Below are 72,089 nucleotides of genomic sequence, written 5' to 3'. Positions count from 1 at the left end.
AATAATGTTTGTTGCATGGATGGATAGATGGATGGATGGATATTCTTAGTGTTACAAACAAAAAAGTTGGAACATGTCCAGAGGAAGGTAAGAAGGATAGCAAGAAATTTGGAAACCTTGCCAGAAGAGAAACAATTGATTCAATTGGTGTTGTTTCATCCAAAAAATATTTAAAAGGTAGGGATTCCAGTCGTCTTCAATATTTCCTGTCTGGTGAAAAAAAAAAACACTACAAGATATTCTGAATGGCAAAACTGGGACTAGTAGGTAAGATGTACATGGAAGCAGATTTTAGTTTAATAAAGAGAAGATTTTTCAACAATAATATATGTTTAATGATGGAATGGACTGCTTTCTGAGGTACTGAATTCTCTTTCACTAGACCTGTATAAAAAGCTGGATGACCACCTTCTTAGTGATATTCCTGAATAGAATTGGTTAGACTACATAGTTTCTATTTATGCTTTCAATTATAAAATTCTATGGTTTGACCAGAGTTTCAGCACATCTAGTTGAGAAAGAACCAACTGAATAGTCACAAGTATCTCAAATGAAGTCTCACTTCTGATAGATACTGGTGTATGACCCTGAGCAAATCTCTTGAACTCCCAGGAAACTTGACAAGACTAGAATCTGCAAAGTAGGTGCTGTTCTGCACTTGCAGTGGGAACTTTCTAATTAGGGCCTCCCTAGATTGATGAAATCACACGTCTAATATAATAATGGAATATATTTGGGGAAAGCATGCATTTTGTTGTTCTTATGGATCATAAAAGATTACTAGGACAATACATATAATTCAAATAAAAATGCAATTATACATAATTCTCTACTAGCAGACCCAAAACTAATTAGTGCCAATTCCTAAAAGCCAGACTTAAGATAATATGACTTCACTGAACCAATTCATACATTAACTGATGAAATAATTTAGTGATAAGCAAAGGAATAGGAAAATAAAGATAAGAGTAAATTAAAAATTAAAGGAGTGATTTTTAAGTGTCCCAATGGATATGATTCATTACTATGGTTTAAAAATCCATAGTCAATGCCTTCCAGAAATTGAGCTAAAGTGAATAATTATTCATAAAACAAAACATTAATCAAAAGTACAAGAAGAAAAATTATAATCAGTCATTCAATACTCCAAGATGACTAAAACTTACAGGGTTCTGTTCTCTGTGTCTGAGCTACTTCCTGGAAGTAAGTAGGGTTTTTAGAAGTGTAATGAACTTTCTGAAACAACCAGTAATGGGGAAGTTGTACAGGGCTCTTAATGATCCCAATCTGTTCCCTGGCACACACACACACAAAAAATTCATCTTTTTAACACAAATGTTCTCCCAGTGATGCTGTACGTTGTGCATCTTGGCACCGCTAAACTTCTGATAAATCAAATTTGCTAGTAATGCAAAGAACAATAGAGAGAAATGATAGGAACAAATAGTCTGAAGGATATTTCTTTCTACACTGCACACAGTGTAGGGAGGATCTAACCTCCAATTCCATTAGGCAATCCTTTATGCCACACCTCTGGGAATATGTTCATAGAGCTTCTTCTTGAATGATTCCAGTGAAAAGGAATTCACTGCCTGACAATGCATCCCATTCTCCAGTCACTGGGAAATTCTTGCTTTTCTTTAGCTAAAACTTACTCCCCTCCTAGAAGGGATTTTAGACATCATTTAGTTCAAGTCCTTCATTTTACAGATAAGAAAACTGAGAGTCAAAGAAGTTAAGGAACTTGCTCCCAGTCACACACGGAGTGACAGAGGCAGGATCTGAATCATTTAATCATTTAACTCCAGAGCCTGTGCTCTTTAAATGCTACAATCTTGCCTATTCCTAGGAAATGTATGATCAGAAAAGGAAGTGGGACAGTATGAGGAAAACAAGGAATAACAGATGGGTAAAGGTGCATTCTTCACTAGTGCCCCCTGAAATACTAAGAGACTTAGAGACAAGTTTCCAGTACACTGAGTGACTCTTTTGTGGAGGAACCATGGGAGAACAAGGACCAGAATCTTACAAGATAAGACAGCTGGGATGAATTGAAATTTGCACCAATGGAAGGATTCCCCATTGTGATGAGGTCACAAATTAATTGAAGAATTTAGGGCTTTGCACAAGCAAATGCATTCAGTGACCTTCCAGTGGCTTGAACAGGTAAAGCAGCTACTAAATGCCTGTGCTACCCTCAAAATGCCTGGTATACTACTTCCTTCCTTTCTTTTTCTTTCCCTTTGGTCCATGAATTCAGAATCAACAATGCTTTTAGAGATTTTTTTAACTCTAGAAACCAAATTGAGCTACATCTTAGACAGTAAATCCACAAGGATGTGATGACACACTATTCTGTCATACAAATAAACCTCATTAATTAAGGTTTGAAAAGTAATTAAGAAGGGAGGAACCACACTTCTCTGTCAAAAAATACAGTAGTTTTCCTGTATAATTTTTGCCAAAAAAACATAAGGTTGTAGATTGTTTTTAAATGTTTGTTTTAATGAGTTATGCATTTAGCCTCTGGGAATAATTTCACTGAGTAGCTGAGAAACTAATGGAGATATCTTCGTTACCACAGTGACAAGTGAAGGCTTTATTTATATATCTTTCCATTCATAAAGATAGTTTTGTTTAAGCCAAACTCCTTGCTGTGCTTAACATGTAAAGAACCCATGACCTTGAATGGAAAGGTGTGCCATAGCTCTTTTTCTAAAAGCACAACTTAGATGAATGTCTGTGAGTTCCATGGACCTTTATTTCTCATTCCATTTGAAATTGTTTCCCTACTATGGAATAGTAGGAGGTCAGTAATGAGATGGTTTCTCTTTCTGCTTATATCAAATCAAATATGTAGCTCACATAGTCCAACACATGTAAAATTTCTATTGGGGTTAAGTGTACTCTTCCACTGTTCACAGGAAATTCAGGGAGGGGTTCCAAAAGACTTTTAGCTGTCCGCAGAGAGGAAGAGAGAGGTCTAGAGGGTGTTGCTTTTTTTTTTTAAGGCTGCTGATTAGGTAGCTCTTTTTGTCTCAGGAGCCAATCTCTAAAACAGCCATCTCTCCACACTGTTGTCACAGGGACCAAGAAACTACCCAGTGTTGACTTTGTCATTCCAAAGAGCCAGCTTTTTCAGAGCCAAGTCAGTACAAGTGACCAGAATAAAGGTGTCACAGAAAAGACCCAGCTCCAAAAATGCTTCTTGGAGTATACTGTAGCCAGGAGATACTCCCCTGATTATTCCCACTGTGATAAGAAATCATAGACTCTAAGAGTTTGCTGGGAACTTAGAGACCATTTAATCCTATTTCCAAACTGATGTATGGATACTCTGTACAACACGCCTGATAAATGGTCATCTAGCCTTTTCTTGAACCTTTCAATGACGGGCAACTCAATAAATTGCATTGAAGCTTTTTTCCTTTATTAGGTAGTTCATGTTTGGAAAGTCTCCTTTATTTTGGACTTAAAATTACCTCTTACAACTTCTGCCCACTTGCCCTTGTTCTGATTTCTAGTTCTGGTAAGCCTTTCAAATATAAGGGCACACTCATGACCCTCCTCCTAGCCTTCCTTTCTGTCTTTTTTTAAATTTTTTGCTAATTTATTTTTAGTTTTCAACATTCACTTCCATAAGCTTTTGAGTTTTAAATTTTCTCCCCATTCATCTTCTTCTACCTCCCTAAGATGGCATGCAATCTGATATAAGTCCTACATATACATTCCTATTAAACATATTTTCACATTAGTCATGTTGTAAAGAAGAATTAGATCCAGTAGGAGGAACTACAAGAAAGAAGAAACAAAATAGAAGGAAAAAAAAAAGAATAAGTGGTATGCTTCGATCCGCATTCAAACTCCGTAGTACTTTCTCTGGATGTGGATAGTATTTTCCATCACAAGGCCTTTGGAGATGTCTTAGATCCTTGCATTGCTGAGAAGAGCTAAGTCTATCAAAGTTAGTCATCTCACAATGTGGCTGTTATTGTGTACAATGTTCTCTTGGTTCTGCTCATTTCACTCAGCATCAGACCATACAAGTCTTTCCAGGTTTTTCTGAAGTCTATCCACTCATCATTTCTTATAGCACAATAGTATTCCATTACATTCATATACCACAACTTGTTCAGCTATTCCCCAATTGATGGGCATCCCCTCAATTTCCAATTCTTTGCCACCACAGAAAGAGCTGTTATAAATATTTTTGGACACGTGGGTCCTTTTTCCCATTTTTATGATCTCTTTGGGATATAACCCTAGAAGGAGTCTTGCTGGGTCAAAGGGTATGCACATTTTTACAGGCCTTTGGGCATAGTTCCAAATTGCTCTCCAGGATGGTTAGATCAGTTCACAACTCCACCAACAATGTATTAATGTTCCAATTTTCCCACATCTTCTCCAACACTTATCATTTTCCTATTTTGTCATGTTAGCCAATCCTGATAGGTGTGATGTACCTCAAAGTTATTTTGATTTGCATTTCTCTAATACATAGCGATTTAGAGCATTTTTTCATATGACTTTTGATAGTTTTAATTTCTTCAACTACAAGAAAAGATAAATAGAGGTATGCATAGTATGGTTTTACATTTGAAAAGTAACAAATTATGCCTTTTTGTGGAAAATGCTGGGTGATGTATTTTGTATGTGCTGGCCACTGTTTTCGACTTATTTTAAGCTCCACATTCCCCTATCTGTTGTATTGATAGAGGACAGGGATTGGATTTAATTAGAATAGGGAACACTCAAGGGGCAACTAGGTGGCAATTAGGATAGAGCTCTGGGCTTGGAATCAGAAAGACTCATCTTCACGAGTTCAAATCTGACCTCAGACACTTACTTGCTATGTGACCCTGGGCAAGTCATTTAAACCTGTTTGCCTCAGTTTCTTCATCTATAAAATGAGCTGGAAAAGGAAATGGCAAACCATTCCTGTATCTCTGCCAAGAAAACCCCAAATGGGGTCACAAAGATGACTAAAAAGACTGAATAACAACAAGGGAACACCCAGTTTCTCATCAAATGTAGAAATTCCTTCTACAAATGCAGAACTAATCCTCCAAAATTTAGTCTTAGAGAATTCCTGAAGCACTGGGAGACTGACTTGGCCAGAGCCGATATGTTTCAGAGCCAGTACTTGAATATCTTTCAGGTTGGGTCTCTATCTACCAGGCCATGCTACCTCTCTTATTTGTTTTGATACTTACATGAATTCTCCTTAGTGTGATTACTTCCTCCACTAGAAGAGATCACAACTCAAAGGAGACTTTCAATCTCTTGTAATCCTTGTCCATGGCTATTCATAATGCCACCATAAAGAATTATCCAATGTACTGAAAACTTTTCTCAGGTTTTTTTTCAATATTTGTTGGATATCGATAATGCATTCAAAGTGTCCATTCTTTATTTCACATCAAGTCTCAAGCTATTTTCCTGGTCATATATTTCTTTGATCATATTTTTTATATCACTTCTCACATGAAAGTTACCTTTGAAAATGTGCTAAAATCAACTTGTATCTATCATGAATCTTTCCATTGCTCTCTAGGTCTGCTGAAATTTTGATTCTTCTATGGTCATACAGTGCCATGATTCACAATCATATAGTATCCCCAAAAGAATATGTTTTAAAATAGTTTCTCATCAAATATAGAATGGCTGAATAAATTATGGTATATGATACTGTTGCACCATAAGAAATGATGAATACATTAGATTTAGAGAAACAAAAGGAGGGCTTGTATGAACTTGTACAGAATGAAGTAGGCAGAACCAGAAGGACACTATGCAATGACTACAACAAAGTAAAGTAAAATGCTTTTGAAAGTCTTAAGAACACTTATCAGTGACATGATTAATCACAATTTGAAAAAACTGATGATGAAGCATGTTTTCTACCTCCTGGCAGAGAGGTGATGGAACAGAGATGCAGAATAAGACATATATGGTTTTTGTTTTTATTTTTTCCCATTTGTAAATTTCTAAACTCATAAAACATCAACTAAAATGAGCATTTCTATATTTATAAAGTACAATAGAAAGAAAGGATTATGAAACTGCAGCTCTCTACTATGTATAGCATACTTTTCTTATAGTAAATAACAAACTCAAAATGGAATTTTTAAAGCTATCTTGCTTGTCTGTGATTTCTTCTATTCTTTCCCGCGCATTTCAAAAATATGTTTCAATGAACCTCTTTACATTTGTTTCTTTTTTCTTTCTTTCTACTTTTTTGGTCAATCTTATCCCTAGCTTGCCTCTTTCCCTAATAAACCCTTTCCTCTTTTGAGAAAAAAAAAAGAAAAACAATACCTTTATAACAAATACTCATGTTCAAGCAAAAAACTTTACACATTGACTATGTTCAAAAATGGATAAGGCATATTTTCCAGGTATTGATTTGTTTTGCATGGCTATACTTATGTGTTTTATGAGAGGGCTTCTATTTGTACACTGGGGAGATAGTAGGTAGTAACAGTATGACATTCATGGATCCAGAATTGTGACTATAGATTAGTGGATTTGGGGTAATGGGTGAAGAATTTATACTGACAGTCAGTATCCCAAAAGTAGAAAGTACATAAAGTGCCCTATATATGTTACTACATGTGATTACATGAATTGCATGTGACTTCTGTGTCTGATCTACTATGTTTAACCCTGCTATAAGAATATATATTATATACTTGGATGAATCCTACATGCTTGCTCTATTATATGTAATTCTAATTTGTGCATTAATATTTCATACTTGGATATGTCTGGAATAATTATCTGGAACAATTCTATATGAAAATTAAAGGATGTTTTTGTTGTGTACCTACAGGTAACTGTACCTGTGTACTTGGTGTGATTTGCAGAGACTGAAAATTTTTAATTGAGGGGAAAGTGAATACAGCACTTTTTCATCCTCTGAAAAAAAAAGTTGCTCTATAAGCTACAATTGCCTTCTTTTTTAAAGTTTTTTATGAAAACTACAAAGTCAGCTAGGTGATACAATGGATAGAATGCTGGGCCTGGAGTCAGGAAGACTCATCTTCTTGAGTTCAAATGCGACCTCAGATACTTACTAGCTGTGTGACCCTGGACAAATCACTTCATCCGGTTTGCCTCAGTTTCCTCATCTATAAAATGAGTTGGAGAAGGAAATGGCAAACCACTCCAGAATCTGTACCAAGAAAACTCCAAACTGGGTCACAAAAAGTCAAACACAATTGAAATGACTGAACAACAAAATGAAAATAGTAACACGATATTACCAAGTGCATCATAAAATGCCTTTGGGCATTTTGCCTTTGGAGTGGGGGGTATAAAACTAAACTAACTTCACTAATTCTATAATCTACTTCTCTGAGGAGAATCTGTGTCTCATCCTTCTAATCAATTGTCATTTCTGTCATTTTTAGCAAGAATGTGGTTCACTTCCCCCTACAGAGTAGTTGAACAAAAATGTGACACTAAACGTGTCAACAGTTAAATAAACCTCAAAACTATGTGATCTTATCATCATCAGTCCCTTTTTCACTACCACTTTGTGGAAGTAAAAGGGGGCCACATGGAGCTGAGTTAGTATGTATTTTTTTCTGCTTTTATTATTGTTTTTCAATCATTTCAGTAGTGTTTGACTCTTTGTGACCCCATTTGGGGTTTTCTTGGCAAAGATACTGCAGTATTTATCATTTTCTTCTCCAGCTCATTTTACAGATAAGGAACTGAGGCAAAACACGGTTAAGTGACTTGTCCAGGGTTACTGGCCAGATTTGAACTCATGAAAATAAGTCTTTCTGATTCTAAGCCCAGTTCTCTATCCACTGTACCACCTAGCCCCCCCCCCCTTATCTGTTTTACCTTTTCCATAAACAAAAAATAATAATTAATAATTGATCAACTTCATTATTCCTCCTGGTAAGGAACTAGATTGGTTCCTGGACAACAGACAAAGAAAGCCTTGCACAACTTGGGAACTAATGACAAAATCTTCCACACCCTAGAGTCACCTCTAAGCCACAATGGAACATAGAAGTAGGCCACTTATACAGTCACTATTTGGTACTTTTTTGTTTTAAACTTAATGAGGAAATTAAAAAAAAACTTTCTATACATGTAAACCCATTCATCCGAGGTACCTTTGAAGTGGGCAGAAGGAAAGTAGTTTTTTTTTTTTCTTTTTCTTTTGAATTCCTTATACTATGATAAAAATCAAGGAGTCTTCATTATTTCCCTTACAAAATTCATGGCTTGACTGTCTATGAGCGCATTCACTTTTTGCTCTCTTGATTCGTCACCACACTTCTTACTTCTCATATTTCCTCTACCACATCAAAGACCTGTTCAAATACTTTACTTTCTACCTGACTGAGGCAAACTGTAGAATTTTTTAATGTTCAGTGCTTATCACCAACACCTTACTAAGTTATTTGTTTTGTTGCTATCTAACTACTCTGTGCTTATCTTCCTGTACACATTCAAAATGTACATTTTACATTAAGTGGATTACTGTTTGTTCTAGGATTCTGCCCATGATAAACCTTGCATACATGTCTATCTAACTGCTTCCTAAAATTACTAAAGGATTGTCACCTTTGTCATTCTTAATATTGTGTAAAAACATTTTTCAAAAATTTTCTAAATCACAAAGATGACAGTACATAGTTTTTGACCCACTTTATTGTCACAGATAATGAGATGACCAAGAAGGTATTTTCGAAGTTTTTTCACTGCAAATGTGGAATGTGTGGTTAACTTCTCATTGTTTAGATTTGCAAAAATCAGGATGGAAGCAACTAATGTTCTCATATGCTGAAATCCAACAATTCCCTAAAGATAAACTCTCCACTGGTCTGAGAAACCTAGTAATATAGTCTAATTTCTGAAATTTTGCCTTGATTATCAAGGGCCTAGTTCCTATGGCATCATGCCAAGGGAAAAGAAACTGAGGCCCCTGAAAAAATCAAAACAAAATAAGTATTTACTAACAACTAAAGGAGTGGATTGCTTTTTTGCTCACTGCCACAAGTCAAGGCTCCAGGATTGGGCAACTTAAGAGACACCCATCAAATATAACTATGCAGACAGAGAAATAAAAAGCAGCAGAATGGTGAGGGAAAAAATTAGAAATGTGAGAACTGAGTGGTATAGTGGATAGAGTTCTGGACTTGGAAACAGGAATTCAAGTCAAGTCAAGAAGCATTAACCAAAAAAGTGCAGGACTGAACATGTCACACATCACCTCCTACCACTCAATAAGCTGTACTAAGTGATCAAGCTATAAAGAAAAGCACATTCTCTGCTCTCAAGGAGTTTACAATCCATGAGGGAGAAAATATGCATACTATGTTTGTTATTGTAGTTTAGTCATTTCAGTCACATCTGAGTATTCATAACCCCACTTCAGGTTTTCTTGGCAAGAGACTGCAGTGGTGTGCCATTTCCTTCTCCAGCTCATTTTACAGATGAAGAAACTGAGGCAAACAGGATTAAGTGATTTGCCCAGGATCACACAGCTTGTAAGTGTCTGAGGCCAGGTTTGAACTCACGAAGAATGAGTTTGACCTGACTCTAGGCCCAGCACTCTATCCACTGCACCACCTAGCAGCCCAAACTATGTTAATCTCAGAAGGTAGACACTGGCATAAAGGAGAATCAAGAAAGACTTCTTGCAGAAGATGGAATTTTAGCTTTGATTTAAAGAAAGCCAGGGAGTCCAGGAAGCAGAAAGGAAAAAGGAGAGCATTCTAGGCATGGGAGACAAATGCAAAAATGCATGGAAATGAGGTGACTTATGCAAGTAACAACAAGGAAGCCAGTGTCCCTGGATTGCACAGTACATGGAGGAAACAAGATGTAAGAAGATTTAAAAAGTTAGGAAAGGACTAGATTATGAAGAACTCTAAAATTCACAGATGATCAATAGGGAGCTACTGGAGTTAATTAAAAAGGGAGAGTGATATGGAAAGACCTGAGCTTTAGCAAGATCAATTTGATGGCTGAGTGGAGTGTGAATTGGAATGTGTAGAGATGACACAGGGAGACCATCCAGAAGGCTATTGCAATAGTCCAGATGTGAAATGATGATGGCCTGTACCAAGATGGTGGTAGTGTCAGAGGAGAAAACAGGCTTATATAGAGATGTTAACAAGGTAGAACTAAAGGAAAATCCAAGTTCAAATCTTGCCTTGAACACTTATTAGGTCTGTAACCCTAGACAAGTCACTTAATTTTTCTAAGCCCTAGTTTTCTCTGTAAAATAGGCTTTATACCACCTACCTATGAAGACCCCTGGGTCAGCTGTTCCTCTGACTCACACCCCACAGAATACCAAATCACCAGGTGTAGGCTGAAAGGCCCTAAGCCAAGCAACCCCACCCCACCTGCTACCTCCTGTGTCATTTTCAGTCTCTCTCAGAAAAATTCTAAGATAAAACAAAATATATAGCAGGGGCCCTCAAGTCCATCAGTGCACCAGTCCAAATCTAGGATCTTTACCACAGAGTTCCTACAACTCTCCAAACTGTGAGTATTAGTAATAAACTCTGTGATTTCTTTAGCACCTGCTCCCCTTTCCAAGAGCCTTTCTTTCCCTCATGTTTCCCCAAGTATGCAAAACTGAAATCCTAACAATGTAACAGCAAACTTTGTCTTCAACCAGTGATTCTCAAACTTTTTGGTCTCAGGATCTCTTTAAACTCAAAAAAATTGAATACTACAAAGACCTTTTATTTATCTGAGCTATGTCTATGAATATTTGCCATATTAGAAATTTAAACTGATCATTTTGAAATATTCATCAGTTCATTTAAATAATAAACCCATTACATGTTAACATGGTTTATTAAACAGTTATATTTTTTAAAAAAATAGTGAGAAGAGTGGTATTGTTTTACATCTTTTTTTCAAATCTCTTTAATGCCTGGCTTAATAGAAGACAGCTGGATGCTTGTGTCTGCTTCTGCATTCATTCTGTTGCTTTGTTGTTTTGGTTGAAGAATCTGAAGAAAACCCTGCCTCCCACAGATATATAATTGGAAAAGGGAGAAGTATTTTCATAGCCTTTTCAGATAATTGTGGATATTCTTCTTTGATACTACACCAAGACTCAATAAGGGGGTAGTTTCTTTAAGTTTAACTGTAGTGGAATCTGAAACCATACCAAAAAAGTTTTCTTAATCTCTTGCATTAAAATCCATTGGTCTGTCTTGCACTTTGAGTGGATCCATGCATGATCTTACACTAGTGATTTAGACAATATAAGTTTACTGAGTTATGCAGATTTTGCAAACGTTGACATATTTCACTATGTAATAGCAAAAGATCCCATTCTTCAGGCACAGTCACACTTCCAATCTCATCAGAAAAGTCTTTCATTATTGGGAAGTTATCAAGTTCATAGTGGAGGAAAAAAAGTTTTCCAAAATTCTAATTTTTGCCTGAAGGCTCAAATGTTATCATTGGCAACAAATACCGTTGGTTCTTCTCAAAATGACAGACTCCCTACATTCATTTTTGAGAAAATATCTGCCAAACACACGTCTGAATAATCATTGTTTGTCTGTCAGTCGTTCTCTCCAGTAAAAATGGTGTTGCATGGAAAAAAGCAGCCAGTTCAGCTCACAAGTCAAACAATTGCACAGATGAGACAACCATTAACCTTTAGTGGGCAGCATAAGTGCTTCATGCCTGCTTCTCATTTCATCAGCAGAATACCAAAGTCAAATACTCAAGGGCCAGGATTTAATAAAATTAATAATTTTTATTGCTTAATCAAGGACATTATTAAATGAAACTGGCATTGATTGATTGATTGATTGATTAGCTTTGAATATGTAGCAGCAAAGAATACAATGGCTACCAGTATAGTTTGGTGCTGCCGTCTTGTTTCATGTTGTTGTTTAGTCATTTTTATGTCATGTCCAACTCTTTGTGACCCCTTTGGGTTTTCTTAGCAAAGATAAATAAGTGGTTTGCCATTTCCTTCTCTAGTTCATTTTATAGATGAGGAAACTGAGGTAAACAGGGTTAAATGACTTGCCCAGGTTCACACAGCTGATTAAGTATCTGAGTCTGGATTTGAACTCAGGAAGATGAGTCTTCCTAACTCCAGGCCCAACACTCTATCCACTGTGCCACCTACTGTCCCATGTTTCATTTTGATGTAGCAACAATTTTATTTACCACTGCTTTTGTATCATCACTGCAAATGCCAACCCAGTTATTCCAGGATAAATCATGAGATTTAAAAGTGCTATTCAACACTGAATATTTCAGCATCGCTTGTGTTGCCAAACATTGACGTAAAAGATTTTCTTCTATGATTATTTAGTGCTGATACCAGATGAACACATGTAAAACAGCAAGTCTGGCCACATCTGTAGATTCATCCATTTGTAAGGCAAAGATATAATTCTGCGGATGAGACATTAACTCAGTCTTCATGTTTCAGCTTAATCTTTCATTCACAGGTCATGTGACTTCTACAAAACTCTGCAATACTCATGAAAGAATGAGAGTGAAAAAGGCAAGCAAAATCTTAGAATTATTATGAATATAGTTTTGACCTCTCATACCCCCTAAAAGGGTCTTTGGGACTCCCAGGGTCCAGGGACTAAACTTTGAGAATTGTTGTCTCAGACTATAAACTATTGCCCAGAAACAGCTGATATTCCAAATCCTTTAACTGAGATAAGAAACCTATAAGGGGTGAAGAAACTTATAATACTCACTTAGTAACTGCAATTCCCAGATAACCTCCTTCTCTGTGTTTATTGATAAATCCCCAATCAGCTCTGACATGATTTCTCTTCATCAGTTTTGGCATGTAAACCTCCTTCCTCTCAATTAGCTCACTATAAACTTTCCAAGTACATTTTGAAGTATAAACTTCATAAGCCTATCATTGAAATATAAAACTAACAATTGTATTTGGGTAAAGTAAATCTTCCCTCTTGAGCAGTATTGGATTCTCATTTCCTTTTTTGTGGCCATAAATTCAAAAACTGTATTGTTTTTCTTTATCTCTGATGTAACTAAGAAAATCTCTGTTCTTTATTCAGAATTAACTGAGAAACTCTAAACCTATGCTGAATATTGTATTTTTTGTTTTTAAATATTTTATTTTTGTAATTACATGTAAAAACAAATTTTAACTTTTTTTTTAATTTTGAGTTCCAAATTCTCTTCTTTCCCTCCCCTTTCATGGAGAAGGCAAGCAATTTGATATATAACAAAGCAATTTGTTATACATGTGTAGTCCTGCAAAACTTATTTCCATATCAGTCAAGTTGTGAAAGAAAAACACAGACAAAAATGAAAAAAAAAAACGAAGAAAGTAAATAAAAGTAAAATATGCCTTGATTTGCATGCAAACTCCATCTTTCTCTGGAGGTAGTAAGCATTTTTCATCATAAGTCCTTCAGAATTGTTGGATCACTGTATTGCTGGAAGTAGTTAAGTTATTCACAGTACATCACCATACAATGTTGCTACTGCGTACGATGTTCTATTGGTTCTGTTCACTTCACTTTGCATCAGTTCATGTAAATCTTTCCATGTTTTTTTGAAATATGCTAAAGTGTTTTAATAAATGTGGGGTCTACCTCTTACATCTCTCTGGTTGGTTGGCAGCAGTACCTATCAAAGAATCCATGGATATGTCCATAATACACTCACTACCAGAGTTGGGACTTAGGGGGCTTGCCCCTCCAGGTTTCCTCCCCTCCTAACAACAAAAGAAGCAAAAAAAAATGTGCATAATGCTATCTCACAGAGTTGTGAGGACAGTAGTAGATCATATGTGTTACATACTTTATGAACTTTAAATCATCATGTAAAAGCTAGCTGTTACTAGTAAAGCCTAAGTAGACTTGTTGTCCTTTGTATTCAAAGTGTTTTGGACTTAATACACATTTATTATACATTTGTTGAATTAAATTTGATACAAAAAAAGATAACTGTGAGGGTGTAACTGAAAAGCCCAATGAATGTTCTAGTTGTCTCTTCCATCCTCTGCCCAAAGGAAAATGTCTACATGAAATAGGGATGTTTCCCCAGGATTTTCAAACTTCCTATTTTAGAAAGCTAAGAGTATAGCTAGGTGACTGAGGAACCAGACTTGTCCAGTATCAGTATTCCCTTTTTTTTAAGGGCAATTGGGTTTCAGTGACTTGCCCAGGGTCAAACAGCTAGTAAGTGTCAAGTGTTTGGTCTGAGGGCAGATTTGAACTCAGGTCCTCCTCACTTCAGGGCCAGTGCTCTATCCACTGTGCCATCTAGCTGCCCCAGTATCAGTATTCCTTGCTGTAAGTTACTAACAGGGAGAGTAGACTAGGATGGGACCTGTGGTTTTGGGGGTTTTTTGGGGGGACCTGTGGTTTCATTGAAAAGAAGAAAGCCCAAGTGAGGATGTCCTCTATCACTGAAGGTGGGCATCTTCTCTGCAAATTACAGATTTAGGAAGTTACCTGAAGCATGGAGAAATGAAATGAGTTGTCCAGGGTCACTCAGCCCATATGGGTCAGAGGCAGAATTTCAACCCAGTCCCCTTAGCTTCAAGGCTGTTGCCTCTCATATTAATATTAAGAGTTCACATTAATGTAGGAATTTATACTTTATAGAGCATTTTCTTCACAACAGCTCTGTGACGTATTTAGTACCATTAATCTCATTTTAAAGATGAGGCACAAAGTTGATCTAAATCACAAAGCTAGCATGTGGTAGAGCCACTCCTTGAAACCATTTTTTAAGCTGTCTGGTGCTTTTGCCCATACACTGCCACCAATTACTTTAGGGACTTAGATTAATCCTTTTAGCCCCCTTGGGTCCTACTTGGTATATTTTGGCAAACCTCTGACTCAGGTACTAAAACAAGTACAAATTTCTATATTTTATCTTCTTCCCTGACCATATTTTCTTCTATCTCTTTCCCCTAATCTTTTTCATCATTGGTATTTTCCATCCTGCCACTACCTTTTACAAATTTCTCTTCCTGAGTCCACTCTGCCTTTTCTCCTGTCTCAATTAATTTCCCTGTTTTTTCTTTGCCCCCAATGCCTTTCATCCAGATATTCCAGTTCTAGGTGCCTACTTCTAATCAATCAATTAAGAAGTATTGATTAAAGACATACTATATCCTAGGCATCATACCAGGCACTGGGGATGTAAATACAAAGAATGAAACAATCATTACTCTTAAGCTTATCTTGGTGGTGAAGGGAGACAATAAGGACAAATATGTGTGTGCATGTCCTTATAGTCATATATGTGTATACAATCAATATTGACTACACATATATTCACCTTCTACACAAATGCTCTGTTTTATCTACCCACACTTTCTTCCTCCCATGCTTTGCTATTTAGGCATCACCACGCTCCTTCTCCCCAGCTGTTACATCTATCCTATTAATTTATCTAAACTGAACCCTGATCCCTTCAGATTTCTCTCACTAAAATCTTTCTTCCCTTCCCAGTAATACTTCTTCTATCCTCATTTCTTCTCATTTGTCTGTCCCGTCTTCTGTCAAATGTTTGGTCCAAAGGAGAGCAAAGAGAAAATTAATATGGAAAGACAGGCAGGAGGAAGAGAAAGACAAGGGGATATGGGGGATAGAGGGAGGGAAAAAAGAAAGGATAAGAAAGACAACGAAAGATGGAAAGTGAAGTTGAGGAGAGGAAGCAGAAGAAAGGGAAAAAGTAGCTTGACTTAAAGATAAACTGGGGAAAAAATGATCTATGCAGGAGTATGAACATAAGAAGATTGTGGGCCAGGTGTACCCTGGGTGAATATTCCTTTTTGGTGTTTCCCCACCCCTGGTATGCTCTAGTCATAACTATAATCTGCAGTCAAAAAGCCAAACTCAGTCACTGTGTGGCCTAAGACAAATTACTGCACCTCTCAGCTCTCTGTTGTTTTGTTTGTTTGTTAATAAAATGAAGTTTTAGGCAAGAAAACCTCTCAGGTCCCTTCCAGCCAAAGTGTGATGGAAAATATTTAAAAATCAGCTCTTCAAAATTTAAGTAGCATCATTAATATTTTCTCCATCACTTTCTTAAACCTAGACAATTAACAAAACAATAAATAAAGTTCTAATTATTGGTGTTTACTGATTTCCAAACTATAAATGCTCACTGAAAATTTAACAATCAGCTCTCAGGCTGCATCTGGCTGTCTCACACCCTTGCTTCCAGTTCTAAACCCTATAATTCTATGATTAGATTATCTTTTAAGATAGGAGGCTTTAAACATTCATGAAAGGATGTGCTGCTGCACAGATCTCTTTTAGGTTCCTTGTATTTTTCTTAATTCTTTTTATAGCATTTTCCATATTACTCACAAAATCCTATCTGTACTTACTACCCTCACTAATGTTGAGTAAGTACAGAGAACTAAAATGCTAAACCTTTGTTAGCATTAACAATAAAGTTCAGAAACAGCTTTCCCTCTATAATAACTACTTTTACTGCACATTATAAGGTTTAGAATTACATACACATTTATCCAACTACAGTTTGGCCAACTTCAAGTCGAAGAAGTCGTATGCTTAACAATCCCACCCACATCCTGTTTTTTAATCAGTAGCAGTCTCTGTAATTCTGAAACTCAAGATCAGTGTCATAGACTATGGTCAGGAAATGACAACAGTGTCTTCAGAGCCAGTTATATCTAGCCAAAATTAGCTTATATATTCAGGCCTATTTTCAGAGCATTGAAGAAATCACCTCTTCTCTCATTTCTCCCTTTCTTCTTCATTCTTTTTCCCCTCCTTTCAATCTCTCTCTCTCTCTCTCTCTCTCTCTCTCTCTCTCTCTCTCTCTCTCTCTCTCTTTCTCTCTATTTCCCTATCTTTCTCCCTCTCCCTTACCCTCTCTCTCAGTGAAAGAAGCCATTCCATTAACAACACTAGCAATTAGTTACAAGTAGAACCGTACACCTATGGAGCAAAAATCATTAGCTTCCATATATAATTTCTCATCATAAAAAAGAAGCAAGGATGAAGCTTGAGTATTCCCACTCACTTGAATTAGGGTTCCTAAATAGGAGGCAAGGCAAGGCATTGGGTTACCTATTAAGAAACTTTCATCCCTTTACTGGCATGTCTTTCGGTCAGCTTCACATTCTGTCATTGCTAGGCTCTGGAGTTGGCTTGTAAGGAAAATTGACTAGGCATTCTTGGGTCATTTAGTGCCTTTAGTGCATTTATGACCAACTTTAATCTATTGTCATATATAATCAAAATGAGTTTAAGCCAGCAAATGGAAATAACTACCCATATTACCCAACCTAGTAGGGCAGTTATATAATCTGTATATTAACCTTAGTCACTAATAACCCATAATTAATATATCCAAACTTCATCTCTCCTGGACTCTAATTCCATATCACCAACTTCCTGCTGTAGATTTGTACCAGGATGTACAGAGATATCTCAAAATCAACCTATGCTATATGAAATTCATTATCTTTCCCCAAAATTTGACCCCTCTTCCTAAATGTACTAGCTCTGTCAAAAGTACCATCACCTTCCAGTCACTCAAGTTTGCAACCTCAGAATAATATTCAATTCTGTATTCTCCTCCATACCCCATATCCAATGAGTTGCCAAGTCTGGCCAATTTTACCTTTACAACATTTCTCACATCTGTCCCTTTCTACCACCACCCTAATTCATATCCTCATGATTTTTATCTGGACTTTTCCAATAGCATCCTATTTGGTCTCCTTGCTTCTGGTCTCATGATTCTCCATTCTCTCCTTCAAACAATGACAAATTGATATGACTGAAACACAAGTCTGATCTGGTCACTTCACTATTCAAGAAGGTTCTTGACCTTGAATGACTAGAATTACCTGTAGGAACAGACTAGATGGCTTTTGAGGTCCCTTCCAGCTTCATATCTGTGATCCTGTGGGAGGGCCCATAATATGATGTAAAAAAAGATGTTAGGCATAAATAAGTCGGCTACAGAATGTTACCCACAAAACCTTGTACTAGAAAAGTTGTATATAAGATATTATCCAGGACATACTTCCTCCCCTCTGACACCACCTCTCAATTCTGTACATGTCTGGTTTGTAACTATTTATATCTTGTCATCTCCATAGATGGTAAGGTTCATGAGGGCAGGGCCTGTTTTTGTCTTTCTTGTATCCCCAAAACTAAGCACAGTACCTGGTAAAAACTTATTGACTATTGACTGGTAGACCATATTTTGGAAAAAGAAAATGATCTAATGTGCCATTTCAGTTAGAAAAGCTAGATCATGAGTAATTTTCCCTCACTTCCCCAAAGCCTACAAATTTCATGATGGCCTTTGTATGCATCAAATACAATAGTGCCCTTGCTTCCTATGTTCTTACCGCCTGATGTTAGAGATTGGTCTTCTTAAATCTATTAACTTCTCTCCAATTTTTCTCCTACTTCAATATTGAAAGGATCTGTGATTTCATTGACATATATCACAACCCCTTCTACCTTTGTGACCTTGGACAACTTATTCTACCCTAAACATGACATTCCATCTCTTGACTGTAACTTTGTACATCAGGGACAGCTTTTCCCTTCCTGCCCCAAACTACTTTGTACGTATTTTTTATTGGCATAGCTATATATGTAATTTTCTATCCCCAACCCCCATGTAGAATGTCATTTCACTGGGGGCGGGGACTGTTCTGCTTTGTAGCATAGTGCCTTGAACATAGTAGGCATCTAATAAATGTTTTCTATATGAGTGAATGAATGGAACTCAACTTCTCTGGGCCACAGTTTCCTCATCTGTAAGATGAAAGGGTTGAACTTGAGGGCCTCCAAGGTCATTTCCAGCTCTAAACCCATGATCCTCAGTCACTTGACATGTAAGATGAGGCAACTGGAAGATGATTCTTAGGTTCCTTTATAATTCAAAATCTATGGCTCTGTGACCTCACAAATGGCCATAAAGATTGGTTATGGCTAGAAAAATGCATCACCCAGTTGCCATCCTCATCTTTGGCCTCTCTAACCTCAGTTAGTCGGTGCTTGGATAAAAAGGCCTACAGTCCATCAATCAGCCTGTGCATAAAGCTTTTTAATTTGGTAGGACTTGCTTATGATCTCTTTCCATATATCCCTCTATAACCCAAGGTTACCTCTGTACCACAGTGGGCCACTGGAGTCATAATAGCCTGAAATGATTATAGACTATAGTGAAACTAGTGTATGTCATGATTTTCATCCCCTTAGATATATTCTGGTAATTTAAAAGTATATTTGATATCCTAAGCAATAAGAGAATTCTTTCACTACTCTAGGGTGCTCTGAAACAGAAATTTTCTGAGTACTGACCCAGGGACCTCAAAAATGGAGTACATCATCAAAAGGGGAGTAAATTGAGACCTGAGAGAGATATTGGTTAAGTCATGCCCACAGTCTTCCTTTCCCATGTATTAGCCCAGGTTCTCATAATGTCTACTTACAACTTTTGGTTTCCTGTCTTGTGTAAAGTGACAAAATGTGTTTTTCGCTATGCCTTTAATTGCTGATATTCTGTATTTCCTAAAGGGTATGGTAAGGTCCACAGAAATGCTGATTATTTGGGGGCTGATTTTTAGATTTCCTGTGAGTTGTTCATGAAGCAGCTATCAAGATGCATGAGGTTTTAAATTCAGTTTTCCTGAAATAAATAAAGCTTATTTATTTCTACTGGCTCTTAGAGGGGTACGATTAACTTGAAATACTGCATTCATTTGCACCAGCAGTTAGTCTGATTGGTCTATCGCAAGCCTGGAGAGAAATAATTACATCTAGAGAAAAACAACAGACTCAGTTTGGACTTATTTGGCATCATCTCTCAAAATGTTGGTACTGAGCATAATTTATTGGTAAGAAATAAGGCTATCAATTGCCCTCAAAATGAACAAGTCAGAAAACTTGCTAGTGGATGTCCAGAATAACAGAAACAATCAGAACTTTCTTTCCACATAATTTTTTTTTCCCAAATAGAGAATAATAACTAAAGATGGTATGTCTATGCAATACCCCAAACCTGTATATTTAAATCCTTCCTTATGTGTAGCATAATAGTACAAGGGAGTGTCCTATGAAAACTTGGTATCACCAAAGCAGTATCAAATAATATTTATTGGAAGGCCAATTATACATTTCTTTCACATAAATTCTATATTACTATGAATTTGGAAAAGCTTTTTTAATACCACAGTAGGAAAAGATTTTAATTATAAATGTTATCAGTTTTTCTTAACTCTACCTGCTTGCTCTCCCTTTAGGAAAATTATAAATTTTCAATGTTTCCCCAAAATTATAAAACTTTTTAATTATCTTTGAAGTTTATTCATGTCTGGTAGTAGACCCACATGGACTCTGCAAACTCCTCTTTCCCTTTTCCCTCCCCCTCCCTCACAAAAATATGTAATATTTGAAAAACTGAAGGATTATTACTGGTAGCTCAGATGATTTACTCCAGGGTGAAAATAACAATCACCTTCATCCCAGGAGCTATGAAGCCTAAGTTATTGTGCACCCTGATGGATAGTAAACACAGAAGAGTGTTCAAAAAGGCACAGCTAGAATATGGGAGGTGACAGGGAGAAATGTCTTGGGATAAAATTCTTAGGCCTTTTGGACAATGGACAGAAAATCATCACAAAACCTAGGTATGTTGCCAAGGGATCCAATCCCTATTCCATCCTCAGGAAGGAGCACACTTGAACTAGCCTTGGGAGATAAGAATCTCTGATGTTTTTAAAGGTTTCGTGTGAAGGAAAACTAATAATTACCCTCAGCAACCCATTTCAAGTCTTGATAACCCCCTTTGTCAGGAAATGTGTATCCTGATTCCCAAGCTGAATTTGGCCTGACACATCTTTAATGATCTTCTCTTATTCTGTCCCTCAGCAGCATGGAGAATTACTGGTCTCTAACATCTGCTATAAATTTATACATTTAAATATATATTTTGACATTCCTTGATTTTAAAGCATTTCCAGACTGCACTTTGGTCTTAGGCAAACCCACTAAAAAGCCTGTGGAAAAAATATTCCAAGCAGTCATATTACTTGAGGCATCCATTTTTTTCTAATTTGAGTCAAAAAGTCTCAAACTTATTTTTCACATGGACAATCTAGATAATAAATATTCCTTTCCTTACATAGGCAACATCAGATGTGGCATACACTTTCTCATAACCAAGTCTATCCCCAACAATTTATTTAAGTGGGATAATCAAAGTCATCGAGTACAACCCCTTCATTTAATAGATCCTCATCTATAAAAGGCCCAGAGAGGTTAAGTGAGTTGCCCAAAGTCACCCAGGTAGTAAGGAGAAGATCTGGACTCACGTCCCTTCCAAATTTAGTTGGTTGAAGAACAATTTAAAACAACAACAACAGCAACAGCAACAAAATGTAGATGAATCATTTAAATAAGGGCCACTTCTGCCTTGAGGTCCCATGTCAGTTTCCGAAGCCATCTCCTCACTTGTACTGAGCTGGGTGGAGCTGAAGTTCGGATGGTCCAACACGTTTTCATCATTGCCACTCCTTGTGGGATGAGCGCATTGGAAAAGGGCTCCTCCCTTGTCAAAATCGGCTCTCTTCCTCTTCCACTGCTCGGTGCAGGCCAGGAATGAATTTCAAAAGCTGTTTCCGAACACTTCCCCTTCTGCTTTTTCGTGGCAGAGTCCCAAACACACTGACTAAATTGGTGCCACTACCTTCCCACAAGGGGGACATGGAGCCGCTGCTAGCAGTACTGATGTTCCTGTTCCTCCTGGTGGAAGGTTTCCTCAGCGCCATCTCGCCATCCTTGAGGAAAAAACACTCATCCTCCATGCTCGTCTGCCGGCTCAGGGCTTCCTGGCACGAATCCTCAGACATGCACGTTTGGTAACCATCCTCACTCTCCATAGTCATGGAGCTCAACCAGCTCTTACAGCTGCTTTCACTGGAAAGGCGGTTGTTGCGGTTCTGGTAAGTGGCAGCCAGTCCCGATGAGCTTTCGGCTAAAGATTCTTCTGATTGCAAACTTTCCAGTCCTGAGCTGTCAACTACATCGCCTAAGAATAAGAAAATAAGCCAGTCATCATATGGAATGGCTATGAAATCCCTCTGCGTACAGATTTGGTAAAAACCCAGCTTCCCTCCATAACAACTCAGATTTCTGTAGTGAACTGCAGCCCTGTGAAGTAGGGAGCGTCAGTGTAATCTGTAGGTGAAACTTAGGCTTAGAGAGATGAAGGGATTCGGTTAAGGTCATGGCTAGTAAGCATCAGAGACAGATCATCTTATTCCATATCCAAGACTTTCCTTTACGTCAGGTTATTATTGTATCCTAAAGACAATGACCATTCCTCAACCTGCCATTATTTCTCAAAAACAAGAAAGAAGAAAAATACAAAAAATCAACATTTTTCATTATAATGTGTCTTGGGTGAGTGGTCCTTTAAAAGTCTGCCCAGAGGAATGCAAATATTCAAATTAGGCTTTGAAGTTACCTCGTTCATTCATTCAAGTGTCCACAATGAGCACATAACCATCCAGGATGGTAAATAGGTAAATTTTAATTATTAGTTCCTAACTTTAGAAAGTTTGAATTCTCCGTTCTTGGAAAACCCATTAAGGAATATACAGAATATCATCCATCTGCACTGATGTCCTAATAATTATGAAGCTTTGCTAAAAAAAAAAAATGCAGATATAAACAGTGGTGATATAAATATCTTGAGCTTTATTTCCACCCAATCTTTGTTCAAGGTGGTCCTTTCTGAAATTCCACCCTCTCCCAACACACACACACACACACACACACACACACACACACACACACACACACAGAGGAAGTCATCTTATGTCATAGCACTTCAAATTCTTTTTATGTACTAATATTTTATTTTGTTTTATGTTGATCTTCAAACAACTACTAGCTATCTGACCATGATCAAGTCATTTAACCTGTCAAGTAGAGAAAATACTTCCCCCTAATAGGGCAGTTGTAAGGAAAGCATGTTATAAACTTTATACCACTATAAGGCAAACTATTATTACTATTTTTGTAACATATCATCTCATTAGACTATCGGTTCTCTAAGGATAGGGCCTATGTCTTCTTTTTTCCTGAATTTTCCTCTTTCTGCCTAGTACAGTAGTGCTACATATAATAGACAATGAACAAAGGTTTATTGAATGAATTGATGAATGAATGAATGAATGAACGGATTTGAAAGAGAAACAGTACTAGGGTCTCTCCCAGTATGCAAATCATACAGACACCCACAATTTATCTTTGGGCATATATACTTCATGTTTCAACATTATCACTTAATATTCACTGAGTACCCATAGCATACATGCCATTTGGCTAGGTACTTCAGAGTAAAGATATTTAACTAAGAAATTATTCCCATTCTAATAGAATTCATTTCATAAAAGGTGTAGCCAAGACAATAAGCTAGAATCAGTTCTCAACTGTTCCCATATAGATTATGCTCACATTTTTACTACCAAGATAGATTTTAGTTCATACCCAACATGTTTTTTGAGCCAAGTCTACCCATGGGAAAATAGAAACTAATTGTAATATCCACTTAAACAAAACATAATTGCTTAGGGAAATCTGCTGCACAAAAATAATATAGTATATTCTGAAGCTAAATATATATGCATGTATATATGTATGCATGTATATATACATATATGTATGTACATGTGTATATATAGATATATGCATGCATATATCTATATATGTGTGTGTGTGTGTGTATATATATATATATATACAGACATATGTGTATATGTATAAGTGAGGCAGCTAGATGGTTCATTGGATAGAGCTAGAGAAGACTCAAGCTCAAATCCAGCCTCAGACACTTAATAGCAGTGTGACCTTGGGCAAATCACTTAACCTCTGTTTGCCTTAATCCACTGGAAAAGGAAATGGCAAACCACACCACTATCTTTGCCAAGAAAACCCCCTCGACCGTGTAGTCCATGGGGACATTACTGAATGGCTGAAAAACAACAAATTTTACATATATATGGATATACACACATATGTATGTATAAATAAAGGTTTGCTATATGAATAATTGAATGATTGAATGAATTTAAAAGAGAAACATAGTTCTGGGCATCTACATCAAGCAAATCATGTACAAACAAAATAGATACAAAATAAACTGGGGAACACCAACAAAGGGAAGGCTCTTAGGAAAGTCTTCTTTAGAAAGTGGACTTTTAGCTGGGACTTGAAGGAAACTGAGGAAGCTACAAGGCCGAGGAGAGGAGGGAAAGAATTCCAGGCAAGGGAGACAGTCAATGAAGGAGATGGAATGTTGTGTGAAAGGACTATCAAGGAATGTCAAGGAAGCCAGCATCACTGGATCATAGAGTAGAAGAAGGGAATAAATGTGAGGAAACCAGAAAAGTCAGAAAGGACAAGGTAATAAAGTGCTTTAAAAGCCAAAAAGAAGTTTTTATATTTGATTCTGGAGGTAAGCAGGAACCACTGTAGTGAGGGGCATGACATGATTAGACATGCACTTGAGGAAGATCACTTTGGTAAGGCTGAGTGAAGGAAAGGGTAGAAACTTGACTAGACTATCAACAGACTCTAAACTAGACTATTGAATCTGGCCTTTATAGAATGTTACTTGAGGAAGACACTACCTGAAATTCACACACCCCCACAAGTAGTGGTTTGAGTCAACCAGCTCTCTGGACAAGCTTTTTCCTCAAACCTACACCAGCCCCAGGAAACATCAAATTCACAACTTGTTCTTAAACTGGCTCTTTCCTGTTCTGAAAGTACAAAATGGCAGGAAATGAAAGAGCTGTGTTCCAACATTGTCAGTTCTCTCCCTCTGTTTCTGTCTTGACAGCCACAGCAAGGTCTAATGAAGCAAACAACTGACTTAAGAGTAACCGAGACCAGAATCAGAAACCTTAAGTGTTGGAAGGGTCCTAAAAGGCCATCTGGTGCAACACATTTGAATAAGAATCCTCTTGACAATATAACTCACCAACCAAGTGTTCATTAGCTTGAAAACCCTCTGAAGACCTGGATTTACCTCCTAACTCTACTTCTCATGTGACTATGGGGAAGGTTAGAACTGGCCACAGCATTTAAAAATGGAAAGGACTTTCAGTCAAGAAACTTGCCCAAAGGAAAGGGAATAAGTATTTATATAGCTCCAGGCACTCTGCTAAGCACTTTACAAATATTACCTCACTTAATCCTCACAAAAAACTTTCAAAGTAGTTACTATTATTATCGATATTTTACAGTTCAGGAAAACTGAAGCAAACAGAGGTTAAGTGATTTGTCCAGGGTAACAAAGCTAATAAGTGTCTGTGGTTGGTCAGGTCTCCCTGCCTCCAGGCCCAGCTCACTATCCTCTGAGTCACCTAGCTTTAATATAGCAAAGGTAGTAAATAGCAAAACCATAATTTAGCCCAAGTTTTCTACTTCAAAATATGTTGCTCTTTCCAATGCAACATAATATTTCTAATGTCCTTTCCAAATCTAGCTTTCCATGAACTTAGGATTCTTCCATCTTTTCCCTGAATGGAAGCCATGAAAAACAAAAGATAAAAAAGGTAAATCCCTCAAGTCTAAGTGTCATGTATGACCTACAGAAACACTATCCACAAATTTTCCCAGGTGTACAACTGAGTAACTGAAGAGTCAGGAATGGAAGACAATTTTCCAAGTTGCTATCCATCTGCCTCTAATATAAAAATGTGCATGTTAGGGAAGGGATATCAGTGCTAATGTAAGGTTCCCTTAAATGACAATGACCTTAAAACACTTTAGCATCAATTCCTGCTGAAGGCCTTGTGCAAATAATGAGATGAGACTGTGGTTTCTGAGCAGGAAACCAGAATTTACCATGAAGCAGGCGCTGTTCCTGTAACTGCAAAGCTCGGAACTCCACCCATTTTTCTCTCAAGGTTTGCTGCAAGAAAACAGAAAAAAAAAGAAGTTACTAGCTAGTGAAGAGCTCTGAAGGATCACATGACATAGAGCTCAGAGGGGCATTATAGGTCATACCATCGACTTAATATTACAGATGAAGAAACTAAGACCAGAGAGATTAACTTGCCCTATGACTCACCCAGGATCACATAGCTATCAAGTGACAGAACTGGGTCTTAATCAACAAGCATTTAATAACACTGCTTTAAGACAGGCCTTGTGCTAGCCACTGAGGACTCAAGCACTAAAGTTCAACACATCCTGTCCTCAAGGAACTTCCATTCTACAGAGGCTTGCCACCACGCACATGTAGAAGTATATGCCAGACACATACAAAACAATTATAAGGTAACCTTTGGTAGAGGTGGGGGTAGGGGCTAGGACAAAGGCTTAAGTTGAGTATTGAAGGAAACCAAGCATTCCAAGTGGTGGAAGCAGATCCATTATAGGCAAAGGAAACAACCAGTACAAAGACAAAGGGAGTTTCACACGTGGGGAATACCACGAAGGATCAAGGATAAATTCCAGTAGACAAGAGGGAGTAATGTGTAATAAGGAAGAAAAGTTAGGATAGAACCAGGTTCTGAAGACCTTTAAATGCCATTGGGGGAATTTATTTGATCCTCAGAATTAGGGAGTAGGTGGGTAACATGATCACACCCAAACTTTAGAAGGATCACTTTGGTGACCTCAACTGATATTCTTTCATTCTAAGGCCAATGCTTTTTTCCTCTGCAACATTACCCTGCAGTAGTTTACTTCAAGGAAGTAGGATTTTGGAATTAGCTTCTCCCCTCTCCTCCTTTTTTGGTGTGTATACGTATACGTGTAACTGTCAATATTACCAGCTAGATCTTTATTTTAGATAAGTAACTTTCTTTCAGTAAAACCACCCCATGCATGTGCAAAGATTGTTAAATAAATTATGAGATATGGGTTTTGGGATGTCATATTTTGGCCCATGAAAACATGTGACAATGATATGAAGGTCATGTTGGTACCAAAGACTCATTTTTATGCAAAATATGTATGAGGGGAGGTATAGACTAAAAAGCAGAAAGCAAAAAGGAGGGGCAAAGGATGAATTCACACAAAGAAGTTGATAAAATCTGCCAAAGGCAACTAAGCTTATTTCCAAATTTCTATAGATTCTGCACACTAATCAACTTTAATTTCTCAATGTCAGGTAACTCAACAGTGACATATTTTACAGGAGTACTTGTGTCTGCCAATATACTATGTAGCTACTGCGCTCTTGCTAATCAAAACAATAAAAGGCCTGGCTTGGTTCATTTCTAGCTCTTTATGGACTAAGACAGTGGCGGCTATGAGCCTGCCTCACTCCCTGAATCATAGCTTTTGTTGCCAGTCCAGCACCGGCTGCACTTGGAGGTCATGCTCAGAGTCCTAGGGCATGTGAGGCCCACATGGCACGTGTTCCACTGCCCCACCCCCATAGAGAGAAACTCCACCGCCACAAGCCTTTACCCTTTCACCTCCTGACATAGAGTAGGGCACCACAAACGGAAGAAGCAAACGATGACTGGGGGAAGTTGCAGTTTGCTTTTTGATCTTGAACCTGTGATTTCATTGGTAAGAGGAACTTCTGGTATGGAAACTGCCTCCAGTAATGCAGACTGGCAATTAAATTGTAGCTAAAGAGTCTCTTACAGTCTTAAAGGGTTGCCTGAGTTACTGGGAATTTCAAGGATTCGCCTATGATCTCACAGCTAGTGTGTGTCAGAGGAGGCAAAACTTGAAGTCATATCTCTCTGAATCGACAGGTGGGACCCGCCATACACTACACCATACTGCCTCTCACTTCTGGCTTTACTAACCAGATAGAGCAGACCAGAGTTTGCCAGCTAGATTAATTAGATTTTTTAAAAATTTCCAGTCACTAGGACTCAGCAGTTTTTGTAGGTCAATCAATAAAACATAAGGCATTGCTTAAACTGAAAGAAAAAAAAGAATAAAGCATTTTTTTAAAAAGCTGCAGAGAATTTTCTAGTTTTATCCAGGTTTCTGGTTAATTTGTCTCTAAATTCTCCTCTTCTCTGCAGACCTTGTATCTGCCTTGGTGCAATATCTGTAGACGACGTGTGACTTAAACTCCTATATTGATACAGAAATGAAAAGCATCTTTCTGACTCTGACTTCCATATATATACTCCCTGACTTTCTCCCTGACATACTCCCTGCATACACATACATCAACTCCCTGACTTTCTGTGAAATATTCCAGTATCGACATATTTCTCCAGTTTTAAGGAAAGGACCAAAATCTTCAACTAAGAAACAGTTACATGATAATGATGACATCATTAATAATAATCATGCCACTGCATCCTTTAGTAGCACTCTCTGTGATAAGCACACAATCTTAACTTATCACTTCCAACACTGCTGTGAGATCATCACAAAAGATGCTTAGGCTTTTTCTACAAGCAGGGTAACTGAAAGTCTGAAAATTCAGCAACTTGCCCAAAGGCACAGAATAAGAGCTTTCTAGGTTTCTTAACTATTGCCCAGCATATTCCATTAGTTCCCCAAAATGGAACAAAAGTGAACTCTACAAAGATAGATCAGATATTGTGTGACCTTAGGCAAGTCACTTAACCTCCCTGGGCCTCAGTTTCTTCATCTGTAAAATGAAAGTGTTAGAAAAAACAGCCTCAGAGATCACTTCCAGTTTTAGACCTATGATCCTATGACCAGTACTTCCAAAAACATCCCGTTAGAAAAACAGATTTGAAAAGGGTAGCTTTGAAATTCACATGTTGAATTTCTATCTTTTTTTTTTAAAGCAAGTTACATGGTTTCACATACAAAGATTTTTAAGGTCCTTTATCCCACAAACAGAGTCCTTGAACTATAGAAAAGACAGTCCCAAGCAGGCTACACAAAGTTAAGGTGACCTAGTACTGGAACCTAATCTGACCCTGTTCAAAGCAATGACCCAAGAAATAGCCTTTTCTTTCATTCTTTGGCAGATCTGGGACCACACTTATGTGAATATTCCCTATCAGTGTATATCACAAACATCCTGTGTATTTTCTAAGAACTTATTATTTGCCAGATACTGTGGGAAGAGCTGGAAATGTAAATAGAAAAACTGAAACAATCCTTACTCTCAAGAAGCTGACATTCTCACGGGGGAGGCAACACGGACATAGAAAAATATGGACAGCATAAATATATACAGACTAAATACAAAAGGAATCCAATGTAATTAGGGAAAGCAGAAATTGGCGATTGGGAATGTCAGGAAAGGCTTCATGTAGAAGGTAGTTCTTCAGTTGTGTCTTCAAGGAAGAGAGGGTTTCTATGAAGTGGAGGTGAGGACACTGCCAGTGCAAAGTGTGGAGATAGGAAGAGTGCTGTGCATGAGAAACAACAAGAAGGCCAACTGAGCTGCACTGTAGAATACAGAAAGGAAATTGGTATGTAAGGCTAGAAAGATATGTTGAAAGCCATACTATAATTCCAAATTGCTCTCCAAAATGCCCATCACTTGAGGAATGGCTGACCAAGTTGTGGTGTGTGATTGTGATGGAATACTATTGTGCTGTGAGAAATAATGAGCTCAATGATCTTAGAAAAACATGGAAAGACCGGCATGAAATAATGAAGAGCAAAATGAGCAGAATCAGGAGAACATTTTATACAGTAACAGCAATATTGCTTTTTTGTTTTGTTTTGCTTTTTTAGGTGAGAGATGGGATTTTTAAAAAATATATATATTTATTTATTTTTAGTTTTCAACATTCATTTCACAAGATTTTGAGTTCTAAATTTTCTCCCCATCTCACCTCTCCCCCTACCCCAAAATGGCATGTATTCTGAATAGCCCTTCCCCTAATCTGCCCTCCCTTCTATCACTTCTCCCTTCTCTTATCCCCTTCCCCTTCTATTTTCCTGTAGAGCAGGAAAGATTTCTATACCCCACTGCCTGTGTATCTTATTCACCAGTTGCATGTAAAAACAATTTTTAACATTTGTTTTTTAAAACTTTGGGTTCCAAACTCTCTCCTTTCCTCCCTCCCCACCCACCCTCATTGAGATGGCAAGCAACTTGATGCAGGTTACACATGTGTAGTCATGCAAAACACTTCCATAGTAGTCATGTTGTGAAAAACTAACTATATTTTCCTTCATCCTATCCCACTCCCAGTTTATTCTATTCTCTCTTTTGATCTTGTCCCTCCTCAGAAGTGTTTGCTTCTGATTACCCCTTCCCCCAATCTACCTTCCTATTTCCTGTAGGGTAAGATAGATTTCCATACCCAATTGAGTGTGTGTGTTATTCCCTCCTTAAGCCAAATCCAACAAGAATAAGATTCACTCATTCTCTCTCACCTTCCCCCACTTCCCCTCCACTGTAAAAGCTTTTTCTAGTCTGTTTAATGTGAGATAATTTGCCCCATTTTACTTCTCTCTTTCTCATTCTCCCAGTATAATTCTCTCTCACACTTTAATTTTATTTTTTAGATATCACCCCTTCATCTTCAACTCACCCTGTGCCATCTAGCTATCATCTATCTATCTATCTATCTATCTATCTATCTATCTATCTATCTATCTATCCATATATTTTTCCCTCCAACTACACTAATACTGACAAAGGTCTCATGAGTTATAAATATCATCTTTCCATGTAGGAATGTAAACAGTTCAACTTTAATAAATCCCTTATGATTTCTCTTTCCTGTTTACCTTTTCATGTTTCTTTTGAATCTTGTATTTGAAAGTCAAATTTTCTATTCAGCTCTGGTCTTTTCATCAAGAATGCTTGAAAGTCTTCTGTTTCACTGAACGTCCATTTTTCCCCTGAAGGATTATACTCAGTTTTGCTGGGTAGGTGATATTTGGTTTTAATCCTAGCTCCTTTGACCTCTGGAGTATCATATTCCAAGCCCTATGATCCCTTAATATAGAAGCTACTAAATCTGTTATTCTGATTGTGTTTCTACAAGACTTGAATTGTTCTTTCTGACTGCTTGCAATATTTTCTCCTTGACCTGGGAACTCTGGAATTTGGCTATAATATTCCTAGGGGTTTTCCTTTGGGGATCTCTTTCAGAAGGTAATTGGGGGATTCTTTCATTTTTATTTTGCCTTCTGGTTCTAGAATATTGGGGCAGTTTTCCTTGATAATTTCTTGAAAGATGATGTCCAGACTCTTTTTTTGATCATGGCATTCAGGTAGTCCAATAATTTTTAAATTAACTCTCCTGGATCTATTTTCCAGATCAGTTGTTTTTCCAATAAGATATTTCACACTGTCTTCTATTTTTTCATTATTTTGGTTTTGTTTTACAATTTCTTGATTTCTCATAAAGTCATTAGCTTCCATTTGGCTCCATTCTAATTTTTAAGGAAGTATTTTCTTCAGTGAGCTTTTGGACTTCCTTGTCCATTTGGCCAATTCTGCTTTTTAAGGCATTCTTCTCCTCATTGGCTTTTTGGACCTCTTTTGCCATTTGGGTTAGGCTATTTTTAAGGTGTTATTTTCTTCAGTATTTTCTGCAGTCTCCTTTAGCAGCTGTTTACTAGTTTTTCATGGTTTTCTTGCATCACTCTCATTTCTCTTCCCAGTTTTTCCTCTACTTCTCTTACTTGCTTCTCAAAATCCTTTTTGATCTCTTCCATGGCCTGGGGCTGATTCATATTTTTTCTTGGAGGCTTTGGATGTAGGAGCTTTGACTTTGTTGTCTTCTTCTGGTTGTATGTTTTGATCTTCTTTTTCACCAAAGTAAGATTCTATGTTCTGACTTTTTTGTGCTGTTTGCTCATGATCTCAGCCAATTATTTGATTTTTAAACTCTTTGTTAAGGTAAGGTGTCTGCTTCCAGTATGAAGAATGTACTGTGCCAAGCTTCAGGGGTTTTGTGCAGTTGTTTTCAGAGATACTTTCAGGGACCTGTAAATTTTCTGTTCTTCTAAGGTGGTATGATCAAAGGTGAGGTGTTTATTCCTTTCCTGGCCTGTGCTTTGGTCTATGAGTGACCACAAGCACTCTTTTCTGTCTTAGAACTGTGAGAAGGATTCCCTCTCCATCCACCACAAGCTCTACCACGCCAGGGCTCCTCCTTGCCCAAAGACCTCCACCCAGAACTGCAACTCAGATTCAAGCAGGGGCAAAGCAAGAGAATCCTGCCTCAGCACCGAGAAAGATCCCTTCAATCCCCCTCTGATCAGCTGCTCAATACCCCCTGTTGTCTGTGAGCTGAGAGCTATAGAAGCAGCCACCGCCCTGGGGCTGTGCTGGGACTTGGGCTGGACCAAGCTCCTCTCTCACTGTGGTCTGACAGACCTTTCCTACTGACCTTCTAAGTTGTCTTTGGTGTTTGTGGGTTGAGAAGTCTGGAAACAGCCACAGCTCCCCTTGATTCAGTCCCCTGAGGCCTGCTCTAGGTTCACTGAGTCCTGGTCTTTGTCTGCATGGCCCATGCTGAACTGTGCTCCTCTCCCAGCCAGGTGCAACAGACTTTTCCAATCAACCAACCAGGCTGTCTTGGTCTGGATATTTGTTTCACTCTGTCTTTTTGTGGGTTCTGCTGCTCTAGAATTTGTTTAGAGTCATTTTTACAGGTATTTGGAGGGGTTTGGGGGAGAGCTCAAACAAGTCACTGCTTTTACTTCACCATCTTGGCTCCACTCCAGCAATATTGCTTTAAGAACAACTTTGAGTGAATAAGTCATTTTGACTATTACAAATACCCAAATTAACCATAAAGAACTTATGAAGAAAGGTGTTATCTGCATCCAGAGAAAGAACTAATAAATAGAAGTATGTACACAATAATTTTACATATAAATATATGTATATATCTATACATATATGTATATGTGTCTGTACATATACCTATTTGTGTTTAATGGTAGCCATCTCTAGGACAGGAGGGAGAAGAAAAAAGGAGAAAAAAGAAAAAAAGAAATACACAATAACTTTTATTATATATTTAAAAGGAACAGCAAGTTGCACGTAACAGATTTGCACTTCCATGTGCAATCATCTTTTTTATTATACTATGTTATGGAAATGATCCCATAAATTAAAAAAGAAATATATATGGAGAGCAGGTTGTAGAAGGATTTAAAAGCCAAAGAGAAGTGTTATATTTTATTCTAGAGGCAATAGGAAGCCACTGAAGTAAACTGATGGGGGGGGGGTGACACTGACAAATCTGTGCTGTTGGCGACAAGTATTTTAACCTTTTGAGAGTATCATTGCTGTACTTGAATTTATCTACCTATTATCCCTTGCTCTCCTCTACCTATTTTATCAATAATATTCCTTAAACAACTTTTTTGTAAATAAGTAATCATTGGAGATCTGTGACAGCTTACTTGCAAAGACCATGCCCCTCTCCCTTAACCTTTGGGTCACCTGCCACTTTCATTCTTCATACTGTGTTGACATACAACATCGCTGGGAAAATATTTGCACCAAAAGGATGCTATTTTTCCCCTATAGAAGCTACTTGGAGTCAAAAATGCTCTGCACTGTTTCAACTTCTTGCTTGGTGCCCTGACCAACAAGACAATGGACCAGGTATTTTCTCCAGTCCCTGCTAACTAAAAAAGAAACTCTCAAAAGAGGAAGCCTGCACCATAAGTTGAATGGCTGCAGCTGTCTCCATAGACCCAGAAGCCTAAAAAAGGTAACAGCCTCATCAATTATCAGCTGAGCAAACTAAGTCTTCATCATACCTACACATTACCCTCATCCCTTCCCCCAGGGTCCATGCTCCAGTAGACACAGGTCCAAATCCACCAGCTTATGCTGTGGGGCCCACTCAGCAATTTAACTGCTGCCATTACTGCAGTCTGGGCCAGCATAACCTGGCCCAGCTCACACCCTGCCATAGTATGGCAAAATCTATTAGACCTCTACTCTGCTCAACTAACTGAAGAAGATGGAGATGTTGTATTCTGCCTATGGCAGGCACACTGAGCCACAGAACTAAGTAACAGAAAAAATTTGGACAGGGCACCAGTATTCAAAACTACACCAGCCCTGAAGGAAAGGGGACTGCAGTCCAGCTAGAGCCTGTCCCATGCTCGTAGAATTCCCAGACACTGAAAAAGGCTGACAGTTTGGAGGTTATAAAGTGAAGGATATAAAATAATGATGAAATGAAACAAAAACTATCAAAGGTCTCAGGAGGAAGAAAACTTGGTTACAAATCTAGAAATCAAGCAGATAAATTGGCAGGGGAAATACACAGATACTTAAAAAACCACAGACCTCTCTAAATAAATATCACAGGACAAAGGGAACCAAGTCAACACCTAATGAAACATAGAACCCTATAAATGCCCAGAAAAGCTTGGATCTGCAACAAGAGATGTTTCCAATCTTGAGAGAAATTAAAAGGAAACAAATGGCAACATTTATGGTCTGTACAGTCAAAATTGTTCACAGACTAAAAAAACATAAATCCATGATGGTACACCTCTCATAAGAGAAGAGAGAACAACTAATTGGGAATACAAATATATGGAAAATAAAGGACAATTAAGTGGAAGAGAAGCAGAATTTAATAATTTTTAAAGCATGTAATCTCTATATAAGCAAAATATATTGATCTCAGAGAAAGTATTTTTAGAGACAACTCAAGGCTCACAGGCCTCCCAGAAGAAAATTAAAAGTCACTAAACCTGAACAACATAATGCAAGAAAAAAATTGCCCAGAATTTGCAGATACGGAAAACAAAGTATCAATGGAAAGAATCCAAAGATCATCTCCACAAATGCTCTGTGCAATTTCCCAAATGGAAATCAGTCACTCTATTCCTTTTATTCAATTCTGATCTGAATTCAATCAATCAATAAACATTTATTAAGCACCTACTATACGCCAGGCACTGTGAGGCAAAAGGAGCATATAATCTAATGGGGAAGACAACAAGCAAACAAATATATACAAAGCAAGCTATATACAGGATGAATAGGAAACAATTAACAGATGGAAGGTACTAGAACTAATAAGGGATGGGGAAGGCTCTCTATAGAAAGTAGGATTTTAGTTGGAGCTTGAAGGAAGTCAGGGAGGTCAACAGTGAGGGAAAGCTAGAGAAAATTCTCAGATCCAAGAGATAATGTCTTATTCTCCTAGCCAATGTCACTGTAACTGAGAATGCATATCAGATATATAAATTAATATACTAACTTAAAAAGACTTGTCATTATCTGGACAACACTGTTAAGCAATTAGGTGGGACAGTGGGCCTGGAATCAGGAAGACTTGATTTCAAATTTAGCTTTGGACATTTACTAGCTGCGTAACCCAAGACAAATCACTTAACTGCAGTCTGCCTCAGTTTCCTCAAGTGTAAAATGAATTATCATATGACCACTTACCTAACAAGGTTGTTATTAAGACCTAATGAGATAATTATAAAGTGCTTTGCACATAGTAGGCACTTAATAAATGCTTGCTCCTTTCCTCTCCTCTTAAGTCAATCTCTTTCAAGTAATCATAAATCTCATTCAATTCAATTCAATTAAACAAATAGTTATTAACTACCTACATAATGCTCAAGCATACTGCCTTAGAATATCTTACATTCTATGTATTGGACACACACACACACACATATAAAGTAGAAAATACTGAATACTTTCAGGAGGGACAGAGTATTAATGCACCTCAGAGGTCCTTGAGGATGCAGTGTTTTGAACCTCAAAGACCCAGAGTAGCCCTACACAGGAAGGCAGAAGTCAGTGCGAGAATAAAGACTGGGGATGATCAAGTGAGGCTGATCACCTCACCAGAGCACTGCAGGAGGTGAAGACTGGCCCTAAAACAAAGGGCTGGAGAGGCAAATTAACTAAAGAAGACAAAGAGCACTAGAAAAAAGTAGCTCCAGAGATAACCAAAACTCCAACCAAGAAAGAGGAATTCGACAACCAATGCAAGTAGTGACTTAGTATAAAACAAATTTTCCACATGGACATGAGAGGAAAGATGCAGCAAGACATTTTTTAATGAAATAAAACCTAGGGAAGAAAGAATAGGAAAAGAATAAATAACTTAGAAAAGTAGGAAACCCTAAACAAATAATGGAATCCCTGAAAATCAGAATTGGCCAAACAAATCAATGACTCCATGAGATGGCAAAAATTATTTAAAAAACAATCAAAAGAATGAAAAAATAGAAAATGTAAGATAGAATAAGATAATAATAATAAATAATAAAATAAAATCATAATAAATGTAAGATAAGAAAATGTAATATAAAAACAAATGACCTGGAAAACAGGTCAAGGAGAAACAATTTAAGAATCATTATAATTCCTAAAAACCATGCCACTAGGTTTCAAAAATCATAAACAAAAATTGCCTAGATCTATTAGAACCAAGGGCAAAGTGAAGATGGAAAGAATCCATTGATGACCTCCCAAAAGAAACCCCCAAGAGGAAAGTCCTAGGAATGTTATAGCCAGAATCTAGAGCCTCCATATCAAAAGAAAAAGTACTGCAATTATCCTGAAAGGGGTTCAAGTATCAAGTAACCAGATTCACAATCCCATAAGACCTGTCATCTACCAAAATAAGTAAGAATCATGGAATACAGCATTCCAAAAGATAGGGGCTTACAACCAAGAATAACTTATCCTACAAAACTGAATAGAATTCTACTGGGGAAAAAAGCAGACAATGAAAACAGAGATTCTTAACTGGTTTTGTGTCAATGACCCCATTGGAAACCTGGTGAAACATATGGATACCTTCACAGAATCATATTTCTAACGCATAAAATATAATACTTGGGATTACAAAGAAAATCAATTATATAAAAGTTATCAAAATGTATATTTCTTAAAATTCCCAGCCCCCAGTTCAAAAACCTCTGTTTTAATAGAATACAGACCTTTCAAACATTCCTGATGAAAAGGCCAGAGTTAAATAAGAACTTTGAAAGGTAAATACAAGAATCAAGAGAAACTTAGAAAGGTCAATTTATTTAAGCTACTAGAAGGAACTATATAATGATACAGTACAAACATTCTAACAGGAGAAGTAAAATATGTTCCTTCATAACTTTAATATCTTTAAAGGGTATGAAGGCTTTAAATAAATAAAACAGAGAACTTCAGGGTGGACTAGTTCTATTCTAAGGGTTTTAAAAGAAAGAGAAGGGAGGGTAAAAGAAAGAATACACTAGTGTAGCAAGAGTGATGCCCACCCACAAAAGGACTATTGAAAATATTTTTTATTCACAGAAGAGAAAAAGGTTCAGAAGGAAGTATAATCAGCGCAGTTTGAAGTAACTTACAAAATACACATGCACATGTAGTATAAAACAGAAAGTCACAGTTTTATATCCAATCCCCTCATGTGTTCTGTAATGTATATGGAAATACCTGTGGGGTGGGGATAGTATTTAATTTTGAAATTAAAAAATATTAAAATAGGTAAATTGAAGTCAGATTGTAGAAGGTTTTAAATGCTGAGAAGACATTTTATTTTAGAAACAAAAAGTTGTGTATTTTTGACTAGAAATGGTAACTCAGTCAAACCAGTACCACAAATATTATTTGGAAGCTGTGTAAAAAAGTAACTAGAGAAAAGAAGCAGGGAAATGCATGAGTTCTGAAATAGTACAGATGAGAGATGATGAGGACCTGGGTTAGGGTGTTAGAATAGAGAGAAAGGAAAGGATATGAGAGATGTAGTTGAAGTTTAACTGACATAACATGGAAGATTATTAGACATGATGTGAAGCTGAATGAAGTTAGAGGCTGAAAGAGAGGAAAAAACTAAGAATCACTTCAAGGTTTTGAGTCTAGATGATTGGACAAATGATGGTGCCCTTGACCACCAGAAGTATAAATGCTTAGAGGAGGTATGAGTTTGAGGGTAAATGTAAAAAGTTCCATTGTTGGTCATGTTGTGTTTGAGATACTGATGGGAAATCAAGGTGGAGCTATACAGCAGACAGTTAGCAATGCAGGACTAGTTTGTAGGAAAGAGATTAGGGGTGAACCTGTAGGTTTGGGAGTCATTTGCATACAGAAGGATAACCGAGCTCCTCTGGAAGGTACTACAGAATTCTGGAGTTCTTGAAGATCAGCACAATATTTTCCACAAGCAAGAATCTATAGAAGGACTCATAATTTATAAAAATACCCTCTTCCATTATGACTTTGTGTAGGACATCCTCCATGTTAGTGGCGAATACCTTTGGTAAGCACACATCTCAATGTTTTATGCTTCATTTGACATTAATAATCAGAGGGTCACAGAACAGCTTTAACTCAACTCATTCATCAAGGGATCTTGAGTGATTTTTACAGAGGCATGAGAATCCTTATTGGAAGCAAGCCTTTAAAGCTGAATTTTATCCTACTGAGTCAAAAATTTTTGTAAATCAAAAAATGTAATCAAATTTTGCATTATCTGTACATTTCAGTCAATTGTATAACATTAAAGACATGGTCTGCTGCAGATAATCATTTATAAAAACCTGCCTATTCCCTTCTCATATTTTCATCAAGGATATCCTTGATATTTGTGGATCTCATAAATATAGAATATAGAATATACTTATTCTATATACATATAGAAGCTAATTCTTGATGTTCTCTCAATTACCTTTTGTGGGTAATTCTTTTGGTATCTTCCCTTCCCTGATGTATCTTGTAAAATAAGCCCCCAAAGCTCTCAACACTGTGTTTGCTCCCATACTGATTTCCTCAGCATACATTTTGTCTAGTCCAATCACCCTTTCTGACTTTTTCTTCTTAAGTGACATTTCAAATTCTGCTTCAAGCATAGAGGGAAATGAAGTGTTAATGTCCAAATCCATTGATTTCTCTATCACTGATGCATAAATAGCTAATTAATGAAACACTGAAAAATTCAGTCCACTTTCTATCTTCCTACCATTTTTATCTATGAAAACTCAGGATGTGGTCCACTCGAGTCTCACACCAAGCTTTCTGTTGATTTGTATTCATTTCTGCCAGATCTAATTCTGAAAAGATGACAGTCTATTCTACTTTTAAAAGTCTCTAGCAGAGAGCATTCAGCTTGCCCTCTCAGTAACTTTTTCTAGTGTGGAGTAATCTTAATTGCCAGATAATTCATCCCAGTACCTAACCATTATAACATTTCTAAGCCTACACAACAGAAAATTATATACAGCTCAGCAGTTATACGGAGAATTTTATTTCTGGTTTTCAAATGGAAATTTTCTTCTACTTTTACTTAGATATTTTTTAGAGATGTTTGAAGACTTAAGCAATATGTTATTCTCCAGAACTGGAACAAGAGTAGGGTGATTAAGCATTTTTGCCCTTGACTTTCATGTCTCTCCACTTGGTAAAAGGATCAAGTGTTTTCTGGCTAATGCAGTTTTGGGGGCTCTTTTGGCTTATTCATTGTGGCCATAGTTTTTCATCAGTTAAACCTTTGCAGAAAATGATAAAGTCATTAAGTTGACTTTTTCTATTTTATTTTTTTAGGCACTGAAGGCTGTTTTAAATAGGTGGAGATGAAGATCTTTCTGTTGTTCCCAGTGCCTATTCAACTTTATCCCTCCTAATTTATCATAGGTTTTGCTTTTTGCTCTAACTCATGGATGGTTTTACTGCACAAATATTTGAATGACTCCCACCTCAGTAAATAGTCATTTCCTATGTGATAAGACTGCTTTGTTCAGAACCTTCAGTCTATATTCTGGAAGATGATATAGAGGCATGATATATAGGTGCTTCCAGGGAGTCTTCTGGCAGTTGGATGCTTGTTTCTCATAAACGAGCCATATTCTGTAACATGCTTTGTACCACCACCCTCCTCCTTACACTGAAGTTTCTGAATGTCAAACCATATGTTGACTTGGTCTGAAGGATCTCATAGAATGAATCCATTTCCTCATGCTCTGCAACAAGATATTGCATCAGCTGAGATTATAATAGTAGCAAACTGTGCAAACCCTTTGATTCAGTGCTACAACTATTAGGTGTATACCTCAAAGAGGTCAAAAACAGAATGAAAAGCCCCATATGTACAAAAATATTTAAAGCATCACTTTGTATAGCAGCAAAAACCTGGAAACTCAACAATTGCCCATCAAGTAGGAAAGGGTTGAGAGAAATATTATATATCTAAGTGATGGAATATTATCATGAAAAATGATGACTATGACAGATTCAGAGAAACCTCAAAAGATTTGTATGAACTACTACAAAGTGAAATGAGCAAAACTAGGGGAATAAATTTCACAGTAACATCTATAATGCAAAGGAAAACAACGCTGAAAGACTTAAGAAACCTAGTCAAGGCAGTAATCAGTCACAACTTCAGAAGAATGATGAAGAAACTTTTTTTCCATCTAGTAGTAAAGTGGTTATGGACCAGAATTGTAGAATGAGACATACATCTTCATACATATTCATTTCATATTATGTCATAGTAAGTGAATCATTTATTTGTTTTATGTCACCATAGTTATTTTTTACAGGGGAAGAATTCTTGGGGGAAAGAGGAGTTGGTAGGTAGCAGTAGAAAATTTAGAGAGGAAATAAAAAAATGTGCATCAATAAATTTTAAAAATACACAGGAGAGGGGCAGCTAAGTAGCCCAGTGGATAGAGCTCAGGCCTTCGAGTCAGGAGGACCTGAGTTCAAATCTGACCTCAGACACTTGACACTTACTAGTTATGTGACCCTGGGCAAGTCACTTAACCCTGATTGCCTCACCTCCCAAAAAAAATGCACAGAAGAGAACAGAAGGAAGTTCAGATGGGAACACAAAAACAATGTAGTTTTATTATTGCTACATTAATATACATTTTCTTAAAACGTACATGAAAGTTCACAACTTCATATACAAAAAAGCCCAAAACAATAGTAGCTTACATTTTTGTAACACTATATGTATTACAAAAACCTGTCCTCACAACCTTATAAAGTAATCCCACAAGTATTATAACCCCTAGTTAAGAGGTGAAGACACTGAAGCTTAGAGAAGTGGTTTGCTCCAAGTCGTGGGACAAGAGCCAAGTGCCAATCTGGGTCTCCCAACTCCAAACCCTATTCTTTCTATTACACTGGCTACCTCTTTGACCTAAAAACTAAATTAGAACCATTCTCATTTCAAAACCGGTCCAATGGTAGATTTGAGCAGACTGTTCACTCTAAAGATGCCTCTGCCCTGTAGCCCTCTCTTCTGAAAGGTGAGTTGTTTCCTGGACCACCTTTCCATGAGGCCGTGCTAGCTCTTTGGACTTCACTGCTAGCTCTTTGGACTTCTCTACCTCTTTGACAGCAACATCCCTCCCCTCTACCAGCACCACTTATTGGCTCACTAGTAAACGTAGTCTTCCCCCACTAGAATTCAAGCTCATTTAGTCTAGAGAATTTTTTTTTTTACTTTCATTTGTATCACTACCATATAGTGTAGGGCCTGGGACATAGTAAATGATTAATAAATCTTTATCCATCTATATAGAACACTGATTTTATTCCCTGAACTGTAAGTAAGCAAGATAAACAAGTAGGAAGGCCTAGACTCCATCCTTAAAGGTCTTACAATCAAGTTGGGGAAATAAAACATAGACATGTGGAATAACTAGAGAATGATACTGATGTTAAATGCTGCTGTGAATAATTATATACTAGACTGTGAGTTTTAGTTTATGAATGTGAGTTTAGGAGGGCTCCATGATGGACAGAAGGAACCTCACAGCTTATCTAACCCAATACCTTCATTTTTTAGATAAAGAAAATGAGATCCAGAGAAATTAAGGAACCTGCCCAAGGTCACACTGGTACTAAGGGGTATGGGCAAGATTGGCACCTTGGTCCTATGAGGTCAAATCCAGGACTCTTTCCACTGTGCCATGCTGTTTCTCAAAGGATTTCAGCTAGGCTTTGAAGAAAGCAGAAGACTGGAATTGAAAAGAGATAGAGAATACAGGGCATAGGAGTGGGGAGATCGTATTCTCAAAAGTGTAAGGATAGCAATGAGCCTGGCATCAGTAGAAAAAGGTATTGTCTTGAGCCCCCAGCGTCCTCGGAGTTGAGAACATTTGGCATATGCAATTATTTCCTAAGGAGACTTGGGAGAAATTAATAAAGCCAGGTCCAAGTTGAAATGTACCATATTCCAACTCCAAGAGCCCTAAGGAAGTCAGGCCTACTCAAGTACATTATCTCTGGGTAGAGAAGTTGTCTGGATCCAGGGAACGATAAGAGGACACTTAGGCCTACCCTAATGTAGAGTGACATCTCCCAGCTAAACTGGAAACATCTGAATTTTAAATCCACTCAATTCAATTGGGTGATTATTTGCATGTCTATTGTGAGCAACTAGCATTGGGTGCTTAAGACAAAGCTTGAGGGCAGCCTCACTTGCATGCCTCACACGAGCACAGATTCCCAAAGTGGCAATACCACCCCTGGGGGGCACTGGAATGATCCATGGAGCAGTAGTAGCCTCAGGTGCAATTAGGGGACATTGAATAAAAATAAGGGGCAGCAGTGGCAGAAGTATAAGGAAGGAAGAGAAGAAAAATTTAAAAACCATTCAAACATGTGTCATCTGTTGTGTAACAGTTAAAGTCATAGTGATTACATTATTTTCCAAATAAACACACAAAATGCAAGTTATAACCAATCAGTGGTCAAGTCCACCAACAGGTCTTAACAAGCAAGTGTCGTCAGGCTAATGTGTGTGTGTGTGTGTGTGTGTGTGTGTGTGTGTGTGTGTGTGGGGACGGGGAGGGCATTGTCAGGAAGTCCAGCATGCATTGGCTGCAAAATGTGCAAGTAAGTAGATTTCCATGGGAGTGCTAAGTGATTTTTTTCTGAAGGGGGCAGTAGGCCAAATAACTTTGGGAACCTCTGGATGTGAGCCATTTCTAGCCCTTGAGGACAAAGAAGTTGTCAGTGTACTTTTAGACCCTACTACACTTCCCCACTCTTAGAGACCTGGACATTTGCAAGTTTCAAGAATATTTTCCCAAATTAACATTTGTCTCATCCATAGGGTCACCTGAAGAAACTGGTATCCATTCAGTGAGTCTTTAAACTCCAGTTCCCAGGGAACTGGTGTGTCCTGTTCCATGCAATGTGTCCTAGAGCAGTATTAACATTCTTACTCTTCAATATAATTATAGACTTGCCGAGGCCACCAGTTACAAGGGCAACAACAGAACCATCAAAGGATAGTTTCAGGGGACGGAATGTTTGAATAATAAAAGGACATAAAAGGGTATCAAGACCAGTCATTCAAGAACGGCCACGCAATCTCTGTCTTTAGTGAAGCACCATCATTTTGCATAAAGCTGCCCTTGAAACTGGAGCTCAAAAGCTATTGCTGCTCTTTTGAAATAAAAAAGCAAATCCCAATGCACACAGTCAGACACACTAATTCAGTCGGCTCTCTGTACATTCTACACAGGCGTCTAAGCAGGAAGAGATGGTGATTTAGCATCATCGGTGTGCAGAATTTGATATTCATGCAGATGGAATTCTGTCACTCTTGACCATTCAGCACTTTAAACTCTCATCATCACATTTCATCTTCAAGGGCTATCTCAGTTCCTCAAATAGACCCTTATTGCACATCTCATTCATTCAAGGATGAAAAATGGCCACGTGGCATTAAATTAAATTACCTTCAGAGCCTGCAGCTTGGCTTCAAGCTCTGCCCTTCTGAGAATCATCGTTCCATTAACTGTCTCCAGCCTGTGTTAAGAAAAGAAGGGGGGAGGGGAACGTTTCACATAAGAAACATGTGATACAGAGTATTAGGTTACATAGAATGTCTTTATACTAAGTATGGTAGTGAATAACAAAGTCATAACCAGCAATTTTTGTACTGGGAAAGGGGTACAAAATGTGCCTGGACACGAGGAGGAACAATGTTTGTACTATCAGACAGTAGCTTCCTAAGATAACTAATTATACTTACAAAGCATTAACTAACAGTTATACTAACTAGTTAATTAGTTAACAAATACCTTAGAAGCTCAACTATTTCTATACAACTAAAGGATCTCAAATGTGGTCCATGCACCCTAAATTTTGGTGGAAAGCCCCAGTCAACTCATCTTAGTTCGGGTTCTGGAGAAAAATATAACACTCAAGTTCTCAGATCTCTCTAAAAATTTCAGATGAAACTAGAAAAAACTTCCCCTTGAGAGGGAAACAGAAACAAAATGTTCAGTATAGTAAATTATATATCATTTTCTCTTATCTAATCTAAGAAACTTTTGAATAGCTAGGTACCAAGATGAACATTATAGCAACAATGCTTGCTCTGCCCTAGAAGAAGTTACTGAGAGGGCAAAATGAATGATTGGTCTCTGCCAGACATATTTAAAGGCAAATAGATAATCATTTTTTCAAAATTAGATTTGGTATGTTCTAGTGCAGAGATAGCTAAGTGGTGCAGTGGATAGCGTGCTGGGCCTAGATTCAGGAAAACCCATTTTCCTGAGTCAAATCTAACCACAGACACTTAGTACTAGCTGGAGTCACTTAACCTTGTTTGTCTCAGTACCTCATCTGTAAAATGAGTTGGAGAAGGAAATGGCAAACTACTCCAGTATCTTTGTCAAAAAAAAAAACCCAAAATGGGGGCACAAAGAGTTGGATACAACTAGAAAAAACGACTGAACAACAAAAAGTCCAGAGATAGGGGATGAACTAGATGCTTTCTGCAGTTTCTTGCCATCCTCTAAGAGTCTATGATGGTTTTTAAAAGTAAATTTCTGAGCTCTTTGGGAATGAACAGCTGTAGTATGGATAATAAACTTTAAGGAAATAATGTAGCACAGCAATGCAGCCTTGGAGTTAGGAAGACCCAACCAAGTGCAAGGCCTGTCTCTGACACATCTCACTGTGGGACCATGGGGAAGTCACTTAATTTCTTAGTGATACAGGCAACTTGCTAAGATAGGAGTTCTTAACCTGAAGGCCTATAAACAGATTTCAGGAAACCCTGAAATTGAATAAGAAAAAAATTACATCTTTAATTTCACTAATCTCCAACTGAAGTTCAGCTTTTCCTTCAGCTATCTGAAAACATTGTTCTGAGAATGGGTCTATAGGCTTCATAAGCCTGACAAAAAAAGGTCGAGAACCCTAGCGCTAAGATTATAAAATACAGAACTGCCAATCTGCATGGGTTAGGGGAGTACATAGAAGTTCCATGCTCCAGAAGGAAAAAAGCCAACAGTGAGGTACACCTTTCATCACATTAGGTGATTCCTAGGATTTCACAAATTTCATTTGGTCATTAAACAACTTCAGTAAACTACTTTTACTCTTGTTCTAAGATGGGCTGCTACATGCTAGAAAACAGAAGCCATCTTCCTTCCTAGGGGATCTGGCTTTACAAAGGGCTCAACTTATAAACCTTTATTTGAGCAAATGTGCCATCAGTTTCAATCAATTACCATAAGTGTATTTTGGATGCTCACATGATTTAAGGCTTGTATTTACTATACCGATAACAATCTAGGGAATGAGCTGTGCCTCGGGCATAACAGAAGCACTTCTGAGGAGGCTCATATTTTTGCAGAGCATAAGGACATCAGAGAGTGTACAACGGTTCTCACTTTTTTTTAAAAAAATGGAAAGGCCCTCTGTCCATGTCCTCCCATGGCTTGCAACCCAGTCCATTATTTAATCAACCCTCCCTCCCGCCCCAACCCCACTACTCCCACTACCAAGGGAGACAACAGACATTAGAAGAGCCATGAAAGGATGTACGCTTTGCATTCAAGAATAGAGTATCTGACCTCTTTATCTCTATAACACTCAACCCATGTTCCCAGAGCTGCGTGACCTCATTTAGGACCCCAGCCCAAACCAGGAAGAAACCAAGTTCTTAGGCCTACAGTGACAGTGATTCTAACAATGAAACGGGTCTTGTTTTTCTTTCATTCTCAATGAAGGGAGTTGGAAAGGCAGGAGTGGAAGGGAGAGAAGGCAGATTTTCCTGATTGAAAAAAATAAAATTTAGTTTTAATTTTTTTTTCTTTAAAAAAGTGAGACTGTTGCCTAGAACACTGAGAGGCTGAGTGACTTGACCAGGATCTCAGACTCTGCATGTTTCAGAAGAAAGACTTCAACAAGAGTTTTTGTCTTGGGGCCAGTTTTATTTCCACTATGCCTTTCATAATGTAGAAAAGGTACCTGAATTTTTCATGTGAGCAATTTATTCTATTGTTTTAAGCAACAGAGCAACAGTTATTAATTTGTGGTTCATGATGTTTTTTAATATTTTAATAACTGTATTTAAATATAATCTATTCCTTTGCAATCCCATGTATCTTAGTTTATGCATTTAAAAACATGATTGCCAGATGGGTTTCACAGGCTTCACCAGACTACCATAGGGCTCCAGAACCCACAAAAAGGTTGAGAACCCCTATAATAAAGTAGATCATCTATACAAGTTAACCCACCAAAATCAAAGAAGTTCCTCTGAGCCCCGAAATAACTTGTGTCAAGTCCACTGTATATGGAATCTTTTAAAATGAAAATAAAATCTTTAACAGTGAAAACCTACATATTTGAACTCAAGATACACTGACCCTATGACGTTCATAACTTCATCTGACTGGAAAAACTGGGAGACTAATTAAAAATTTGCTTATAGCTAATAGAACACCTGGACCTTGCTGCTTTCCTTCTTATGTTCTTTGAGCAAAAATAACAACAGACATTCCAATGGTAGGTACTGAATAGTTACCTTAACCTGTTTCCTGCAGATTTTATCAATTCAACCACTTGCTTGTGAGTAAAACCTTCCATGTTAACTCCATTGATATTAGCAAGGACATCACCTGGGAGATGCAAAGCAAAAGAAGAGAGAAATGAGTGTTCTGCAAAAGCATGCCCTCCTGGGTCTGCACTTCAGACCAAAGCAAAAAGCTCTTCTCAATAAAGAAACGAAAAGGGATGAAAATTCATCTCAATTCAACAGGCTTTTGGGATAGTTATAGAACATGGGCATGCATGATCAACCTTTGCTGTCAAGAAATTACTACTTCTAGCTAACCAGTTAAAATAGCTCGTCTGGCAAATGTAGAGGCATCATGGGATACAGGACAGAGGACTGGACTTGGTGTCAAGAAAATCTGAGTTCAAATCCTGCCTCTGATATTTACTAGATAGTGCCCTGGTGAAGGAAGTCCCTTATTCTTACCCCACCCCCACCCAAATCACATGAACTTGACATACTACCCACATACTACCTGATAAAAGGCAGGATAAGGGATTACATGTTAGTTACCAGTCTGCAGTCCAGAGCGGTAAGCTGGACTTTCCTCCTGTACTTTAGAGATATATGTGTACATCGCAGTCAAATAGACATTTTGGTTCTGCAGTTGGTAAGTCTGTAAGTATGAAAACAAGATTCAAGATTACTACACGAAACTTTCAAATTCATTTGTTAAAAGCAAAATTTCCCCTCTTAGTTTGCATGCACGACATATGATAATGTTTTTTTTTTCCCAAAAAAAATTGTACCCAGGGGCAGTGTGCAATTCTGGACAATCTTTTGTCACTATGGATCACCATGCACTGTTTTACCAGGGAACTGAGCCTCAATCTCATTAAATTTCAAAACTTTAGAATAGAAGGATGAGTTCAGAGTAGCCCACGAAATTAGCTATTCTAACTTTAGAGAATACTCAAACTATCATCATTGCTCATTTTTTAATTAATAAATTTCTCCTTATTTCCTAAAAGAACAAGAGTCCTGGTACAAGGTAAAGAAAGAAATCCCCTTCATGTTAATTTCCAGCTGGGTATTTTCTTACCTTAGAATAAGAAGATGTAGGTACAGAGAGAAATATGCAAAGATTAATTATTTTAAATTAGAGTTCCACAAATAATGACAATCTGTTCCACATTTATATAGAAGCACAGTAATTGACTCAATTATCTTCATTTCTGAAAGCTTTGTTATGCCTGCCCTGAATACCTACAGACTCATTAGTCAGAGAACTAAATTAGAAAAAGTTATGCTTCTCCTATTATACCAATTTGGCAAAAATATCATTTTAATTTGATGCATAAACGCAGGATATATATTGGATCAACACATTGTCCCAACATCCTAAGCTTAATGAGTTTCCCCCCCACCCTCTTGCTTTATGAGGTCTAGCTTTGTATTGAACCAAAATAAATATTTTTTTTTATTTTAGCAATTTGTTTAATTATTCCTAAACATAAGTTACATACATCAAAATATTTCCTATCTAGGAGAAACAACTGCGATCCACTTCAGATTCTATAAAACTTCACTTTTTTCATGTATAATTTTCTTTTTTGTTATATAACATAACATCAACCAACACAAACATTTCAATACACAAATAATTAAGAACAAAAAGAGAATCAAGTCGTCAAAGATACTAGAGGACCATTCTTCAGTCTTTATGTATATGGTAAACTAAAGGGTGATATTTCAAGTTTATCAAAGGAGCTCTTTATAGATCTGGAGAGGCCCTAAATTCATGCTATGCCAACAGACTGCAAATCTTGGTGGGTCCTATCAAGTTAAAAGGGGTCCAGGTACATACTCAGCAACCTACTGCTTCCTAAGGAACAACATATTTAAGTCCAGAGATGCTTATCACCAGGTTTTTTTTTTCTGGCCACAGCAAAAACATAATGCATTGTGGCTGCAATCCGCACTGGTGAAGGGAGTTCCCATACCAACAAAATCAAAGTTCCCTACAGTACTAATGATGCAAATTTGTAATTATAGCAATAGCTGCCATTTATATAGCACTTTAAGGTTTGCAACATGCTTTACCTATGTTATCTCATTTCATTCTCTCAACAGCCCCATTAGCTAGGTCAGGGATGGAGAACCTGCAGCCTCGAGGCCACATGTGGCCTCCTAGGTCCTTGGGTGCAGACTTTTGACTGAGTTTTACAGAGCAAATCCTTTCATTAAGGAGATTTGTTCTGTGGAGTTGAGGACCTAGAGGACCACATATGGCCTTGAGGCTACAGGTTCCCCACCCCTAAGCTAGGTGCTTTATTATGCCCATTTTTCAGATGAGGAAGCCAAGGTTCACATAGATTAAGTGACTGGCCTAGTATCATACAGCTAGTAAATATCTGGGGTAGAACTGAAACTTAGGTCTTCCTTCCTCCAAATACAGTTGTATATCCAATGTGCCACCTAGCTGTGTATTTTTTTAAAAAGTCCCAAAACCACAGAATTTGAGAGCTGCAAGGGCCCTCAGTGGCTATTTAGTTGAACGTAGGAAAAGAATCCCACTGTAGCAGACCTTGTATTTGGTTAGTTATAGTGTTACAGCTGCTAGGGCCTGCTAGAATTTACAGTCTAGTGCGTAATTTAATTTACCCTGCTTCTGATTCTCTACCTCAAACCTAATTTCCTTTCTTCAGAGCTGCAACATCACCAAACTCTGGTTTATAAGGTAAAAATTCCATCTCATTTCCCGCCTCCCGCATACAATGTGATGCTACATTCGCAACTGGTCTGGGCCTATGGCCAGTTCTCTATCCACTCCACCACACTCCCTCTCCGGGCTGGTTGGCAGGTAGTACAGATATTATTATCTCCCATTTTGCATATGAGTTAAATGAGGCTGACTGGTTAAGTGATTTGCCCAAGTTTACATTTCTGATTTGAGACTTTTTATTAAAACCCAGGTTTTCCTGGCTTCACGTGCCCTGGCTTCCTAGCCACTGTGCCCTGCTGACTCTCATGAGCACAGTATTGGCACAGTGAAGGGAGAAAAGCCTTCTCCAGCATAGATTTCCCACAGTCAGCTAGTTCATTTTCTCCTTCCCCCTATTTGTAAACTATTGAAAAGAGCTACTTGGAACTGACTAAAGAGCAAAAGCTTCCTCATCTTTTTTTTTCATATTTGACCAATGGAATAAACTATAAACTAATTCATTAATTAATTAACAATGAAAGTATAAATAAATAAATAAAATTGTACAAAACACGAATGAACAAAATTGTACAAAGACTATATGTGCACAAGTGTGGACTGAACATGAAGAGAAAAGGGGTTTTCCAAGAGAGTTAATGACAGTCTTACTTAAGGGAGAGTTAAAAAAAAAAACACTATTCAGATTGTAAATTATTAACTGATCTTGATCTTTGAGGATGACAATGAAGTTTCCATTAATAGCACTTTTAGTTATCAGAGGACAAAGGACTGAATCTGGTAACAGAAGACAGCTCTTCTTACACAGTTCTGCTAGAACTTTGTACCTCGATGACCTTAGAAAAGTCTCTCTGCCTTTTGTCTATAAAATTTTGAGGTAGTTGAGCTAAATGATCTCTGAGGTCCCTTCTATTTCTAAGTATGATGATGTGATTAAAGTTTTACCTCTTGATATGTATACAATGGACATTCCTTGTGGAAAGAACCTATGCACAGGAAAGAGGGTGCTATTTCCTCCAAGAAGACTATGTAGTCATTTGTTCTGATTCTATAGATGCTGTTACAAGTCAGATGATATTTCATTACCCCCCCCCCAAAAAAGCAACAGAAACAACAGTATCTTTGTAGCAAAACAGGGAATTTCTAGATTGCATTAATTTAAAGCAAAGGTGACATGAAGGTAGATAATAAGCCTTCTTCCACTAGTTGGCTTAACTCTTTCTCCCTAGTCTTATTCAATGTAGTTAGATTGAGATCATTTGTATTTTTTACACATGAAAATGGCATTCTTGCAAGTGGCATTTTCTTATTTTTAGACTGATTTTCCAATGCCAGTGGCAAGGAATAGTCATTTTATTCCTCAAGGAAATACCTATAATGAAAATTGAAGCATTGTAGATCAGGGCTAGAAGCAAACTCAAAAATCCCCTAATCCAGATAAGAAAACTGAGGCTCACCAAAGCTGAGTGACTTGCTAAAATCACAAAGGTGGTAGATGGCAGTAAAATGATTCTAATCCAAATCCTTTGGCTCCCACATTAACGCTCTTTCTAGCATCCTACACTGTCTCAGCTAACCTAAGCACTATGTGCAAAAATCTCAGCCACAAACTAGATAAATCTGTGATTAAGTCAAGTGTATCTCAGTGAAATGCAACAGCCTACCAAAAACAATTCTAATTTGCCAACCATCTAATTCATCAGTGAAACACTCAACAGTATCAAGTGTCATTGGACTCACTTCAGGAAACAAATTATCACTAGATATTTCCTTGTCACCTATAAAATTAAATAAAATCCCTACAGCCCAGTCATTTAGGTTGGTGCTCATAATCTGTATCTATTCGATTCAGTCAACAAACATTTACTTTGAGCCTACTATGTGCTGGATGATACATATACAGGGCACCAGTGATTCAAAAACAACACAATACAAAACAACAATACAATGTAATTTCAAGAAGGAAAGAAGGCCCACTGGGAGTGGGGGAATGAGGCAAAAAGGTATCCAATAAGAGCCAACACCTTAATCAAAGAAGCACTGTAAACATTTCAATCTAAGTATTTTTTTCTTCATAGTCAGGGTTGCCTTTGGCATTTTCTGCCTTTTATGGTTCACTGAAAATCATCATAATGGAATGTAACTAAAACAATGTCACCTATCATTGAGTTGCTTACTAACATATTTGTACAATGGCTCTAGAGGTACAGTACCTGGGTTCAAATCCTACCTATTATCTTTGTGACGGTGAGAAAGTCAGTTAGCTTCCCTGTGCCTCAATTTCTTCAACTGAAAAATGAGGGTGTTGGACGACAGAACTTCTGTCCCTATCAGCTCTTAGTTTATGATCCTATAATCCCTAGCCACAGGTGGGAGCAAAATGTACGGGACAGTCACAGATTGGAACCAGAGAACTTGAGGCCAAATCATGATCCTGCTGTGAACTCTCTGTGCGATTCTGACAAATCACTTCCTTAACACAGGAGTGGAGAACCTGTAGCCTTGAGGCCAAATGTGTCTTTCTAGATCCTTAAGTGCAGCCTTTTGACTGAATCAGGCCCCAGGCTCCCCAATCCTGTGTTCTGAGGCTCCAATAAGATAATTTGGAAACTGTAAAGTGCTATATAAAGACCAGTTATTATTATCAGCAGCCTCCCGGCCTCCCGTCTGGTGACAGCTTTTCTCCCTAAGTTTTCTACTGCACTGAAGCTATGCTCAAGCAATGTTTATAAAGCAGAACAGGGGTGTGCTGATAAATGTTTAACAAATGGGCTAGGAAGGGGGAGGGGACAAGTAGGTGCAACACTTTTAAATTTAATCTGCGTTATTAACACTTTCCTAAGTCTAGACAATCAACAAAACAATAAATCAAGCCTTGATCTGTAGTAATTGCTTTTTTTTTTTTCTGGGATGTAAAAGCTCACAATGAAACAGTAAGCATAGGTTCTCACAAGTCAAATAGAGTTGGTTCCAGCACAGTCCTGTATTAATCCTTCCGAGCCTCAGCTTCCTCATTTGTAAAATAAAGATAACTTCTAACGTTACTTGTAGCTCTAAAGCTGTGATCAAATTCTCCAGCTGTCATCAAAAGAACCTGAATGGCCTCTGCCTTCCTTAATCTGAGGTAATGTGTTCAGTCATTTTTCAGTCTTGTCTTCCTGACCCCATTTAGGGATTTTTTGACAAGATACTGGAGTAGGTTTGCCATTTTCTTCTCCAGCTCATTTTACAGATGAAGAACTGAGGCAAACAGGGTTAACTGACTTGCCAAGGGTCACACAGCTAGTAAGTGTCTGAGGCTAGATCTGAACTCAGAAAGATGAGCACCCAACACTCTATACAATAGGTCACCTAGCTGCCCAAGATTAAGATAAAGATTAAGGTAAAGAGCAGCTCTCAAATTGTTTCATTCTTCAATTACAGCCTCTTCCTGCCTTGGTCTTCCCTTTCCCACCCACCCAAGGTCTAATCCAGCTGCCACTGTAATATTCAAGACTGGTTCCCTCATTCTCCAGCTCTTATCTCAACCCTTATTTGAAAGGAGCTAACCATGACACCACCTGAAACATTCTCTTACTTAAATGTTTGGAAAACTTTAAACTGCCTACCTGAATTTCAAATCCAAATGTTCCATTATCCTGTTTTTCCACAGTGACCAGCCTTCTGTAATGAAAACATTGCATATGGAGATCAAAACATCATATTTGGCACAAAATTACAATTAAGGAAAACTGCTATGATTAAGAACAAGCTAACAATGATCCCAATTATGATATACATGTATATATGCATGTGCATGCACAGGTGTGCATTTACATGTTTTAAACAATCTGGAAAGCTGAATCCCTTAATACGGTGTATTGACAAAAAGCAAATGAACATTTTTTTCCTATTTTTTACCTCTGTGGCCAGGAGAAGTCACCCAAAGAACTTGATCTAGTCAAAGCATTCTGAAAACAGGAAAAAGAAAGCAAAAAAGATGGTCAATTTTTTAAGTCTATAAAAACATTCCTTAGTTTATAAAACATTTGAGATCATCAAAGAGCTAAATCTATAACTTTTGCTTTGATCCAGCCTGTATGAAGTCATTCACATAAAGGCTTAAAGTTTATCCAGTTCTCTAGTGAGAGGAAGAAAAAACAAGAAGGACCTTATTTTAGAAACAGGAAACAGGCAGAATGCTCAGGTATTCATCTCATAGCATAAAATTAAAGCTTCCATAATACCTCTTTCCTTTGGGATGATAATTAATGTGTCAGAATTCCCAGGGGTCCAAAAAGAACTTCATGTCCAATCTATTTTTTTAAATAGCCTCTGAAAAGTGATCCCTAACAATTTATAGTCAACAGTCATGTTCAAAAAACAAACACACCCATAGAAGGACATGCAAAATCAAAATGTCAAATATTTTCATCATATCCTCACTAGCAGTCTTGTACAAACAGAGCCTGTGTGCTTAATAAGGACTTTTTTGGGATGTGGATGAAGTGGAGGAAGGTGGTGAGGATGAAGATGAGGATGATGAGGATAAAAATAACAATCTTGTGCTTACCACAGGATTCAGTATAGGTACATAAATTACAAAGGAGAGGAGGAAAGGAAATAAGCATGTATATAGCACCTACTATGTGCTTAGTACATAATGCATGGTCAGTGCTATTATGATCCCTATTTTACAGTTGAGGAAACTGAGGCAAGGAATTAAGCACCTTGCCCAGGCTCACACAGCTAGTAAGTACCTGAAGATACATTTCAACTCAGGTCTTCCTGACTCCAGGCCAGGCACTCTATCTGCTCCGCCACCAACTGCTTCTAATATAACATACGTATGTTATATATTATATTATATTGCATTATTACTTATATATGTGAATACACACACATACATATACACATATATGTGTGCACACACACATATGCATGCAGCTAAGTGGTACAGCTGATAAATTGCAAGGCCTGGAACCAGAAAGATTCCTCCTCCTGAGTTCAAATCTAAGCTCAGACACTTACTAGCTATATGATCCTGGGCAAGTCACTTGACCTGTTTGCCTCAGTTTCCTCATCTGTAAAATGAGCTGGAGAAGGAAATAGCAAACCACTCCAGTATCTTTGCCAAGAAAACCCCAGATGGGGTCATGAAGAGTAAGACATGCCTGAAATAATTAAACAACAACAGCATAGTTATATATGAATACACAAAAGATTTATGATTTCATTTGTGTAAGAATCTCCAGATACTGGAACTCCCTCTACCCACACAGATCATGACCCACCCCTGACTTAGGAGATAAGCCTAAACAGGGAAGGGCTTCTTAAAGCCCACAGAGATTAGAAGTCCTACTCAGGGCCACACAGCTAGTAGAAATGTAGGTCTCAGATTGAACATAGGCCTTCCTAACTCCAAGCCCAGCCCTCTATCCACTACTCAGAGATGTCAAACTTACAGTCTCCTGACAGAACATACCCACAAACCTCCTGCCTGTGTGCAGCCCCAGACTAAAATGTACTTGGGAAATGTTTAACAAATTAAATAAAAAATGCAATACAACACTGCCAATGTTAATTTGTGATTTTTTAAGTCAATATGCCATCTGTTTTCATTTGAATTTGCCAGCATCAATATCACTGCTACCTCTATGTTATTATGTTGATGCTATATGCCTGTATACACAAAAGACTTATGATTTCCCACTGTGTGGAAACTGTAGGTGTGCAAACTCCTATCACTTATACACACATCACCACTGACTTGTCACTTAGTAGAAAGGCCAAAGCAGGAGCCTCTTAGGGCACTTAGAGGTCTTGCCCTCTCCTGGGCTAGAGCTGAACACTGGTCTTCCTTTCTCCAGGCCTATCTTATTCAGAAAGAGAAACATTAACGCTTCTGAATAGATTGGGTACATGCATGTAGGTGCATCACATAATTCACATGTAACTAGGCAATCAGGTGATACAGTGGGTAAAGGTGTCACACTTGGAGTCAGGAAGACTTGAGTTCAAAACCTGCTTTAGACACATTATCTGTGTGTCTCTGCGCAAGTCATTTAACTTGTCTCAGCCTCAGTTTCTTCATCTGTAAAATTGGAATAATAACAGCATTTAATGATAGGGTTGTTGTGAGGATCAAATAAGTATATTGCAAACCTTAAAGAGCTAAATAAATACTAGCTATTGATTCACAAGTAGCCCAAGGTGTTAGACCCAGAGCCTCAACTCTTTCTTTTCTTCACTTAGAAGCAGTTTTAACTGAATACATCTTACAACTAGAACGCATGCCCACCCTGACAAGATCATAGATCCATGAAAATACTACAGTATTTAACTGAATGCAATCTTGGTCAAGTACCGGGGAAAGACCTGTATCCCAGCAACACAGACAAACACTTGTACTCTTGGAACACAGGTGAGCTTAGCCCAAGATAGGCAGATCCTGCTTGGGAGGATAACCAGGTCCCTGTCTTCTGAGATCTGTTTTGCAATTGACAATGAGTAAAAGGGGCCCAACATTGAAATTAATGCTACCTATTAGAACACAAGTTATATGATAATTCTCACTACAAAAAGTCAACTGAGTGCATGAAACATCTAAAGGTCAATGGGAAGGTCATCTAGCTGGGAATTAAACAGGTTTCAGAAAACTCAGATGGAAGAGAAGGAAAAGGAAGGAGAGGATGGCAGGAGCTTATTGGCATGATAATAATGAGATCATTCCCTGAGAGCCTGCACAAATGAAATATACATGACATGTGTGACCCCAAACAACAGTGCCAATAACCTTCTCACTTGGGCGGTCTGTTCTTTGGAAGGAACAGCCTGTCATTGAAGCTGGAAGCAATATTCCTAGGATGTTGGAATACCCAGCACAAAATGCTTTCATTCCAGTGAGGCTTCCTGTCTAGCCTAATATCCAGGATTTGGCACCCAGTCAATCAAGTTAATGCAACGGAAAGTCGGTATCTTATTCCCCACAGATCTGACATTTGAGCATTTCATTTTTTCTCTCTGACCAATCCTAAACCCAAGCTTCTTTCAAGTACTGAAGGATGAAATGAGCAAGCTTAAATATGTGGGAGCTTTTTGGCCTGTGAACCTTGATGCCTGGTGTGGGCCTTGGTGTAAGTTACCAATGCAGTTTATCTCTCAGAGTGGGCTCCCTCTCCTGTAGACAATGCGTGACTTTAGGTCAAAGCCAGAATCTGAATGAGTAGTGGAGAGAGGAAGGCATAGCAATGCTAGTCCAGATGCCATAGACTGAACACGACTTATCTTCTATATAAGCGAGTCAAGGTCAGCCTTCTATCCATCTGCATTGCTGGAGGGGGTTTCCATAAGGGTAGTTCCCCACATGGATGAAATCAATCAATCAATATTAAACAGGTCGCCAGGGTGAGTGGAAAAACATCACAAACACTGCTACTCCTTGTTCTTTACATACAGGCACTTAATGAAAGCTAACTGATGTTTGTGGAATGAATGAATGAATGAATGAATGAAGTACCATCTTAATATACACTTGATATTCCTAAGTGTCCTCAAGAGCTTCACCATATAGTCATTCCCTTCTCAATGCTGAGAAAGTAAGTCACTTCTAGGTCCCCCAAATTTTTTTGTTTCTCCCTCTGAATTCTGAATAAACAAAAGTTAACCTCATCCAAATAGCATGACAGGATCATACTCAAACAGTTTAAAGTATGGGAGAAGCACGGGGTTATAGATGAAAGATGGAACTCATATTACACATCTGCCCCCACAACAGAGACATAATTGGGGACTGAATGCTCCCCAAAAAGGGAATTTTCTTTCTTTTCTCATAAACATGGAGACAGCATTTTCCATAATTTATACCAATGAAATAATGGTTCCCAAGGAAGAAGAGAAAAAAATAGAATTGTAACCAACCAACATTCAAAATTAATAAGCTCATAGATTTAGTTCTGGAAGAAACCTTTGGGATCACTGAGTTCAACAACCTCATGTTAGCAATGAGGAAGCTGAGGCCTAGGGAAGTTAAGTGACTTGCCTAAGGTCACACAGTTTAAGTGGCAGAACTTCAATTTAAGCCCTTCTCCTCTGACTCCAAATGCCACCCCTCACTGTCCACCATGCTGCCTCTCTAACGTCTGATAACATTAGTCAGACAAACTGAATACTACACTGTCCCCTGAGTTCCTGGTGATGAACACCAGTGTGAATTAGTGAGAGCAACATCACGGGAGCTGTTCAAGCAGAGGCCGATCAACAGCTTTCAGAGAGTCTGAAGAACAGATTCAAACATTAAACGACGTGCTCTACCAAATCACTGCTTCAGTCCTACACAACTCAGAGGTTCTGAGAATCAATATGACCCCTTTGCAGAATCGGCACCTTCCCCCAATAAGAAGAGAAGCATAGATGTAGAGGGAACTTCCAGAAGTCATCTCATCCTTTCCCTGCATTCGGTGAAAATCGTTCTGGCTTCACACAGCACGAAAATTCAGATTCTAGGAAGTAAGTGACTATTTAGTTCTTACCCTTATCTAGAAGGGAAATTTCACAATCTTTCAAAATAACCCTTCTACTGCTAACTAACCCTTTTCCTTAGAGGCTACTGACTAGTTAAGAATAAAACATTTGCCAAGCACAAAGCTAGGTGAGGAGCTGGCAGTGCTAAATATCAATAAGTATCCGTTGATGGATTGATCTGGGTTAAAAGAGATGCAAAGGAAAATCAACCTATGTCAAAGTCTAAATTAGTTCCTACTCAGATTAGCAATGAGAACGTTTTAACCACTTAACATTTAAATCAAAGTATTCACAGCTTGACACCATCAACATTTCTGACATGTGGCATGCCCTGACATGAAACCCACCTTTTTTTTTTTCTTTAATCTGTCAGATTTTAACAGTGTATGGTTGGCACTGCTCCACAGATTCACGTGAGCTCTTCTATTAAATAATCTGCTAAGATGGAATAAGGGGAACCTAAGCAACTATCAAAGGACTGAGACTTTGGAAAATCATTTCCCTGTGGGTTTTTCCCTAGTGTTAGTAGCATTATTTTGGGCTCCATCCTGTGATGTCTTACATTCTGTAGACTGTCCATCCATCTATAACCATCTTGCAGTGTTGTTGTGATGGCACCAAAAATCATGAATGAGAAGCTGGTGTGTGAAGCACAGCATATGCTGGCAACAGCTGTCTTTTATTACACATTATCTAATATGAGAAATCCAGGCTTAGCAATTTGGCAGGGCTGCAAGGCACACATTCAATTATGCATGAAGCCTGGTCAGATCTTAACCCCTTAGGAGTTACTAAGATAAGGATTCTAAGATCAATTTTATTTATGATTACCTTCTTGTCACTCGGTTACTTTTTTTTTTCCAATAAAGCATTTATTAAGCGCCTACCGTGTACCAAGCACTCTGCTAACTTTATGCCTGCAGAGATTGGTGCCTTGGTAATGATGCAGCTCACTGTGGCCTTTTTTTCTGAATCCCAATACCTTAGCTACAAGCTCACCAAAGGTGTCTGGCACCTAGCAAGCACTTAATAAAGACTTGTTAACAGACAGACTGGCAAAAAGTGTATGGATTCTACCTCACACTGAACATGTTTAAAAAAAAAAAAAAAGGTACCTGGCACTACAAAGGAGGTTAGGCCTGTTTCCAGCATCTACTTCTGCTGCCCAGTAACAAGAGATTGTTGCTTCCTGTAGCTAACTCTGCACATTCATTTCACGAAAGTGTTTGGGGCCATTATTCACAGGTGTGTATTTATTTCCAAATGAAAAATTGAAGTTATATTCTCTATTTTCTTTGCCACTCTTCCTCATCCCCAACACACACACACACACACACACACACACACACACACACCTCTTACCCTTTACTCGCCCTCAGTAACATTCACACATTCATGATTTTTTCTTACAATGTACTTTAAAACCAAGAGCAAGAGATAAACTTGAGACTTAGCCAAAGACAAGAACACCCCACAAAAATAGTACAGCAGAACTGATTTTTTTTCCTAATTGGCAACCAAGAGGAGAACTTGGGCAACGTAGTTTCATAAGAATGTCTAATCTCATCTCAACTTATTCAGTTTCAACAAAATTAGGTGCATAAGCTTAGGCTTGCCATGGCACTAAATGAAAAGGGCTAATTCCTTTTTTGAAAATGAACAGAAGATGTTCACGTGTTTTTGGATGTACAGAATAGATGCTACAGGCAGCTAGGAAGGGCAGTGGATAGTGCGCCAGGCCTGAAGGCAGGAAGACCTGAGTTCAAATCCAGCCTTAGACAGTTACTAGTTGTATGACCCTGGGCAAGTCACTTAAAGCTGTTTACCTCAGTTTCCTCATCTGTAAAATAAGCTGGAGAAGGAAAAGGCAAACCACTCCAGTATCTTTGCCAAGAAAACCCCATGGGGGCACAGAGAGTCAGACATGACTGGAAATGATTCAACAACGAAGAACAGGTGCAATAGGTAATGTCTCTTGCTGCCCTAGAATGAAAGCATAGAGAAGGCAGAAAACATCCCAAAAGATAGTGGGCATAGTGCTTAGTACACTAGAAACAGTCAATAAACAGAAAACAGTGACCACATCCCAACACTAAGTTCTCAGAGCCTTTCTTAGGAAGTCACCTTTGTAATGATTGCCTGTATAAAGAAAATATGACCCCAAATAATCAGTGTCTACAGTTCTTTACTCACGGAATATCCTTGAAGCAAAATAAGAAAAAGTATAGACAGCTTGAAATACTGCAACTCCCAGTTTATATTCCTGTTACTAGTGACTCATAAGATCATAAAATTCAGACCTGGAAAGAACCTTAGAGATTGTCTGATCCAACCTCATCTCTTTTTACTGGTAAGGAAACCGAAGTCCTGTAAGGGAAATGACTGATAGGGAAGAGTGATGTTTATCCTTCATTCTCAAAGAGGAGCAATGACAACAGGAAAGTGATGTCATAACTTGCAAGTGAATTGGATTTAAGTGAGGAAGAGCTGTGCCTCACTCTTCTCCAGAGTTCTGGGAGTCCAGTGGCAAGACATAGGTTAGGATGGCTGGTGATGGCCCAGGATACAGTGGAAGACCTTGGCCATTTTAAGCTAAGGTCTTTCCCAGATCTCAGTTTATCTGAGACAACACCCATTCAGTGATTAAGGCTAGCTAATAATTGAGGCAAAAGATGGCCTAGTTTGCCTTCACAAAAGAACTATTCTGGGAGGGGAAGACCCTCAGAGTTTCCAGGAAGGAGGGATAACATGAGATTCAAATTCAGTTCCTCTGACCTCCAAACCCAGGGTTTTAATGTGGGTGCTCAGTTAGGACTGATTCAAGACCACAAAGCATTACACTAGGATTTATGCACACCATGACACCCTTGGAGCTATCACACTTCTAAAGACTACCCCTTTCCTTCCATCTCCTAAAAACATCTTCCAAAGAAAGGACTGAAGTGCTTTCCAAAACTATTTGGGAGTAGGAGTAAAATACCAACTGCACAGACCATGGTGTCTGTCTGACACCTCCTACCACCACAGGTATCCTTGTATATACACATATACACACACACATACACACATATGAAATCTATTTTTGAAGAATTCTAAAGACAAACATCCAAAGGCTTCTGAAGATTTATCTTAAAAAAAAAAAAAAAACTGTGGGCTGGCCAGCTACAGTTTTACAGAAACGGAAGCCAATACTAACAAGAAGTATGAATTGCTGATGTCAGACACAAAAATGTTGAAAATAACAAAGTGGGCAGAGAAACACCTGTCTTTTTGGTAGCCAACCAGGGATCCTGCTGCCTGCAAATCAGAGTTCCTGCCAAACTAGGGATCGGCGTCTCATAACAAGCTAGAGAAACATGAGTATTATTTGGTGGGGGGTTTTGGTCAACTGAATCTACTGGGAAGTTCTGAAATGTTTACAGATATTAAATTTTCATGCCCCATGTCTTTCAAGGATGGAGAAATACCATAGAAACAGGCTTGTTCTTAGCACTTCCCACCACAACCCAAAAAATATTTCTTCCAGAAAGCCAGATTGGGGGTATGAGCTTAACTGTTTAGAGGCCTTACATTTTAGAGGAGGATGAGAAAAGGAGAAAAGTAAGCAGAAGCACTGCAGGATGAAGGAGTGAAGATGGATGTGTTCATATGAGCGTCCACATTGGTGTTAAGATTGTGAATACATGTATGCATATTCTGTGTACAAAAATAAAAATGATGTCATGGACGGAGAGCCAGCCTTCATGATCAGGAAGACATAGGTTCTAGTCCTAACTCTGACATATACTGGGCAGGTCATTTAACTTCTAATTCTCTCAGGCAACTTCCTAAGATTATACAGTGCTAAGAAAATGCTGGTCGGCATTGTTAGAGGAAGTCTTCACCCTATATTGATGAAATGAATGGCTTAATTTTTTAAAGTCATATTAATAAGAACCAGCAAAAGAAAAGAGAGAGGAGAATATGCAAGCTTGATGGAGGGAAGAAATATGAAAGACGAATAAGTTTGAGAGAGTTCCTGCCCCGACTATCAAAATCATAAGAAAGGACAACATCTGCTTCCCAAGTGTTAAATGATGCTCTAATCAGTTGCCCTAAATTACATGTTATATATAGGTAAATATATGACTACAGCATGCAACTGGGCAGTAGAACTACAACTATGGTAAGGCAATCAGAGCCTTGTCCTAGGGCAGAAGTATCAAACATACTGTCCCGTTGTCTTCAACCAGATTAAAATGTAATTGTGAAACATTTAACAAAATAAATAAAAATACAATAGAACCTAATGTTAATACATGGTTTTCTAAATCATTACGTGGCCAGCAGGGATCTTTATGTGTCCTTTGGTGGCCCATATCTATTTGAGTTTGACACTACTGCCCTGGGTACCAAAAATGAGAGAGCACTGACATTCTTTCAGCAACAAAGAAGCACATGAATTTAATACCTACTTAGTAATATTAAGTCATTAAAATATGAACTATCAGATGGTATCCTTCCTCCCCAGTAGCAGCCTTTATGTATGCCTGGGTTTCAGTCTATGGGGGCCAGAGTCACAAAATCTCTCTCCCTCTTCTCTTACCCACCCCCTTCCTCCACACTGACAGGTTAGGGTACCAGGGTCTCTCCTTACACAGGGACTTACATCCCAGGTTCTCTGAGTAACCCTCTACCCTCAAATGAATTTATCTAGAGTTTATTTGAGAGTAGATTTCATGCTGCTAGACCAGGGTGACAAAATTGTTAGTTACAACTCTGCTCTATATCTAATACTTCTGAAACCTACATTAGCTAAAACATGGGTTATCATTCTGTTTCATTCTACAGTACTTTTTTTGTCAAATACACATGTTGGGAGTTGATTACAATAATTCTCATCACATCATAACCATTAAGAGAAGAAAAACACTTTTCTGAATTGAGAAAAAATTCTTTCAAATCTACAGCAAATTATATATTCTTCTTAAAGATTCCTGAGCAAACAATGGATCACATAGCAGCCCACCAAGTTTAAATCTATCATCTACTTTGATCTTCATTAAAACTTTACAAAAAAAAAACTAGAATGTTTAAGAGGGGTACACAATTGCTAATATACAATTAAGTAATGATAATTTGTACTGTGAAATGTTTCTGAATATTTTCTACCTTAAAAGGTTCTATTCTGAATCAGGTACATAACTAAGCATATTTAGGATTTTGGTGGGATTTTACTTTACCAATTTATTAACTAAATATTTATTAAGGGCCTTTTAAAAATAGAATACTCTGTTAAGCCCTGGGTGAGATACAAAGCTGAGATAAACCAGTGGGCCTCACCTCATTGAGTTTCTAGTCTAGTAGGAGGGTATAATACATACACAAAAAGTGTAATACATAATAAGTACATAAAAGAGGTATAAACAAAGCCCTCCATCAGTTTAGGGTATGGGGAGAGGGAACAGGGAGGAAGAGCGTTGTCATTAATGGCTTGTAATAATGGAATCAGCAAAGGAATTATGATTAGTTTGTTTTGCAATCTATTTAACAAATAACTTTTTTTAACATCGTGAACAACGCTGAATAAATTGACAAAGTCCCAAAGAGGTCTGACTGAATATTTTCAGAAGCATTGTCTCACCCCAAAAGAAATACTTTACCCAGAATCCAGCATGAAAGTTGAAGAACTGTATATATTAGTTGTAAAAGTTTAGCATACTCTCCAGAAACCAGACCCTAATATGATTAAGATCCTAAAGTGCTGCTTAGCGTGGCTACAGATGGGATAGAGGAAGAGGAAGAGGGGGACAGGAACACACACACACCAGTGATAGCTCACACAGGCTGTCAGGAGGTTGAGGAGAAAGAGCTCCATGACCCGATAAGCTTAAGAACCTCAGTTCTTCCTGAGCACTTCTCCAATAAAGGACAGAAATACCTTGGTCACACTTGGCTTTATGCTTTACTAGAGTCCCAGTATACCCAAACTTCTATTCGCACCCAGTGTTCCCACCTGTCTCACCGAAGTTCCTGAGCATCTAAGCTCGTCCTTTAGGAGCATACATGCTGGCTGAAGAATCCACTGCCTGGTGATGGTGAAAGTTCCCCAAAGTACAAAATGGTCATCATACCTGCTTTCGTCCCCGGGGCAAAGTGGCCACTGTTTCTGCCAGCATTTGAATCCTTTTATTATCCACTTGTGGGTTACCTGTGGGAGTAGAGTAGAAGCTATAAGCTGGGCCCGTATCCACCAAATTGTTGTTCTGCTGGATAGGCCTTTGGAAAGACATTGTGCATAAAGGTCACTCCAGCTCACACATTGCTTAGCCTTGCCGGCCAGGGAGAACTAAAAGCATAACCTTCTTGACAAGCAATCAAAAGTAGCAAAGCGGAAAGAGTCCCATGTGACTTCTGTGGTTGGAGGTGCTTGTTACACAGATCCCTTTTCGCAGATCACTCACATTTCTCAGTGCCTTTTTTTTAAGCCCATGGGAGAGCTGAGAGGTAGTTTTTGCAATTAAAGAAAATCAGCTTATTTTTTTCACTCTTGGCAACGGCCAGAACTCTTATGCTTTCATGTGCTGTGACAGTTTGTGTTCAAAATACCATCTGCTTTTTTTTTTTTAGTGGAGGTGGGGGGGAAACTTTCCCAAGTTTAATTTGCTAAATGCTGTCACGTTTTTTCTCAACCCATTCCCTAGACCTCTCCCCACACCAAGTACACACACATAGACACATACTTCATATTAGCAAACTTCAAAATGTGTGGTCATGAAGCCCTGAGAGTATCGGTGAGAAGTGCAGGTACTGGTCATGATGTTCTCTCTCTCTTTCTCTCTCTCTCTCTCTCTCTCTCTCTCTCTCTCTCTCTCTCTCTCTCTCTCTCTCTTTCTCTCTCCCTCTCTCTATCTCTCTCTTCCCTGTAATGTACTTCCCTCATATTATACTAGTCCATCAATGCTCATCAAAGACTCATTATACCTTCCACTTAGATTGTAACCATTCATCAGTCTTTTTGTTATGCTTCTCCTTTATCTGAACAGAAATATTTATCTTAATACAAGGCAGTGAACTAGAAAGGCCCAATTTGGTAGCAGGGTCAACTCCCATCAGCAGATTTCTCTATTCCCCAGAGTCAGCAGGTGTCCAGGACCCAGGGCCTTGGCAGCAGACAAATAGGATGGCTGAAGTGTATGGTCAGTTGGTCTAGGGATAGACGGAATGACAGAAGAACCAATGCAGGAAACAGAGTTTGACTATGAGGTTTTTTTAGTTTTGTTTTGTTTTAACTCTTAGAGGATGTAGAATGGAGTAATTTGGTTGAGTGGCAGAGAGAAATAAAGGGGTCTTCAAGCAATGGCTAAATGATCACTTGGTGGGGATGTAATATGAAATTAGATAAGTATGTAAAGTGCTTTCCAAGTCTAAAGGGAGACATAAATGTGAGTTACTACCATTACAGGGACTTTCTGACAAGTACGAGTTGAAATACATGATCTCTAAAATTCCTTCCAATACTGAGATTCCATGATTCAATTCTGTGATTCTATGAAACAAAAATCAAACATGGAGGAGGAATCTGGTTTAGTAGAAAAACCACTGGACCAGGAGTCAAGAGAGAACTGTGTTCTTGTACTATTTGTCACTAACTAACTATGGCACATTGGGTAAGTAATATAAACTCTCTGGATCTCAGTTTTCTCATCTGTAATATGTGGAAGTTTGAGCTGGAAAATGACTACAGCTCCTTCCAAACCTAAAATTCAATAAGTCAATAAGACTAAATATGAATTTCAAGGTTACCTTGAAGGCTATTCATAGAATTCAAATAGCATAACACTTTTTTGAACTGATACTGAGTCCAAATACACTTAATTCAAGAGCAATTCAGTCTTAACAGAGCTTGCCAAATAAAAACAGTAAAATCTTGAGTTGGCCTTTTTTCAAAAAAAAATGTGTGCCAATGCAGCTACAAAAGAACACTTTTACAATATAGTTCCTTATTCCATGTGTAGGAGGTGCCTCCAGGTGCCGCTGTCCCAACCTTTTAGGAGCCTACTTAAGTTTCCATAGTTAGCATGAGTAGCAGCATCACCAAGAATGGTGACTGGATTATACTATGAGTCTCCAAACTATAACAAATACTTATATTCTAGAAATGATAACACCATTTACAATTGATAATATGGATATAGCTTTCGGACTGGAAGGGACCACCTCCAGGAAGCCACCTGATGCAAACTCCTCGTTTTACAGATGAGGAAACTGAGCCCTAAGGATGTTAAGTGACTTGTTCAGAGGCAAGTAGTGCAGGTACAGGAAGTAGGCATCAGAAACTTGATGTAGGTGAATGTAGGTCCTCTGAATTCAGAGACCATTTAATCCAATTACAGATGAGAAAACTGAGGCCCAGCAAGGTTGACTCACTTGCCCACAATCACATAGGTAGTAAATAGTAGGGCCAGCATTTAAATCCACCTTAAGAGTTCTCTGACACCTAGTCCAACATGCTTTCCTGTGGAACACAATACTTTATGGGTGTTAGCCCTATACCCAACACTAGCCTTATAAATAAAGTCTCACTGTTACAAATCTTTTCTTCAAAAATTTGACCCTAAAATATATAAAGTCCTAAACATTTCCAGTCAGGAAAAGAAATACTATTCCATTATGCCAAGAAAAACCTAACTGTAGAAATTGTCTAAGTTTCGAGCCAAATTGTGTCCAAAATGACAGCAATCTTGCCTCCATGATGTGGCTACACTACAAAGGGCTGACTTCAGTTGACAGAAGAGATACTTACCTATGTGCAGAGCTGGGCCAGGGCACTTGTGGACCTTAGGCAAGGTTTAAAAATTGTGCGGCTGGACTATGTTACTATCCACCTGTGGCTTTATGCTTTTTCTGTAATATAGTCAATTGGGGTTATCACAAAATAAATAACTGCATAGCCTGGAGAGTGGAATGTTCCCATATTAAAGATATGAAAGTTTACTTTTCTTGTTTGTTTGTTACATGTACACTCACTTATCAGCCAGGTGGCACAGCGGATAGAGCACCAGGCCTGGGTCTGATATACCTGAATTCAAATATAGCCTCAAATGCTTACTAGCTGTGGGAACCTGGACAAGTCCCTTAACTCCATTTGCCTCAGTTTCCTCATATGGAAAATGAGCTACAGAAGGAAATGGCAAACTAGTCCCCTACCTTTGCCAAAAGAACCCCAAACGGGGCCACAAAGGGTTGGACATGACTGAAATGACTGAACACATGCCTATCAAAAGTAATATTGGAAAGTGTCCCTTAATTCACCCTTTCTCCCTACACCCCCATTTCTCCTTCACCACTCCCTACACTATGTTCTCAGTAAGTCTGCCTACATTGACTCCTCTGCCTACTCTACATGGCATGATTTGAAGAACACTGAGGAAAGAACTTTTGGCCTCCACCAGAACTAGCAGGGTGTCTGAAATTCCACCAATGGGAATTAAGGTCAAGCCCTGCTCAGGAAAATGTTAAGACTCCTGGAAGGAGTAACACTTTCAGTCATGACCTGGTTTTTGAGAACTGGGGCCCTGGAGGAATAAAAACCCCACCAGGAATCTTTAGTAGAGATGTTGGATAAGTTCAGGGCATCAACAACTTCCTCGAAAATGAAGACCCAGGAAGGGTGCCTCACTTAGGTAGTTAGGAGTGGAAGGTGACCCTGGAGGAGAAAACTGACAAAAAACAAAACATGACAAAGGAGAAGTGAGGGTAGGGTAGGGCCCTAAAGGCAAACTTAACTGACATCACTGTTTGCAAAGGGTTATCTCTAAGATTACTTAAGGAACCATACAAAAGGAAATGACTTCAAGGAGAATGACTTCTTGTGCAAAGTCTGATGCCCCAGATTACCAATTTCCTAGTGGTATCCCAAACCACTGAACTAATAGGATATGACACATAGAACAGCTAGTGAGGAGGAGATTGGCAAAGAAGCTTTAGAATCAACATGGAAAAGTTTAGGATCACCCTTAATACAATTCTTTTCCTTTTCTAGAAGAAGTCATGAGATAAGGGTGAAAAGCCAAGAGCATGAACAGTTCCTCTATGTTTTGATGCAGACTTCTTGTGTGGTTAATCATGTTTGTTTAATTAAGGTTTTGGAGGGTCATCTGCACATAAAAATATTTAATAAACCTGGTTGCCTGAGGTGAAATAAAAGGCTTGTAAAACTGGAACATAAAGTACTTGCAAAATGCAAATCTATCTCACTTAATAGGTGTCTTTAATCAAGGCAGACTTTTCTTAAACAGCTTGTGTAAGACAAGTATAAACAGAGACCTAATTCAGAAATTCAATAAATTGATGTAATTGTGACCATTAGTGCTCTCACCGGTCTTAAGCTAGGACACACACATTTACAATAGGAAAGTGGATTCAATTTCAGATTAAACACAAAATATATAAGAATCAGTGCCAATAGTAAAAATAAGTCTCTTCTGCTCTGTTATTGGTACAAGCATAAGAAAACACTATAGTGGATTCTCAAGCATCTTAATTTGCCCAAGTCAAAGAAGGATGAGTGGTTGATGTTGTCAGAGGGAAAGGGGTTGGAAGTAAAGCAACAGTGGGATCTCAAATTGCATATTCTCAGATCTCTTCTTAAATTTATAATAAGTAGAAAATCTTGTTCTGTCCACTTCATGAACTTCTAGTTGAATGAAATAATTATTAACCGTTTCCTTTATTTTATTTACTTCTGTGCCTACATCAGTTTTTGGAAAGAGTTCTCTGTGTGTATGTATGTGGGTGTGTGAGAGCAAAAGAGGAGAGAGATATCTATAAAAATATTCATGTCTAGAGTGAGTAGGAGTATTTTTGACTTTGGAGTCTATCAGTAAAGGTGTTAACCTCAGAGATACAATGAGCTAGTGTACTTGCCTGAGGATGTCTATATATAAAGAGTCTTGAAGTATAGTGAAGAGTTTCATATTGCAAATGAGACATATCCTATAGAAGCATAGTTACCTTACAGCTTGGTAGAGAGTAGTAAATGACCAAAGGATTACAGAATCTCAGAAATGGAAAGAAACTCAATGGTCATCTAGCCCAGAACTCCTACCTGAACAGAAATCTCCTCTACAATATCACCCAATAAATGATTACCTAACCTCTGATTGAAAATCTTCAGTGATAGAAAACACACTACTTTCAGAGAAGTCCATTCCACTTTAGGGCAACTCTAATAATTTAAAAATTATTTCTTGTGTTCAACTTGAATCTGCCTCTAAGTAGGTCCTGGCAGTTTCTCCCAGTTTTGCTCTCTGGATTAAGACAGAACAAAATTAATTACTTTTTCATATGACAGTCTTTCAAATATTTAAAGACAAATGTCTTGCCCTAATACACACAAACACACACACACACACACACACACACACACACACACACACACACAGTAGTCTCATCTCTAGCCTAAAGAGTCTCAGTTTCTTCAATTTATCAAACAATTAATCAAAAAGCACTTCTTCAGGTCCTAGTATGGCCTAGGTATTGATATAGGCACTAGGAATACAAAGAAGAGAATGGAAGTCAACAACACATACATGCATAACTATGTACAAAATACATGTAAAGGAACTTCTTGGTCATATGACCAACAAGATAAAGGACTAAACATTTTCTTTGATCCTCATAAACTCTCAAATCTTTCCAAAATAGGAATTATGCAAAAAGATATAAAGCCATTTCAGTTGACTTCATTGGGATCTAGACTCTAAGAACCATAACAAAGCAACAACATGATGAACTAATAGCAAAAAAGGCTAATCCATAACCTTTAACACTGAACATCCCCTTTGCCACCCACCATCAGTCTCTGGCAGGATACCCAAAAGTCAATCCACAGGCTTGCAATAGAACTCAACTCTACCATATTCTTCTTCCCTGCAGAAAACTAAAAAAAAAAAACCAAAAACTTGTTCTAGCTGGAGCCACAGCGAGTCAGTGATCTATGTTGCAATAATACTCAGCTAGAGAACTGAGGAACAGAGAGAATTGGAGCAGGACACATAGCTGTGTGGCCCTTCACTAAGCTTGAGAGAAAGAACCCAGCATCCAGCTAGGACTAGTTCTGTTCCCACAGAAATCACTTAAGAAAGAGATTGAAGCTGGTGAAATTTGAATTTCTCAGTGTGGGAGAAGGCAAAGATAGCTTTGAGGTCTAAGTGAAACTGCCATCAGAAGGGAAGGAGTCAGAAACTAAATGCTAGGGAATTATTTGGGGAGGGGGTCTGAAATTATCAAAGATCTCAGAAGAAAGAAAATTCAAATAAAGACTTTGAACATACACAGAGAAATGAGGAGGGAAGAAATTAGTAACAGAAGGGAATATGGCTTCCAGATAAGCTAAGAGAATCTAGACACCCATGAACGTATATTGCAAAACAAAGGAAAGTCTGCCTGATAAGGGTGAGGCCCTGTGGATTCTTAAGATCACATGGAACCACAGAAAGATGTTCATAAATGGTTTAAAAGATAAATAGGAATTGTGAAAACATTATGTATGCTCTATACAGGAGAAATAATTGGCAGGATAGGAAAACTTGAATCCGTGAGAGGAGAGAGAAAGAATGATTGATTGGGAATGGAATTATATAGAAGTGAAGGACAATCTGGAAGAAGAAAAGCAAAAAGCAATAACATTAAAAGAAAACATGTTCTTTATACAAGCGAAATATATTGATCTCAAAGACAAAATATATAGAGACCATTTAAGGATTATAAGCATCCCAGAAGAACACCACAAGTCAAAAGACCTAAACAACATAATGCAAGAAAACTTCCTAGAGCTTCTGAACACAGAAAATAAAACACCAATTGAAGAAATCCCCAGATTGTCTCAAAAAAAGACACAAAACCCTATGTTGCAAATTTCAAGTCATATAGCAGTTAAATTTAATAATTCCAATGACAAATAACAAATTCCACAAGCATACAGGAGAAAGACCTTCAAATATAAAGGAAAGGAAATTCAAATAACACAAAACTGCTCTGCACTATCCAAAAACTGTGAGAGAGCACAGAATGTGTTCTGAAGAGTAGAGAAACTCAAGATGGAACCTAATGCGACCTAAAAATTAATTTTAAAAGCTAGACATTATTTTTTAAAAGCAGCATTCTAAGAATTCCTGGAAAGAAAACTAGACCTGAACAAATCATTTGCTTTTCAAACATGCCAGACAACAGAAATACATGAAAGGCTAAAAATAAAATACAGCAACCTGAGAACCACCACAAAATAACAACAAAGAAACCATTAAGAGATTTTTTTTTTCTAAAAATGTACAAAGTGACAAGGTTGAAAGCATAAGTCAAATAGAAGTGATGGTGGAGAAAAAAAATCTCACAACACCTCACCCACAGGGAAATCAATGTATTTTTGTGGGAACTAAATTACAGAATTGGAGGATCCATGAAGGTGCAGGGGAAAGAAGATAGAGAGGAATATGTGATGTACCTAAATTAAGTCCAAGGTTAACAATGAAAGGAAAATAACTCCTGTTGTATTTCAAGAAGAGATTCTATGGGACACTTGGGAGAAGCGAAAAATTAAAACAAGAGAGAAAAAAAAAGGGGGGGAGGGAAATCTTGTTCCATTGGTGGGAGAGGCTACCACTGATGAACCCTCCCATAGCTATAGAAAGGCACCAGAAGCTAACACATAGGTTTGCAACAGAACTTGACTCCGTCCCTGACATTGTTCCCCAGTTTTCTCATCTTTCTACGTATTTAGAAGGATTCTACATCCTCTCCGCTGTACACATTGTTTCCTTTCCAACTCAGAGGAGAGTAAGGTTCCAACATTCCTAGCCCTCTACCCCTATCTGCTTCTTCTGTATTAGTTCTTCCTTTCATGCTCCATTTTTATAATATAATTTCTCTCTTTTACCTTTTCCTACACAATTTTTTTCAAATCACCCCTTCATACACAACTCAGCCCCAATCTTTTCTTCAAACTACCTTAGTAATGATAGTTTTAAGAATACTGATAACATTTTCATGTATATTATAAATAGTTTGACCTTAATGAGTACCTTATGATTAGTCTTTAATGTTTTCCTTATATTTCTTCTGGATCTTTTATATTGAATTTTCCATTGAGTTCTGGTCTTTTTGTTACAAATTCCTGAAAGTCTTTCAGTTTGTCAAATATCCATTTTTTATTCAGGATTATGC

General features: G+C 38.0%; 1 protein-coding gene across 1 annotated transcript; it reads right to left on the bottom strand.

Annotated features, from left to right (window-relative positions):
- Positions 1-19,803: 19,803 nt before the first annotated feature.
- Positions 19,804-64,222, bottom strand: LOC114045675 (cytohesin-interacting protein-like). Its single transcript, XM_027865766.1, has 8 exons — positions 63,998-64,222; positions 53,283-53,332; positions 52,991-53,045; positions 47,234-47,336; positions 46,691-46,784; positions 43,605-43,674; positions 25,881-25,947; positions 19,804-22,050 (listed from the first exon to the last, which is right to left on the bottom strand). The coding sequence occupies exons 1-8, from the start codon at positions 64,154-64,156 to the stop codon at positions 21,575-21,577; spliced, it is 1,074 nt and encodes a 357-aa protein (XP_027721567.1). The 5' UTR covers positions 64,157-64,222; the 3' UTR covers positions 19,804-21,574.
- Between the last annotated feature and the right edge of the window lie 7,867 nt (positions 64,223-72,089).

Source organism: Vombatus ursinus, unplaced genomic scaffold, assembly GCF_900497805.2.
Source record: "Vombatus ursinus unplaced genomic scaffold, bare-nosed wombat genome assembly UNPS02014779.1, whole genome shotgun sequence".
In the NCBI taxonomy this organism is placed as follows: Eukaryota; Metazoa; Chordata; class Mammalia; order Diprotodontia; family Vombatidae; genus Vombatus; species Vombatus ursinus.
This window is presented reverse-complemented; position numbering and strand designations above follow the sequence as displayed.

Excerpts from the sequence above, each read along its gene's own strand:
- LOC114045675 (XM_027865766.1), bottom strand. The coding sequence starts at position 64,156 with ATGTCTTTCCAAAGGCCTATCCAGCAGAACAACAATTTGGTGGATACG. Across the intron at positions 53,333-63,997 it reads TGCCCCGGGGACGAAAGCAG|AATGCTTTGACTAGATCAAG; the intron begins GTATGATGACCA and ends TCCTGTTTTCAG. Across the intron at positions 22,051-25,880 it reads GGAACAGCGCCTGCTTCATG|GCGATGTAGTTGACAGCTCA; the intron begins GTAAATTCTGGT and ends TCTTATTCTTAG.